The sequence below is a fragment of the Nymphaea colorata genome, chromosome 5, assembly GCF_008831285.2.
Source record: "Nymphaea colorata isolate Beijing-Zhang1983 chromosome 5, ASM883128v2, whole genome shotgun sequence".
Lineage (NCBI taxonomy): Eukaryota > Viridiplantae > Streptophyta > Magnoliopsida > Nymphaeales > Nymphaeaceae > Nymphaea > Nymphaea colorata.
This window is the reverse complement of record NC_045142.1, coordinates 8,022,175-8,094,263: the sequence shown is the minus strand read 5'-3', so window position 1 is coordinate 8,094,263 and position 72,089 is coordinate 8,022,175. Positions and strand designations below refer to the sequence as shown.

Below are 72,089 nucleotides of genomic sequence, written 5' to 3'. Positions count from 1 at the left end.
CAGATAGTTGATAAAAAGTTGGACCCGGACCTTGGTCAAACTACATGTTACCAATACAGGGCTGCCAAACATGTACAATTATTCCATACTTCGTCCTGGATAGAAATCTAAAAAGGTCGCAAGATCTTTGCACGTCGTGTGATAGAATGTCTATATGAAGAATAACCACGTGTTTGCAGTAAAGTTTGGAGTCAAGATCCGCACGCCAAGAGGATTCAAAGATAGAGAATTAAAAGAACTTGCGTAATATATTATTACTGGACTATGCATCAATGTTTTCATTTCCACATGCAGTTGAACAATACTCAGCTGATACAAGAGACTGAGTTTTCCAGATCTGCTTCAATATTGATGGCTGCATCCTGTTTTGAGATCATAAATGCATTCTCTGGATGATGAAAACCAAGTCTTTCATAGTGAACTGCATCAACTTTTGAAGTACTTCCTCCTACCCACGCCTTACATATGAAACTCCTGATTTACTGGCATCATGGTATGTAATAGTAACTCCAAATTAAAAGAGTGAACCGACCATATCGACTCCATGACTGATGCTCCATGTAACTTCATTGTATTTGGTATCAAGCAGAATTGAAGTGTTGATTCCTTTCGAATGGTGGCTTAAGTTTTGGGGACTAATCAATTTGAGTTTTTTTTTTTTCACTTAATTTCCACCTTGGAGATACTTGTTGCCCCTCCCCGCTTTTTGCTTGAGATTAAATCTGTGAATTGAAATACTTATTAATGAAATGTTGTGAGTACTCATCCTAAACAAAGGATAAATTAAAGTAAACAACCAACGGGAATTGAAATAAGCACTGTCATCAAAACTCTACGAAGCACTTACGACAGGGACAAAACCAAACCTCTTAAACTTTTGCTAAACAATATTTCAAACATGTGAACATTCGTATTAGGTCCAGTAATCTTTAAGAAAAACATTGATTTTTCACGATAAAAAATAGCCGTCCATTTTTTTAGTATTACAAAAACATGTTAAACTTTAAAAGTGACTAACTTAGTATATGATTTTCATCATAAACACATCATTAAGATCAATTTATATGGTTAGATTATATAAACGTGTTTTAGCTAGCAATCGATTTTGGATGGTCCGATTTTTGTCCCTAACCTATATATATATATATATATATATATATATATATATATATATATATATATATATATATATATATATATATATATATATATATATATATATAGGTTTATTAGTTCGGTTGTTACACGTCGCATAGCAGGTAAGCCAAAACTCTTTCCGATGCAGTCAAGGACCAAGTCAATGGCCATGAACTGCCCTGCGCGTGAATTGAGAAGAAGAAGGTTCGAGGGGAACACAGAAGTATTCAATGGGACCACGGCACCAATATATGCATGGGTAGGCAAGGAATTCCTTATCTTAATGCCTATAACCTCATCCTTAGGCTTAAGGGTATATTCTCAGCCTGCCCAATCAGTAATTCAGCGTTTACCTCTTGGCGCTGGCATGTCTATCACGGCTGCAAATTCTTACGTTTTGGCCCTTCTTTGATCAGGTGGACGGGACACCATAATTGACATGCACCTGTCATGTATGAATTTACTAACTTCAATATTGTTAATATTTTGAAAGAATAACTTGTTTCCCTTGGAGGGTCTTCATTACATATTTTAGAATATTAGCAACTTGCACCGCCAAATTATTAAAGAAAAGAAAGAATAAAAGAAGGGTGGGGAAGGATATATCAAAAAAAAAAAAAAAAAAACTCTACTCTCAAAGCAATACATAGATATTTTTTTTCCTTTTCTAGGCCTTTTTTAATTAGTCTTGAGGGTTAGACAATTAGCCTCGAGTATTAAATTTTAACCATCTCTTCTTGAGGGTTTGACACAATGGATTTGAGTGGGGATTGGTAGATCGAAACTTAAAATACAAGGGAGGGATTATCTTAAAATTTAAAAAGCAGACCATGTACCTTAAAAGAACAAGAGATTAGGTGAGAGCTTTAGCTATTTGCCTGGCGTGGATCTCCCCCGCTCACCGAAATTTTAACCAGTTCATTCAACTTAAAAGTCTAAAGTCTAATCTCCTACTCAGGTGGCTGAAATTTTCTTCAAAAAGTGACGATGCATGTTTGTATCCATGTGACATAAGTCAGAAATAATAAGTCTGCATTAGGGATTGTAAGTCTAACTTAGAATGACCAGCGTCCTTTCGCATGTCTAATTTTTTGAAGATTTTCCAAGTCCACAAAGGGCAGCTATACTCGCCATTCACAGCGGTGCGTTATCTTCACTTCAGCAAGTTGTGAACGTTTGGTGTTTGAGTGAGAAAGATCGACGACGTTATTACGCATAAATTTTTCAATGCATAGAAACAAAATTGCGGTCTATGAAGGGAGTCGATCCAAAGCAGGTGGAGTTTGCATATGGAAGGAAGTCCTCTACTAATGCAGTCTACAACCAAGGGTGCATGCCTAATGTGAGTCGTGTAATTGAAACTTCCGAGTTGTTTCTCCCCGAGAAGCAACCATGAAGCATTAATCACGATGTGTGCTATACAATATGCGTCACTTTCTTGAAGCATAATTAGGTAGCATGACTTGGAAAACCAGATGCCCAACAAAGTAAAGATGAAATTAAAGGAGCAGCTCTCCGTCAACAGTTGGCAATTTAAAAGTGGGAAACTTAGACCTTTAATTATAAGCACAAGCAGCAAAAGTCTGGTGCTTTGGTCAAAGATAGGGTTGTTCCTGGTATTTCCTTAATCATGTAAGGAAAGCATATACACAGATAAATAAAAGGAATGGATGTGTTGAAAGACCGATGAGAATATCTAATGTTGAAAGCTAAATCACAATCAGCCTGGCACCACTAGGGTTGAAAATTAGTACACATTGATGCTAGCTAGCCTTTGGCCAATAATCTCCCCATCCACACCAGTTTTTCAACTCCCCACCTCTCCCTCTTGTCTCTCTCTCTTATATATATATATATATATATATATATATATATATATATATATATATATATATATATATATATCCGATAGGACCCATAAATATCACAAGTCCAATGTCAAACCTGCAAGATTTGAAGGTACCAGCACCCATGGCCTGGTCAGCAGAGTATAAGCCAAAACCAGGTTCAACTGCCTCCAAGCTGAAAACCAAGAACTTTTCAATGGTCATGACAATAGATGACAACTCTATAGTGCCTGATCTGTTAAGACATGGAACAAAACCAATATCTGCTTCAGCCGAATGAAGCATGGTCAGCAGGGGCGGAGGTAGGTGTGAGTTACGTGTGGGCAATTTTCTACACGTACCACAAAAAGCTTTTATTTTTGTATTAATGTTAAATGAGTCATTTTTCTCATTTATATATTGGTTCCCTCTAAATATTTAAAATTTTATACCTAGTATCCATTCACCAGAATTTTCTAGCTCCGACCCTGATGGTCAGACACTTGTATCCAGATCTGTATCAGGTCAGGATCCGATGCAACAAACTGGGAGATCTACTGAGAAATTATTGAAGGCCAACAGAAAGACTAGAGTGATAATGAAGGGCATTTCTAATCAAAGAAAAGTCGATGCTGATTTTTCTCTACTTTAAGGTGAAAAGTTCTCCTATACCATAGCCATGGTTCCTCCTTTAAAGGCTTTGGCTAAATTATTATACTATCTTATAATTAAATAACTTTTCAACAATCCTCTCTGCAATAATCAAAGAGAGATTTAGTTTATACAAAAATCAAGAACAGTCAAAATCATTCCTCTAACGATAGAAACTTCAAAGAAACTTTATACAATGAAGGAGACTAGTAAAAGATTGAAAGCCTATAAATATAAGCTTAATTGGCTGGACCAACTCATTAGCTTCTATATGCTTGTAGGGTGCCTAGTCCTTCAAGATCGATTCAACTTATTTAATTGTTTCTTGTAATGTAGTTATAGATACTTTGTCAATGTTTGAATTTGGAACGCATTGTACAACCCTCATATACAAGAGACCAATCGATCTGAAATGTGTTTCAAATGACATTAATTAGGTTCTAATCTCCTCTAAAAAGCCACAGTGTCTGTACATGTATATGTGTGTGTCCGTTAAAGTACAGTCTCGATTCACTGTTAGCCTTTGCCCCCCTGATTGCAGACAGCCTTCCCATAGGTGCATCCTGTCTTTTCCTCCATATTATCCTTTTGAGGATTATACTGGGGGGTCCAAGGAGGCCCCATTATTGAAGCAATGAGATATTTATGCGTTCATTAGTTTTAGAAGACTCCAAAGGAACACCGCATCTTGGAAAGATAAAATTTGGGCAAATGATGCCCCCAAAGGCAAAGTGCTTTCTATTCTTGGCTTGTAAAGGTAACAAATCTTTCTTGTAATGAATAATGTATAAAATTGATACTCTCTAGATAAGGGCCCAAAGAAACCCATGAAACCCTAATTTATTGAGGTAATTATCCCTTAAAAATAGGCAATGAGAATTCTAGAAAAGGGCTCTTACAAGAAAAAAAATGTGAACATCAAAATTTGCCCATTCAACCACTTATCCAAGATGTTCTCTAAAGCGATCCACTCCAATTACATAGTTCTAGGTTTCTGAAGTATTTTTGTGGGTGAGTTCACCTTTTTGGCTTACCACTATATTAGACTCTAAAATGAATATGATACTGCATGATTATTCATCAGCCTCAGGTATTGAAACATATGCGTAGAATAATTTAGGGTGGCTGATGTTTTATGGTTTTGCTCAAACTCAATTAGGCTTGCATGGTAGCACTGAGCTCCACAGTGGCGCTTTGTACAGGCTAATTCAAGGATTCTGGACAGTAAAAATTGTAAACATAACATCCATGCTCCATTTTCTTCTATGTCACCCAATGGCATGACTAAAAAACTGTTCTGATGGTTTATCTTGGTTCATCAAGAACTTGATTTTTTACTGTAATAAATTGTTGCACTTAGGCCACTAAACGAAGTCCTGCAGTACTTATTCCTTCAAGAATATAGCAATAATTTGATCTAGGTCCTTAAACTAGACAGTTTGGCATGGAAAAGGAATAGAATGTTTAGAAAAATATATCTTGACAAGAGTGGATCAGGCCGGTGTCATAATTGATACTAATGGTTATGTTTTAATTACCACAATGTAATTCATTGCCTATGAAACATCACTTTCCATGTAGTGTTGTGTCCTTATTTTCTTTGAGTACTGCCTATATAATGAAATTTATGAATAGGCTGCCTTTTACCTTCCCATTGTTGTATTATATGAATTATAGTATAAGTCACTCATCAATTATTAGTGAATAATTGATGTAGTACTCCTCTATGTGTAGGTCCATTCATGGTTTAGTTTCTCAAAAATCAAAAGCAATCAATCGTACTATCTAATATAGTACAGAGTTGTTTAGCAGCCTTGGGGTAGGAAGCCCAAATCATGGTTACTGGTTGGGTTGTGGATGTGATTGGGGGGAATTGACAATCATGCAGTGAACTCGGACAGAAAGAGAGAAGACCAGGGTGCTGCAGCACAGAGATAAGCAAGGCCTTAAAGAGTTGTAGTGAATCACACTTAAATGATGTTTGCAATAACTAATTGATATGCCAATCAACTTTTATTCTCCTGCTGTAAAGGAATGAATGATGACTTGGAAATATCTCATGCCAGCATGGAATGAAGCTTCTAGAGGTTTCTGAAGAAGTCAGATTATGCAGCAGTTGAATTTGATGCCGCTCTACGTGATTAGTTTCTTGTCCATGAGTAATTATCACCTTATAAGCTCATACTTTGAGTCAACTATGTTCTACAAAATCATGGCAATTGGATTTGCAGCCTGGTACAGCATAACAATGGTATTGAATCTATGGTAGATTTAGATTCTCCGTATAACATAGAATCAAATATTATCCCTTTGCAATTGACAAATAAATGAAACGGGTTCCCATGGAAATGTCACTAAACTGAAATCTTAAACAAAAAGAGCAGCTAAGTATGTTGATGAGAGATCAGCATCCTGATGATAATTGTAAAAGGCCTGTGGCAACTGCGGCTCTTATGTTCATTACGAATATGGTTAGTTAAGAGACACTTATCCTTATTAACTGACAAGCATATGAGTTGTATAAAAGTTGTTCAAATCAAGACAGAAACAATCATCTATTCAACTAAACCTGCACCAAATATCAAATGAATCTTTGTTGCAGTTGAACAAAGCTTTGAATAGATATGGTAAGGAACCAACGATCCCCATTGGAGGACCTTAGTTGTCTAAGGTTGTTATCCCTTAACAAAACGTTGATAGCGTAGAACACTAGCAAAGGGGACATACGAGGAAAATGGGAAGATCAAAACTTCTGGATTCAGGGAAACCACTCAATCCATGAGTCTCTACATTTTTTTTGGACAATGAATAGGTAAAAGATCACTATTCAAGAATTTGTTTCATAAGCTTTAATCATAATAATGTGCTGTTCTTCAACCGTCCTCTGCCTATGGTGTCGCCTCTGTCAACCATCCACCAACGCCCCAGCGGCTCCTAAAGACTTTCCACCGACGGCACCGTCGCTATCGACGGCTCCCAGCATCTTCCCACAAGTGCTTCGCCCCATCGGCGAGGTTTCGTATTTGGCATGGTGTATAAGGTTTAGAATTCTGGGATAAGCCTGGATAGCTCAACGGCCGGAAAAAAAAATTATCTTCAAGGAAGATTTGCTGACAATGGGAGTCATTAGACTGCATGCATGCAGTGGTAAGCCCATGAAAACGAAGTCTGACATGTTGACATGAGAGTGACTCTTGCGTCTGGTGTTCATTCACGAGAAACAGCTAGGAGTCCACAAAGTTTTTGTACCGATTGTGGAGTTGTACATGAAATCAAGTCCAAACTAAAATATGTCACTTTAAGGGAAAGTTTATACTTAATTTGGTTTTACAAATAATAAGCCTCTCTCTCTCTCTCTCTCTTTATATATATATATATATATATATATATATATATATATATATATATATATATATATATATATATATATATATATATATATATATATATATATATATATATATATATATATATATATATATATATATATATTGTGTGTGTGTGTGTGTCAAGGACTGCTCTCTCTCTAAAGAGAAATTAGGAAGGAAAAATGCTGTCGTAAGACAAACATCAGGGGACTAGAATCTTATCTCGATATTATCCTCGTCTCTAATTTCAGTTTTTCAAATTCATCCTCTTGCTTTGAACAATTGGAAGCAGTTTCATCGTGCCGTTCATGTAACCCTACACTCGAACTCAACCTAAAGATGATTGGTGCGGAGAAAAATTAGTTTACCGGCGTTTGAGTGCACTCTAATAGTATGTTTTTACCATGTAGAAGCATTTTCCAATGATAACGATATGAATGTGATTTTCAAACACATGATCCTAAAAATGATATTAAAAAAATTACGCGTTTTAGATGTTTGAACGAGGAAGCCGGTTTTTGCGGGTAAACTTTTCCCAAAGAAACAAATTTACGGTCTACAAATGAAGCCGTTACGAAAACAAAGTGATGAATATATAACTGATCATATGTTTTATATATATGTATGTATATATTCAACGCTCCCCTGATCTAATTTCTCCGTCGTTCGTGCCAAATATTCTTCGTGATTGAACATTTGAGGCGTACAACGATGAGTCGTTCATGGTGTACGTCGAATGAACATCGTTTTCGCTACCGGTAGTTAGGTAAAGGTGGTAGAAAGGAAACGATAGCAGTAGAGGTACAGGGGAACCTAGTTCCGTCTTGTCAACTGTTTGAGAATATAAAAACTGGACAACCGGAACTTTTTAATATGGTTTGTGAGCGGGAGGTGGCGATCGATCGGAACAGTCAATTGGAAGCCTTTCATGCGCTGGGGACCGTTCATGTTATCATCAAAGAGTTTGGTGAGTTAAGAGTCCTTGATATTTTTTGATGACGACAGCACTGCTAGGATAAGAAGACCAAAAGGAAAGAAAAAGATGGACAACGGAGGCGACGGAATACAAAGTTATTTGTTCTCGTCCTGAAACAAGGGGTCATTTGCCTTCTTTCTTTAGTTTTGTAATTATCAGTTCACTTGATGGAATAGCATAGGTCGGGGGCTGGTAGACAGTCATTTTTTGTTTTACTTGTGGGAGGTCAACTTCCTGCACTGTAAAAAGGTGCCAGCATTATTAAGGTTGAAACATAATAAAAGGTCGGACACCCTAAGACTCCAAAAAAAACTCTAGGCCTCATCAAAACTTCTTAAATATGTGATTGCAAAGGCTTTTTTATGATTCTTTCTATGAAAACTTCTTTCTTATTCCTCATAAATATGAAGCACAGGATGGCTACAGTAATCGAGTTGGTGGGCTTGGATCGCAGGTTGGTTAGTCACTTGGGTCTGCTTTAAAGCTGATCTCATTTAGTTTGCAGATTGAGTTGCATGCACACTTCTCTAGAGGTAACAAATATGCACCAAAAGGGGTGGAGGCTATTTTTGAATTTATTTATAAAATAATTGGTAGTTCATGTTTTTTGACTCTTTTAAATCTTTTTTAACTGTTTTAAAAAGTTTTTTTTTTTTTTTTACTTTAAAGGGTGTATTTGGGTCATTGCACAGCCTGTGCACAATCTTTTCGTGCATTTGTAACTTGATGTTCAAGCAGTGTTGTTTTGACCATGATTTAATGCTATGATATGCAACGAAAAGGGGGACATTTGGTGCAACTAATTCAAGGAAACAGAAGAGCTACATTAAATTAAGATATTAATACGGTTTTGACTTAATTAATTATTTTCCACGTTTGGTTTTCACAAGTACTGCGGCAAAGTGCAGAGATCCCATTCCCTGATTTTTTTTTTTTAAAAAAAATCTGTTTAGTCCTGCATACATGATTTGCATGTTTTAATTAACCAAAAATGAAATTCCAATAATTAAAAATTTCCAACAGGAGAAATATTAGGCATGATAAGTTACAGTTTAGTGGATCTACCATGTGACTTTGGTGCCAATGAAGCCTCAGAAACACGCATGTAAATATCCAAATCTAAATTATCTTCAGTTAAGATCCAAAACTTTTGATCGTCCATATTAGAAAAGAACGGCTGCAGCATCCAGCTTTTTGCTCTTCCAAAAAGGTTCGGACCAGGTCAGTATCAGGCCTTATGAAAATGAACTCTATTCAATAATTAAAGAACATGTAATGAAGGCAGTCACTAATATACAAAAAGAGAAGGCTGATGCCGATTTCCTTAATTTTTGTTTGAGGTGGATACCAACTCCTAGCTACATTCGGCCTATAGTGGCACCTTCGGAGCACCTACGGTGAAGAAGCATATATATTATATTGTTTGATCTTTAAATAAACTATGATCGATGCACATAGCTTATAGCAATAGAACAGTCAATGAAACTTTCCATTGAAAAATGGAATCTCGGTATAAACATTCCATGAAAAAAGTAGTAAACAATTCCAAACAATGAAGCCAAGTAGAAGAGTTCAAAGCGGAGCTTTCCAAAGCCTAACATGAAATTAAGCTCATCTGCTTCATAGCCGCCATGCTAGCCTTTATCTGTCCGTAGGATGTCACCATCAGCTCAAAGTATCACCTAAACATATCATCTTTCACGGTCTGCGCGCTCCTTCTGCACGCAACCTTGCCAATGCTAGGGAATAGGGATGTCAATGGTTACGAAATAATTCGATATTCTATTCAAATGTCAGTTGAATCAGCTGGATTAAATAAACACAATGTAGATCAGACAAGTTTCCAGATCCAAGAACTAGAAATGTTACTAGATCCAAGGTCCAGTAATGTTTGTCTGGTTATGACTAGAGATGTTTGTGTGTCAACATACCGAATTTGAGCCAAGCCCGGCCCACTTAGGCTTGGCCAAACAATCCAACTAGATCTGGATAGACTAATGCATGCCAAGTTTGCTGTGTAAAGCCGATCTACTGTTCTATAGATCTGACCTTGTTCCAACAGGGGTACAATGCTTTCTAGTTTGGACATTTGCCATGTAAACTTGTCATTTGGAAGATTATAAAGATTGTGGTCCAAATAAACTTGTTGGTAGCCAGCTTTCTATCACCTTGTCATCCAGACAAGTCAATATTTCTATATCCTGCTACATGAAAATTATTCGATTCATGTGTATGGAATATTATTATAATATGGGTACATTTGAGATATTTGAAACTAAGGTAATTGAAAACACCATTCACATATTCCCGGCCTAGTGGTGGTGAGTATATGCATGCATAAACATACATGTTTTATTGATTTCTCTATCAATAATTAGTGTGTACATGTATTGTATTTTTAAATTCCTATAATCATTTTATCATAAGTATTATTCTTATGGCACTTTGTAATGGGATGCTTACATGTAATTTTTATCAAATCCTACATGCAGACCATATACATGAAACTTGATACATGCACTTGCTTCCATTTTCTTGTGTGGAATTTTGAAACATGGGATCTAACCTATCGGTATGAGGTCTGACAATTCCTAATGTCTTTACCAAGGATAATCAGACCAAGGACTAGACTAATAATTCTAATGCTATGTCTAAATGTCGTCCAAAACCTATGAAAGCAAATGTATCCTAATTTTGAAATCATGCATGTTTTAAAATCTATCTAGATATCATAAACGGACTCGTGAACAAGAACAAATTTATCCTGATATTTGTTCATGTTTGGATCATCATAGATCAATACAAATTGATGTCCTAAATCCAATGAGATGCATGCAAAAATTAGGTCATGTAGACCTAGAGTCTGGCCTCTACTAGGAATGGGGTGTAGGACGTGGAGGGGGTGGAGGGAGGATAGGATCTAAATCCAAATTTTGTAATCACAATATAAGAAATTTTATATCATTCCTGTTCTAAATTTAAAATAAGAGATGTTATAGAAGTCAAAATATCATTTCATGTGATTGAGACTCATGATCCCAAACTTGAGGTCAAAGATCCAGTAAATTTGATTTTGTATGCATGATTGGATCTCTTAATATTGAAATTCTCAAATGATAGATCCAAATATGATGATGGCAAGGTTTAAAATCTTGCATTTGGGTCAAATTATGTCAATAACAACCTAAGATTTATAATCCAAAGTTCATGGTGTAAAATCTGATCCAAAATCCAAAACCTGATATCCTAGGTCCAAAATATGAAATCTAAGATCCAAATATATGGTTTAAAATCTAAAATCTGATATCCAAAATCCATAATCTGATACCCATAACCATTATGTGAAATCTGATCCAAAATCCAAGCTATGAACTCTAAGATCCAAAACATGAGATTCAAGATCCATATTTCAAGATCCATAATTAAAAATTTGTGATCTCAATCTAAGTATGCCAAAATTGGGCTTAAGATCAAAGCTTAGATCAACATGAGGTTTATGATTTTAAATCCAATATTTTGAATTAACATCCAAGATCCAAATGAGCTAAGGGTAAGTTGGTCAAAATGACTAGGTTCAGTCTTGCCTAACATGGGATTTGAATATACTTGGTTTTGATTGTAATCGTTTTACCTTAGTCAAACCATGTGATATAAACTTCATTCATTCCATGTGAATGAGTATTTAAAGAAGTTTGATTAGACCTAGGCTATGTGTTGGGTTGATACATAGAACCAGTCTATGCTAAGTCTCAGAGAACGGAGCTAGGTTTGCACTCTATACCTACTTGGCCTAGGGTTTTTAAAATCACTAAAAAAAGTTGATTTTTGAAAATAGTTCGAAAAACTATGATTTTGAAATGGTTCTTGTATAAGAACCAAACTTGATTCAGGTTTTCACATACTTGAGCTAATGCACACATGGTATGCTACTAGACTCGCCAAGTCTGGTTTCACAAGGGGTGAATATGGGTGCAAGGTGACTCGTGCATATTAAAACATAGGTGCAATGCATGATTCAATAGAGCATGAAAGAAAAGTATATTCCATATTCATGACTTAAGTAAAATTACATAAGCAAAAACATGAAATTAAAAAAAAAAGACAAGAAAGATATGGGCATACCTAACCCTTACGCCCACCCTTATTGAGCTACTCAAGGAAAGCTTAAGGGAATGTAGTGAGGGAGGATCAAACCTCTATTTATAGGAGGGAGAGGAGGGCTCTCCCTTTGAATCAATCAATACGACTAAATTTCTTCATCCCTCCCTCAACTCAAAAACTATAGGTTAAAATTGGACGCGAATGGACATTTAGCATGGAGTTAGAAAATCACAACGTAATGTGCATTAGGCTCACACATGGATCATGGATCTAGGTTTGATGCTAAGACCCAAATCTAGTTCCAAATCCAAGAAAAATTCTAGAAGATGGATCCAAATATGGTATTGAAATTTGGATTATGATTCAATGTGCAAGGTTTGAAATGAGAATAATGGATTTAGATTTATGAAGATAGATCTGATCTAAAACTTGGATATGAGATCCTAAAATGAAAATAAGAGTTGGATTTATGATCTGGAATAGAAATTATGAAATAGAGATATGAAATTAGCATGGACCTAGACCTCGCTCGAGCTACCTAGGTGGGTTCAAGTTGCCTGACATGGACTCAACCTGGGTTAGGTTCACTTTCTAAAAAATTGTGTTCAGGCCTAGGCTGGGTGCAGCTCTACCTAGGTGTTTGCCTTTGGAAAATTCAGTTTTAATGGGAAATTGGGTAGCTGAGCCTACTTCAAGGTCCATGAAATTTATATGAAAAGCTAACTTAGGTTTATTCTGCTCTTAAGTTAAGTTTTATGAAAAATACATGCATAATAATAAATGACCAAAAATACCCGTGTGTATGATTTTGTGTTGAAATAGGTTCAAATAAAGAGATGAGATTGAAGTAAGGTTCTAAAATCAATGAAAATCATAAACTAAGGTATATGTAACCTATAACCTATGTTTATGTCGAACAATATGGCTCAAAAAAATGACAATTTACCCCTATGTGTATTTTTGGAGTTTCGATGGATTTTCTCGATTTGACTAAACTAGTCTCTGGTCAGGTTTCTAAATAAGCTCTGGTTAAAATCTTATTGAAAACTTTCTATTAGATTGCTCTAAAAGTCAAAAACAAATTTTTACCAAGCCACATGTGGCACATTTATAAAGAGAAATCGAGGAAGGCCATAAAAATCAAACTTTTTTTGGACTTTTCATAAGTAGAGGTGAGAGTACTTGGAAAAGCTACTTGTCTGTAAGGACCTACAAAAAGATTGAGAAATTTGTTCTCATTTTCTAGAATTGAACTTGACAACAGTTTGTAAAGTGTAACATGTATTAGGAATGAGCTCTACGGCCTTCGGAAATGAATTGAACTCAAACTAGAAGAAATGAACTCAAACGGAGCTAAGAGAATATTGATTTACTCATGATTAATATAATCCTAACTTGGTTTCAGCTCACTCTATTGGGTTGAGCTTAAATTCAACTCAAACCCTTGAAAACATGAGAGAGAAAAAACTCAAAACTAAATTGAACTCAACATGGTCATAGCTCGGTTTTCACTCAATCTTTTGATTTGAGTTCAAATTCAGCTCAAACCCCTGAAAACAAGAGAGAAAAAGCACTTGAAATTGAATTGAACTCAAACCAAGATGGATGAACTCAAATTGGACTAAATAAAGTTTGATTTATATGTGATAAATGTGATCATACCTTGGTTTTAACTCAATCTGCTGGGTTGATTTCAAATTCAGCTCAAACCCTTGAAAATAGGAGACAGAAACACCATTCAAAAATTTGCAAGTTAGTATATGACTGAAACTTGGGCTATGTGACTCAAAATTTGTGAAATAAAATTTTCTTTCCATTAAGATAAACTTGTTTTGACTTGGTTGAATTAAAGATCACAGTTTTAAGTTTCGAGAGCTGATTTGAGCTATAGAGGAGCTGGCTTCAAACTGGGATAACCCTGGTGCGCTGACTTTGTTGACTCTTGGGTTCATGCAAAATTGAGAAATCAGCTAATTGCTCAAATGTTTGGCAATTCTCACAAATTTGATGAAAATTTCCTACTTTCTAAGTGCAATGTCGGAATGCAAGGGCAGTAATTTTTAGCATTCACCTAGTGGTCTTAATCTAGGTATACAACTCAGGTGTGAAAGTGTTTGTTTACTTAGAAATGGCACCAGTGTCATTAAAACTTAGTCTTTTAAAATCAAATTGGGAATTTATTGGTGAAAGGTAAAATGGTCATTTGGACTTGTAAAATTTTTTAGTGTTCACAAATCACCACTTTGCTATTGAGCTAGGAATTGTGCTTAGTGGCAAAGACAGAATATTCATCCTAAAAATGATGATATTTTTTAAATCAAGCTTTCGAAAAGGAAAGCTATTTTAAAATATATAAAAAATACCCCAGTACGAATACTAGTGTGATGCTTGTGAAAATGCTTGAAAATTCTTGTAAAATCTATGCATTGGAGTACTTGTTTGCGTGTTTTAACTGAAGCAAAAAAATCTCACATAAAATGCAAGTGTTTGTGAAAATGCTTGTAAATTTTATGCAATGAAATGCATGTGCCTGTATGCTTATTTGTGTTGAAGCACAAAATTTTCACATAAACGTGAATGGCTATGAAATACTTGTAGAGTTGTAAAGATGCTTGTAAATTTTGGTAAAATTTCTTTTCTTATATCTCTTGTATCTTGTAAGGACTTGCTTGATTCTGTTCTTGTACAATAAAAAATGTTTCATCCAATATTATGACATTCATCTGAAATAATTGTTCTTTCATTTCCAAATGATAATCTAGGAAGGTTACTCTCTATGTCGTAGGATTTATTAGTGCAGGATTTGTTAATAAACCTTGGCTTTTTGGGCAGGCACGTCGTTCTTTAAGTTTAACAATGTTGGGTCTTTTGTTCTTGTTCTTCCCTTGTTGATATTTTAGGCCTATGTAAAGCAAATATCTCACCACTCTATGGGTTACTATAATGTTCCATTGCTTTGATAGTCATGTAGCTTTGTTATGTGCAATGTCATGTCTATTGAGCTTTCTACTGAACCCTTATAATGAGTTTTGGGTCGGTAACTCCTTGACCAATTGACCTTAGGGTACTAGGTGTAGAACACCACTCGCACTTCTTTACTCAAGCTTAGAAAGCTTTAGAAGATATAACTAGACAAATTTTCATAGATCATACAGTTTTTGGAAAATAGATGCAAATCAACTTAACTTGTTTCGGTCAACTTAGTCTCTTGTCCTCTATTGATTCTTGATATGCTCCTATGTTTACTAGGGAGTCAAAATTAGTAACGTTTCCTAAACTTTGATGTCCTCTATTTTCTTGAGCCTTCTTCGTGGCTTATAATGTGGTCCTGTCAAAACTTTTGTCTTTTGATGGGCATGAAATTGTTGGCTCAAATTTTTTGTTCTTTTAAAAAAACTAAAATCATTAAGTGCTTGCAAGAACAATATGATAACTTGTTTGGAATATTTATTAGACTTAAAGCGTGGAAATATGCACTGAAGTGCAGAAATGTACACTGAAGTGCAGAAATATGAGTTGAAGCAATTGTACTTGCAATGGTATATTTATTTGGGGGCATCGAAGTGCAAAATCTTATACCGAGACATGTTTACTTGGGTGTGCCGAGGCACAAAAATCTTCTACTAGAATGCATATGTTTGAAAACTTGAGCAAACTAGTACATATTTGGGTGAGCCAAAGCGTGAAATCTTATTTCAAGTGTTGAAGTAAAAAAATTTATATCAAAGTTCATTTACTATTGTGCCCCAAAGTATGGAATCTTACACCAAAACCTAAGCAAATTGTGCAGATTGTGCACTGGTAAGTTTACTTCGGAGCGCCGAAGCGCAAAATCTTATACCAAAATATGGAAGTTTCAAAACTTGTATAAATTGGTACATTTACTTGGGTGCGCTGAAGCACAAATCTTATGCAGAGGCACGTTTACTTGGGGCACTGAAGTGCAAAACCTTATACCAGTATGTGTTCTCGTTAAACTTGTGTGCATGGAAAAATGGTGTGCTGAAACACAAAAATTGTTGTGTCAAAGCACAAAATCATTATGACATTTTGGCTGCATAGAAATGCAAAACCACGTGTGAAAGCATGAAATTTATGATAATTTGAGTAAGCCAAGTATGAGATTGAAAACTTGTTTTCACTTGTGTGTGAATTGAAAACTTATATGCTTTGATGTGTCAAACCAGAAAATTTGCATGTATTTGAAAAACTTGAGCACTAATATGTAGAGTTTGAGAAACCTGTATGCACCAAAGTGTGAAATTTTGAAAAAACTTGTATGCGCCGAAGTGCAAAAATAGTGTGCCAAAGTACGAAATGACTTGAAAATTTTGTTTGCCCTAAAATGCAAAATCATGTGCAAAAGCATAAAACTTGTATGAAATTAAGAAATTTGTGTGAAATTGAAAACTTTTATGTGATTAGAAAATTTGTGGGCATTGGAATGTGAATTTGAAAAACTTATATGCACCAAAGTGTAAACTTGAAAGTCTATATGCACCAAACTATGAAATTGAAAATGTGTGCACTCATATCCGAAATTTAAAAAACTTGTGTGCAGAAAGGTGCGCACACTAAGGTGTGAGATTTGAAAACTTGTGAAATTTAAAAACATGCATGCACCAAGGTTTGAAATCAAACATACTCGTGGAATGAGAAGCAAGGAGCACTTGAGTGCAGTATGAAGTTTTATGTACATCACAATATGACATTTGAAACCTTCTAGTAAATGTTTGAAAACTTAAGGTTCTTAAAATAGTACTCCTAAAAACCTAGAAAATTGGCAGGTATTGAATGTGACGGCTTTCAAATTTGTTAAAAATATTTTGTAGTCATTTTTTGCAGCTTATGATATTTTGTTAAAAAACATGCCCCAGTATGAAGGGCGATGAAGAGAATGCATGCATCAAATGGAGATCAGAGACTAGTGTGACCATCAAAATAAATTGCATTGATAGAGAAATTTTGATACAACTGGTTTATACATAGAATTCTTCAAATGAAGAGCATTAATACGATCCAACAATTCAGCACATCAATGTCAACTAGTCGATATGAAGTGTCAGACAAAACTTCTTTGACGACATAAGGCCCTTCACAATTTGGGGCCACTTCCCACGAGGTTGATTCTTCCATGAGATGGTTGATCTCAAACTAGCTCATTGATTTTGAAACTCCATTCAATTACTAATTTTTCATAATGTCAAAATATCATTTGTCGATATGCTTCTACGTGTTTTGCTGCTCCCAATCATTTCTCTTCAAGCAGATCTAACTGTACATCTACTACTTTTGATATTGGTCCATAGCTAATTCAATAACGGATGCAAACTTGTAGGCTGACTTTTGCACATGTAAAGAGAGAACTACATTTGTGCCATATACCAATTCTATTTAGGGTGGCATTGGTAGGAGTTGCGATTGTAATCATGTAAGCACATAATACATCATGTAATTTTTCATAACAATCTCGACCAGTTTCTGCTATCTTTTCCATGATTTGGATTGTTTGTTGCTTTTGCTTGGTCGTTTCCTTGCACGTAGTAGGTGCAGAAAATGATGCTTGATCCTTGACTTGGAGCAAAAATCGTGTATCTTTTCATTCTTAAAATGTGTTCTACTATCGGACACACTGTTATGCAGTTATGCAGCATTCCATACTTGCATAAGATATTATTATGAATGAAAGAGACAACATACTTGCCTTCCATGGTTCTCAAGGTGATGGTTTCTACCCATTTTGTGAAATATTCTATTGCAGGAAGGAAATATTTGTGTCCATTTGATGCAGGAAGATTAATGAGGCCTACCACATCGAAAAAGGTCATAGTGATGCAACAGAATGTCGATACACTACTAGAGCATGTATGTCATCCACGTGAATCTGACATTTTAGACATCTCTTGATGAACTTGTGACAATCTTGTTGCATAGTTGTTCAATAATAGGCTGTTTGAATTGACGATTTGACTAAAGTTTTATATCCAGCATGTTCTTTGCAGATCCCTTCGTTCTGAGATCATTTCTTGAGCTTCTTGCTTATCAAGGTAACATGAACGTTCTAAGCTGAAACCAAACATGTATAATATCTCCCCAAAAATGAAATATCGGCATGACATATGCTATATTGCTTTTTGTTCTTTCTTGGGCACATTTGAATGGAATTCACCTGTTTCCAAGTAATCCTTGATGTTTTGGTATCAAGGAGCTTTGTTTGAATTACTTGGTGTATCTATTCTAGAGGATGGCATGGTGGTTGAGTTAGTCTTCTGTTAACGCCCTAAATTTTTCCAAAAAAAACTGTATTTTATTTTCACCCAAACAAAATTCTCAATTATTTGGATTTAAATTTTTAGACCCTAAGCCCAAGCCTAGACCCAAAATAAATTTGTGATTAATCCAAAATGAATCTCTAAACCCACGTGCGAACCCAACTCACAAAATTCAAATTCAAAACCCAATTTTAGACATGAGATTCAAATCCAAAATCCATCTCTTGGATTCAAATTAGATCCAAAACCCAAGTCTAAATCCAAATCAAGCATTCCAAACTCAAATTCTAAAGCTGAGAACAAAATGATAAAATTTGATGCTATGAGCATCGCACATGCATGCACAGACCTTTCCTTTGTTTTAGGTTTCATTCCCATACTAAGATATGTTTTTGAACTTAAACCACTCACTAGAATGCGTCAATGACCAATCAAACCCAATCTGGATTTAAAACGAGTCTGGAATCACTTAAAATAGAGTCGGCCCTTATTTGTAACACAAATACCATTTTTACCCCTTATAAATACACATTTTAAAATATGATTTTACATTTTTCTTATTTTATTTTATAAACGGACCCCTTAGAGACTAGGAAGGTGAAATCCACCCCTTATTGGTCCATACAAGACAATAAGGAAGGCATTTCGCCCCCTTCATGTGAACTTGGCTCGATAGGGCCGCAGCAATATGCTGGTGCGTGTGAGCGCTTGTTCATGTGTCGCGCACTGGTACGCAGCGCATCGAGACAGGGCCTGTGTGCCTTTCTTAGCTGAAACCACCCCTTGGGGGTGGTCTTGGCCTTGTTAGGTGGGCATTAGCCCTGCCCATACCCCAAAGGGGTATTTGCAGGGCTAATGGCCAATCCCACTTAGTCAAAGTGGGCATTAGCCCTCCCCATACCCCAAAGGGGTATTTGCAGGGCTAATGGCCCTGCTCATACCCCAAAGCAATATACTTGTTATATCGCTTTATTCATCACTTATGTTTGAGATGATTCTCATGTGTGATAGATTAATTTTCCTTAATTAATAAGTGAATGCACGCTGAGAATGAGTGTTTCGGTTGGGATTTCTCTTCATTATTGTATTGATTTTGAGGTTGAGATTTGTCCAACCCAAAAAAGTTCCTCACAAATATGTACATGTTAAGGTACATTTTCATGACGTTCTCACGTTTAGTTTATCTCTTAATCACCCATTTAGGAACCTCAATGAATGCTTGTTATGTTGCTTCAATACCCAATGGTGGGAGAAATATACTTTCTCGTAATAAACAAAATAATAATGTTTTGTGTTCACATATAAAGATATTTGGAATCATGTTTTCAAGAAGATTTTTGAAAACAACAACACTCCTTATTGAGGCCTTGGAGACTTATCATAGACTCTTGCATGAGCCCAAGTTTTTCTCCGGCCAACATAGAAAAATTGAAGTCGGATATTTCCAAATTATTTCTTGATTTCAACTCTCACAAAAGCATATGTGTGTATACATGTTATATATATATATATATGTGTACATGACTATCTCTCTTTGTCTTTCTTTTTTTATGATTTAACATATTTTATTCACAAATTCTTATACACGTACATATATAAATGAATATATGTGAGTGTGTTTCAGTCTCTCTGTCTCTCTCTCTCTCTCTTTTTCTCAAATCTTCTTCTCCCTCTCCATTTGATTTAATATTTCCTTTTTCAGAAGCTTATATATATATATATATATATATATATATATATATATATATATATATATATATATATATATATATATATATATATATATATAAGTATGTGTATGTATATGTACCTCCCTCTCTTTCGTTTTAAAAATCTTTTATTTTGTGATTTTAAAATCTCTTTCTCTCTCTCTCTCTCTCTTTTTCCGTATTCCTCTCGGATTAAAGTATTTTCCCTTATTCATTCTTTTGGGTATTTTTCTTCCAAGATATTTTCATCAGTCGACCTCATCAAAATGAAAACTCAAGTAAGGACCCAATATTTAAATCATGCTTGTTGGTCTACAACTTGATTTTATTTTTAAAGTTTTGTTTTCTTTTCACTAAAAATATTTATGACAATTATAAAATGAAAAACTTAGATGTATGTGGTGGTAGGAATGCTTTTAGATGAATATTATGGTAGAAATTAATGATTTTCTTCTAATCATGTAGGGTCAATACATTCATACATCCACATTAACTGAACATCACGAATGATCACAAACACCTATTTAAAAAAACTTAAGTAAGATAAGATGGAGTTCTAGTTAGGTAGTAACCAAATTAGAGCAAAATCTCAAACCTACGTAAAATCTTAAGAGAACACTAAATTGGCTTCAAAAGGTGAGCTTCAAAGGTTTTCAAATAATATTTCTAAAGATTTCCCAACTCAAAATTTTCTAAATCAAAATGTTTTACACTCTCAAATGATTCTTCAAAACTTTCTTAAAAATTTAAAACATCAAATCTTCAATATTTTCTCAAACATCACACCACATTTAGAATAAAAAGATGTTTAAGCAAAAAATGAAACGCATAAAGAATAAGTATTGCCCTTGGATTACACTCTCAAATGATTCTTCAAAACTTTCTCAAAAATTTAAAACATCAAATCTTCAATATTTTCTCAAACATCACACCACATTTAGAATAAAAAGATGTTTAAACAAAAAATGAAATGCATCAAGAATAAGTATTGCCATTGGATTGATTACCCCCGATAAAGGTGCCGAAAATGGTCAATCCTCATACCCATGGGAGAGTCCCTTTTTCTCTAATTTTAAAATAAAATCTCAATTTTTCTGAAGCACTCTAAAAACCAAAATAGATTTTTGGGGATGCACACATCTTTCCACCTTGAAACCGTTGTAGGGTTCATTATTTTTTAACGTGATAATGGACCAAAGGCTGGCCAGACTACCTACAAATTGATTGAACTCCCTCTTGACATGAAATAGCTGGAATTCCTTGAACTACGGCACCAAAGACAAAGTGACTTCCTGATAATGTGCCAATTTAGGATCTTTCTTGTTCCATTATTTATTAACTTGGTTCATGATGAGTAGAAAATCACCATAAGCTTGAACTATTCTGGCATTAAAACTCACAATATTCTGAGTCCATGTATCAATACTTCATATTCATCAATGTTGTGAGTGCATGTGAATTCTAACCTGAGGGAATTAATGATCATCTTCTTTTCAGGGGTGACTAGGAGAATTCCAATACCCATTCTGGCCATGTTCTTGGAGCCATCGAATAACCTTATCTAGGGCTCAGTGGTTTCAATGTGCAAGACTTAATCATCTGGAAAATCATCGTTGGTCTTCAGCTCTTCAGCCAATGGAAAGCCTGCTAATTGATCAGCCAATGCTTATTCCTTAATGAACTTTTGAGAAATATATTCCAAGTCATACTGTGTGAGGAGTACATGCCACTTAGCAATTTTTTCTGTGAAAAATGACTGCTCTAGGCTATATTTGAGAGGATTTAATATCAAAACCACCTTGACTTTGCATGAGAACATATAATCTTTCAATTTCTGACACATCCAAACAAGGCAAAGATATGTTTTTTTTATCAATGAATATTTTTTTCATATTGAACGAATGTTTTCCTGACATAATATTTCACATGTTTTATCTTAAAACCTTCTTTATATTGTGCTAAAAGTCCTCCACAAGTTGAGTAGTAAACAGAAATGTATAACAACAAGGGACATCCAAGGACTAGTAGCTTTAAAACTGGAGGATTTAGTAAATACTGCTTACAACGCTAGAAAGATTCCTCACATTATGGGCTTCACTTAAACTTAATGTTCTTTCTGAGAAATTGATCGAATGTCTCACAACTAAAGGCTAGGTTGGAAATAAATCACCGGATTGCTTGCATTCTGACTTGTAAACTACGTAATTCCTTTAGGGTGGTTGAAGCATGCATATTGTTAATGGCTTTGGCTTTGGTGGGATCGACTTCAATACCTCACTGACTACCATATTCAATACCTCACTGACTCACCATATATCCCAAGAGTTTGCCTCATTCAACACTGAACATGCATGTATGATGATTTAATCTCAATTTATATTGGGGCAACCTATCAAAAACTTGATTCAAAGCCTCAATATGATATTGGTCTGCCTTTGGCTTAACTAAAATATCATCTACATATGCGTCTGTGAACTTGTACATTTGATCATGAAATATAGTAGCCATGACCCTTTGATATATTGCTCCTGCATTTTTTAATCTGAATTGCATTACTGTATGGTAGAAGGCATCCCAAGGAGTAGCGAATTTAGGAGCCAATTTGATTTTATTGCAATTGGAATATTTGTCTATGAATGAGAACATAGCATGCCCTATTGTACTTTCAACCAGTAGATCGATATTGGCCAAAGGGTAGTCATCGGACTGGCCTTGTTGAGGTCATAAAAATCAATGCAGATCTAGACCTTCTCATTTTTTTCAATACGAACACTATGTGGCAAAGCCATTTAGGATAATTGATGGTTCTGATAAACTTGGCCATGAGTAGATCTTGTAGCCCTTCTTTGACATTATCATCGACTCGTGGTTCCAACTTCCTTAGTTTTTGCTTGACTAGGCGGCTCGCTGGTTTGAGAATTAACCTATGCTCCACCAAATTTGAATCCAATCATGACATATCTTCATATATCTATGCAAAAACTTCCTTATATCCCTTAACTAGTATTCCTTCTTTAGAATCCAAATTGACACCAATGTGTATCATTTGGAATCTTATGTGGTGCCAACATTCACATCCTTGATGGGATCATTGTGCAATGTTGGTGGTTGATCCTCTTTCTATAATTGAGAAACATTTTTAGGCTTCAATTCTAGTTCTACGTTTTGATAACTCTACTGGTTCTTCTTGTGGAACTAGCTCTTCCTATTTTTTTTTTATTTTACAAATGGGTAAATTCTTTTGCTACCTGAGTTTGGGGTTAATGACCAGCTTGTGGATGTGTTTGAATGTCATCTTGATCCTATAAGGAATGGTGAGAAGAAAATGAGCTAGACGTGCATCTAGTGTGTGTAGTGAGACAAAATAATAATAAAGGATAGAGGATAGACACATGGATATATGCAAAACTTGAACACTGATAAACTTTGAAGTATGGGGGACCCCCACCATCCTTACACAAGTTTCAGAAAAAGACAAGGAAAAGTGAAACAATGACAATGATTTCTATTGAAGCTCTTCATTTCTTCTTGGACAGCTCATTGGCTTTTTCCCTTGTTAGGCTTCCTCTTGTGTCAGAGACCTGCAGTTCCTCTTACTCTACTTTTGGTTGGCTCAATGACACCATCTTCATGAGCCCAACCTGTGTATGGCTTGTAGCCCATGTTGATCATTAGGTGAAGCCCTTTTAGGAGTTCCCTGAATTGTTCATATAAAGGGTGTCATCTGATGGCTGCCTCTTTGATCCTTTTGCCAAATTTGTAGAAGGTTGGACCTTTCCATTCCATTGTGTTGACTTGCTCTATAATCTAAGGTTGATTCATACCTAAACACTCAAGGCTGCCTTTCAAGTACACCTCATCAAGGTGTTGAACACTCAACATCTCAACGGTGCATGTAGGACGAGGGACCAGAGGTTGTGGGAGCCTTTCTTCAATTTTCAACTAGGGCCTTAGTAATGGTATCTCCACGGCTCCATTTGATGCACTGGTGCATAGTAGAAGGCACAGTATTTGCCTAGTGTATCCATGGCCGTCTAAAGAGTATACTGTAAGACGTTGGCACATCCACCACATAGGAAATGATTGTATGGATAGTAAAGTTGATATGCAAGTCCAAGTATATCTTACCTTTTACATCCTCATGTTGTCAAGCTATAAATGGACATATCATCTGGTGTGTAATGTGTAGATATTTAGACTGCTCCCTTTGTCCATTAGTATGTGTGAGACATTCATGCCATGAGTCCTCACTACGATATAAAGTACATTGTTGTGGAACTGATAAGGCATCAGGAGTTCGTCGTTTGAGAATGTGATTGCAGTATTTAGCATGGCCGAGTTAACGGTCTATGTCAGGGTTTCTAGAGTGGTGCTAGATTTGACCTTAATTTTCTTGAGCACTTCCTTCATAGTGGTCCTATGTATATTAGAGGCATTAATGAGGTTCAAAACAAAGATATTCAGTAGGATGTTAAGGACCTATTGAGTTATACTTTCTACAGCTACTTGGGAGGATTCTAGTTGAACTTCTTTTTTGATCCATTGTTGAGACACCTTGAAAAGGGACTCGGTAGATGCAGCTGCCCCTTTGACCTTGTATGTAAGCTTCATAATGGGCTTGAGTTCATCGACTTGGATTCTCATATGCTATACCAGTACCAGACACTTATAAGTGCAAAACAAAACAGGTCTAGATCCATTTCCATTTTTTTCATTTTAGTCCAATCTTAGGAACTCAAATCTCATTGATTGAATTGGTACCACGAACTCAAACAGCCATTGTCTTCTTGATGAGGGCTTGAATAAAATCCAACAACTTCTGCATTGATCATCATTGATAGCCATTATAGCCATCTCTTCTTGTGTCCACAACCCAACATGGTCTTGTGGATAGAAAGAAATGTTATCCACTATCACCTTAGTGTTCTTACCATAGTCCCTGAACAGATCAATAAGCACTTCTATGTCAGATTGTCTGACATTTTGTCAATATCTGCTAAATAGCATAGTTTCTGCAATATATATATAGTAATCACTCAAATATAAAGAAGGAGCTATAGGTCTTCTATAGCCCAATAACACTTGATATGATGAGGTATTTATATCTGTTGGTTTATTATCAAACTGTTCCCCAGTCGGTTCATTACCAGACTGATCCGCAGATGAATCATGCTTAGTTGGTTCATTACCAAACTGTTCCCCAACGACTTCATTACTAAACTGATCTTATGAATAAGTCAGATCATCCAATAGGTCGTTATGATCTTCCATTGGATCGTTGTCTTTATTGTTGAATTCTTCTTAGAACTCTACATCTCTACTTTCTATAAGTCTCATAGTTGAGTGATATAATATGTAGCCTTTAGATCTTTTTGGATATCTAATAAACACATATCTTATTAACTTATTATCTAGTTTATCCATTTTAGCATCTATAATTTTCACATGTGCTACTAATCTTCATCTCTTGAGATGTTTCAGATTTGGTTTTACATCAGTCTATCTCTCATAAGGAATGGTTGGGACTATTTTGCAAGACACTTGATTTATAGTATACATAGCTACTAACATAGTTTCACCCCAAAATATTTTGGGTAATTGTACACGTGCTAACATGGATCTCACCATGTTTAAGAGTGTTCTATTACACCTCTCAGCGACTCCATTTTGTTGTTGTGCTTTGCATTGTTTTTTGCCTATTAATTCCAAGGTCTTTATAGTATTCGAGGAATTCATTTGATGTACTCACCACCTCGATCAAACCTTACAACTTTGATATACTCTCCAAGATGTCTCTTGACTTCATATTTATATTTCTTGAATTTTTCAAGTGCTTCTGACTTATATTTAATAAGGTAAATATAACCAAATCTTGAGAAGTCATCAAATAAATGTTATGAAGTATAACTTGTTACTATGTGTTTGGACTCCGTATCTGTATGGATTATTTTCAATAGATAAGTGGTTCGAATTACTTCAGACAGAAAGGGTTTCTTTGTCATTTTTCGCATAAACACGACTCGCATTTCAAAAAATCATTTATGTTTATATCGGGTATTATACCTTGTTGTGCTAGAGTCTTCATCTCGTTGATGCTTACATGTCTTAATATTTCATACCATAAGTTCGTATTCTTACTCATTGCACAACTAATATAAGTAAAACTGGAAGTTGTATTCATCTCATTGAGTTTGAACATCCCATGTTTTTTATATATTTTTCATTGAACATGGTCCTCCCATGTTTTTCCTCTGTGACTCTTCCTGGAACAAAACGGAATTCAAAACCTCTCCCAATCAGAGCAAGGATAAACACTAGGTTCCTCCTCATGGAGGGACATACAAGACTTCAATAAGAATGACACTGGTGCCCCCAACATTCAGTCGATATGACCCAACTCTCATGACATCACAATATGAGTTATTATTACCATATAGACCTTTTGCATTCCCGAACTCAGGTCTTCCATACAAATCATGCATTCTTTCATCTTTGCAATGTGATGAGTAGGCCCTGAGTCAACCCACCAACAAGTCATATCTCCATCTGCGAACAAGCACTCTGACACAATGCAACTGACTTTTCTGTTGGAGTCCCTTTAATTTCTCCTTCTGTTGTTGTTGTCGTGACCATTGTTGTCCTTGTTTGAGAATTTTGTCATGTAGTTTTTCTTGATGTGTCTAGGTTTTTCATATCTCTAGCTTTTCACTACAGTTCCATGACTTTTCTGAGTTCCTGCAAAATTGTCATTAAACTTGTCATTGTTTCTCTCTTTAAATTCTTTAGGTTTTACAGGCACATGACTACTTACTGGTTTTTCCTGGATAGTCATTAGTTTCGCATCCTTTCTTTTGGCCAGACGTTCTTTGCTGATTGTATAGGGAGTTTATCTAAAGTTAGAGTGTCAAACTAGAGACTCAGTGTTGTAACAACCATATCTTAGGAAGGTGGTAGACTATTTAGGATGGTGCATATTGCATGTTATCAAATATGATATTTCATAATATGGCTAGATCTTTAGCCATGACCAAAATCTTGTTAACATGGTCAACCACTCTCTCTAACCCTTTCATTTTATATGAATTATACTGTTCTAGGAGCAACTAAACATGCATTATTGTAGTGGTGTTATACTTTGGAGAAATAGTATCAAACATCTCCTTGACAGTTTGATAGTTCTCAAAGACCTTGATCAGATCATCTTCCATGAATGTTAACATGATGGTTTTAGCCTTCAAATCATCAGTCTCAAAGACCTCATATGCTCTCCTTTCCTCATTTTTAGGCTTGTCTCCTAAAGTGGGAAAGGGCTTGTTAATTACATAGATTTACCTCTCCAAAGTCAGGGCCAACATGATTCTACACTTCCACACATGGAAGTTAGTTCCATTGAGTTTCTCAGTCTTAGCCAGTTTTGAGGATCCCATTCTAGAAGCATTTCTTAGTTTTGAATTTTAATGGCAATTAAAAAACAATAAAAGGAACTCAACATGAAGAATATCACATAAAGAAGTCTTCAATAATATTCTAAAACGTCACTTGGAAGCAAGGAGATCTCAATTTTAAATTTTTGAACAAAAATTTCCTTTTTTATTGTCAAATTTATTTTTGGAACCTTCTTTCAACAATTTCAATTAGTCTAAAGGGTACCTATATGCAATTGTATATAAAATATAAGTTTCCAATGAAATTGTAAAACAATTTTTTGGAACCCACTTTTAGCAATTTATAATAAGTATAAGGGTATCTCTATGCAATTTTGTATAAAATCTTAGTTTTTTTTAAATTAACTTTCGCAAGCCTCTCTTTGAAAAAGTTTTTACCAAAAACGTTGCAGCATTTATTTCTGAAAAATGCAACAATGTTTTTGAAAATTTTCCTAATAAGACAGACTAAATTAGTAATTTTCAAAGTTTGAGTATAAATTTGACCTGACCCGAGATTTTTTTTTCATTTCCTGGCTATTTTTCTCTCTCTCCTCTTGCCCTGGCCAGCAATAGTTCTTCTACGACTCTTTCTACTCCCGAGCTTCTGTTGCTGCCACCGCATAAAGAAAAGTTATCGTATCTGCGAGGGAGATGGTCTGAGATGCGGCTAGTGAGTAGCAGAAAGACTTAGAGGCCTTCTCGCACTTGGTTTGGAGTTGTGGGTTTCGCGACGAGGATGATAGTAGATGCGACAAAAGAGCGCTTATGCAAAGCTCCCACTGCTAGACAAAGCGAGAAAAAAAAAGGTCGGCTAAGCACAAGATGCTCTCAAACCCTTTGCGTAGGGTCTTGTGCCATCACCCAAAAAAAGGGGGGGGAAGCAGTGATGAACATGGCTGCAACAGGAAGGAAAATGGGGAAGGCGGTTGTTTGCATCTCAAAATTTTCATTGGTTTTGGAGTGCTCTAGAAAAATGAGGTTTTGTTTTGAAATAACAAAAAAAGGGACTTGTCCATCAGTACGAGGATTGACCGATCAACCCAATGGCTATGTTTATCATTGATGCATTTCATTTTAACTTAAACATCTTTTTTATTCTATATGTGGTGTAGAAAAATATTGAAAGTTTGATGTTTAAAACTTTTGAAAAGATTCTTGAAGAGTTGCTTGAGAATGTGATATATTTGGAGAAAACTAGAAGGAAATCCTTATGAATATCATTTGAAAAGCTTGAAAAAATCATTTTAGTGTTCTCTTAAGACTTTAAGTAGATTTGAGTTTTCCTCTAATTCGATTACCACCTAGTTAGAGTTTCATCTCATCTTGCTTAAGTTCTTTTAGAGAAGTGATTGTGCTCATTTGTGATATTAAGTGAATGTGAATGCATGAATGCATTAATCTTATATGATTAAAAGATAATAAGGCATTCATATCATGACATTCATTTGCATGCATTCCTACCATAACATACATCTAAGATTTTTGTTTTCATAATTATTATATATATAAGAAAGAAAAGTTTTTGAAAATGGCTTGGGGTTGTAGACCATCAAGTATGATTTCAATATTGGGTCATTACTTGAATTGTGGTCTTGATGAAGTCGGCAAATAAAAAATTAAAATCTTGAATGATAAGAGTAAGATATTGAAAGAATGGAAAAGATAAAAGACTACATCCCAAGAGAGATATAGAGAAAGAAAGAGAGAAAGAGATCTTGAAAATCATAAAATCAAATATTTTAAAAGAGAGAGATACATATTCGTATACATATATCAAAGCTTACAGAAGGGCTCACTCATTGCTCAAGAGGGGAAAAATGGGAGTATTTATAGAGAGTTTTAGGAGCTAAAACTCAAAATTCAAATTTTTTTGAATTTGATACTATTTTCATACGAATTTTGAATTATTTTGAAAAAGAAATGGTTTGAAAATGAGTATGATTAGCCATTAGGCCTAAAAAATAGTTTTTGAGCAGTAGGGAGGGCAAATGGCCACTCAAAAGGTCCCAAAAATGCCCTTAATGGCTCTTTTTTTTAAAAAAAAAAAGTAGAGCCTGCACGTGCGAGAGGTCTCTACCACGACATGGCGGTCGGGCGACGCCCTGTCACGCACGACAACGTGGTCGGACGACGCACTGTCGCACGCGATCGCGTTGTCGCGCGTGGTGTGCTCGCTCGTGCGAGCGCGTATGGCACACTCATGATGAATTATTTCAAACTTTTTGAGCAGTGGAAAAACCACATGGGCACGCTCACATGTGCGATCTCCCCCCTTTTTAAAAGCAAAATTAAATCAAATCAAATCTAATATTATAAAAATGTTATTTATATAGAAATCATAAATATTTTTTATTTAAAATGTAAAAAAAGGTTTTTTTGTTGAAAATGGGCGGCTGACTCTGTTTTGAGTCACTCTGGACTCGTCTCAAATCCAATTTTGGTTCAGTCACTCGTCGAGGCGTTCTTGCGCTTGATAGAGGTTTGAAAACATGTTTTGGCGTGAGAATGAGACCTTAAAACAAAAGGAAGGTCCGCGCACGTGCAACGTTCAAATTTTGTCATTTTGAATTCGATTTTGAATTCTGAGTTTGAAATACTTGATTTGGATCTAAACTTAGGTTTAAATTTTATTTTAGAAATAATGGACCCAAAATTTTAATAGCCCCCCCCCCCCCCCCCCCTTTTCCTTTTTGAAAAATTTGGGGTCATAACAGATGCCCCTCTTTATTACTAAGTCAGCACTAGTTGTGCTTAGTGACAAAGATTAGCACCCCAAATTTTGAGTGATTTAAAAATTTTAGTTAAAAAGATTAAAACGACGGAACTGCATTTCAGGTTTTAACCCCTTACCTGAATGGGTTGTTTGAGCTAACGTTAGAGGTCTTAGCCTCTCTTTGAAAAAGTTTTTAGCCAAAATGTTGCAGCATTTATTTCTGAAAAATGCAACAATCCCGCCCCCATCCCTTTTTGAAAAATTTGGGGTCATAATAGATGCCCCTCTTTGTCACTAAGCCAGCACTAGTTGTGCTTAGTGACAAAGATTAGCACCCCAAATTTTGAGTGATTTGAAAATTTTAATTAAAAAGATTAAAACGACGAAACTGCATTTCAAGTTTTAAGCCCTTACCTGAATGGGTTGTTTGAGCTAACGTTGTAGGTTTTAGCCTTTCTTTGAAAAAACTTTTAGCAAAAATGTTGCAGCATTTATTTCTGAAAAATGCAACTATATTTTTGAAAATTTTTCTAATAAGATGGACTAAATTAGTAATTTTCAAAGTTTGAGTATAAATTTGTCCCGACCCGAGATTTTTTTCATTTTCTGTCTGTTTTTCTCTCTCTTCTCAAGAGCTTCTCTCTTCTCTTGCCTGCTAGGGTTTCGGCCGGAATGGTTCTTCTGCCGACTCTTTCTACTCTTTAGCTTCTGTTGCTGCCACCGCATAAAGAAAAGTTATCGTATCTGCGAGGGAGATGGTCGGAGATGCGGCTAGTGAGTAGCAGAAAGACTTAGAGGCCTTCTCGCACTTGGTTTGGACTTGGGGGTTTGGTGAGGAGGATGATAGTAGATGCGACAAAAGAGCGCTTAAGCAAAGCTCCCACTGCTAGACAAAGCGAGAAAAAAAAGGTCGGCTGGGCACAAGATGCTCTCAAACCCTTTGCGTAGGGTCTTGTGCCATCACCTAAAAAAAAAGGGAGGGGGAAGCAATGATGAACATGGCTGCAATAGGAAGGAAAATGGTGAAGGCGGTTGTTTGCATCCCAAAATTTTCATTTGTTTTGGAGTGCTCTAGAAAAATGAGGTTTTGTATTGAAATAGGAAAGAAAGGGATTTGCCGTCAATACGAAGATTGACCAATCAACCCAAGGGTTATGTTTATCATTGATACATTTCGTTTTAACTTAAACATCTTTTTTATTCTATATGTAGTGTAGAAAAATATTGAAAGTTTAATGTTTTAAACTTTTGAAAATATTCTTGAAGAGTTGCTTGAGAATGTGAAATATTTTGGTGTAAACTAGAAGGAAATCTATATGAATATTATTCAAAAATTTTAAAAAATTATTTTGAAATCATTTTAGTATTCTCTTAAGACTTTAAGTAGGTTTGAAATTTTCCTCTAATTTGATTACTACCTAGTTAGAGTTTCATCTTATCTTGCTTAAGTTCTTTTAGAGATGTGATTGTGCTCATTTGTGATATTAAATGAATCTGAATGCATGAATGCATTAATCATATATGATTAAAAGATAATAAGGCATTCATACTATGACATTCATCTAGATGCATTCCTACCATAACATATATCTAAGACATGCAAATGCATATTAACATATACAAACGCATATTATGACATGCAGATGCATATTAACATATACATTTTCGTAAGCGTCTTTCCCGAGTTGGACAAGTTCCAACCTCAAAAATCACAAAAAGAAATCTCAACCCCAAATGGTCATTCTCACCGTCCATTTGCTCATTGATTAAGGGAAGATTAGAATATCATGCATGAGCATCATTTTAAGCATGAAAGATGAATGAAGACAATATAGCAAGTATATTTTTGGAAATCAATGAAGAAATGAAATTTATTTCGTCTTGCTCATACTCCCGATGCAATCAAGAGTAGCTCTTGATTTCGGATAAGAAATCATTTCAGCTTTCTTGCACGGCCATGGGGAGGTGGCAAGAAAAAAAAAAGAAAATAGATGAAAATGAGAGGAAGAATACATACCTCAAATGTGAATGATATTGGAAATAAGTCATCTCTTTTGAATGATCTTGGACTTACATTGAATGAAGCTCCAAGATGTTGAAGATGAAACCTCCAAGAGATCTTCGTGCTCCCTTGAAGAGTTGTTTGATGAAGTTTGCTCCAAGTTGAAGAAAGGGAGGAAGTAAGAATGAAACGCTCAAATTTTGTCATTTTGAATTCGATTTCGAATTCTCGGTTTGAAATACTTGTTATGGATCTAAACTTGGGTTTGAAATTCATTTTAGAAACAATGGACCCAAAATTTTAATAGCCCCCCCCCCCCCCCCCTTTTTTTTTTGAAAAATTTGGGGTGGTAACAGCGGTCTCCAGCTACACAGGCTATGTAACTCTCAAATACTCTCTAGTATGGTTTGAGTCGCTGCAATGAAGGATGACAAAAACAGAGGGATTCGGATAGAGAGTTGTTCGCATCTCGAAACATTTTTGGTTTTGGAGTGCTCCAGAAAAATGAGTTTTTTTTTTTTAATGAAAAAAAAATGAACTCGTCTGTCGATACGAGGATCGACCATTCTCGGCACCTGTACCGGGGGTAAGCAATCGAAGGACTATGTTCATATTTGATGCATTTCATTTTGGCTTAAACATATTTTTCATTCTATATGTGGCGTAGAAAAATATTGAAAATTTGATGTTTCAAACTTTTGAAAATGTTCTTGAAGAATTGCTTGAGAATGTGAAACATTTTGGGGAAAATTAAAATTAGGAAATCTTTATAAACATCATTTGAAAAACTTGGAAAATCATTTTAAAGTCACTTTACTGTTCTCTTAAAACTTTAAGTAGGTTTGAAATTTTGCTTTAATTCTGTTATTACTTAGTTAGAGCTATATCTCATCATGTTTAAATTCTTTGGAGTAGTGCTTATGTTTATAAGTGACATTAAGTGAGTGTGAATGCATAAATGCATTGATCATATATGATTTGAAAAGAATAAAGTCTTCCTATCATAACATTCATCTAAAAGCATTCCTACCATAATATACATCTAAGATTTTTACTTTCATAAGTATCATATATACAAGAAGAAAAAGTTTTTTAAAATATATTGGGGTTATAGACCATCAAGCATGAATCCAATATTGGGACATTACTTGATTTTTAGTCTTAGTGAAGTCAGTAAATAAAAAGATCATAAGAAAAAAATGTTAAAAAGAATGGAAAAGATGGAATACACTCATACAAAGAAAGAAATAGAAAAAGATATACATATATGTGTACATACTATCATATATGTACATATACATATGAAAGTTTAAAAGAAAAAAAAAGGCATTGATTTGAATAGAAATAGAAATTTTAGAGGAAAAGAGATATATATATATATATATATATATATATATATATATATATATATATATATATATATATATATATATATATATATACTAAAATTAGTAAAATAGAATGTGGAAACATAGAGAGAGAATGATGAAGAGAATATCATGAGCGCATATATGTATATAATGTGTATATACATATGTGTCTTCATGAAATTAGAAATCAAGAAATGACTTAAAATAACCGACTTCAACTTTGATGTAGGCTGGAGGGGAGCTTAGACTCATGCAACAGTGTAAGCTAAGTCTCCAAAGCCACATTAGAAATTGTTCTTTAAAAAATATTGTGGAAAACATGATTTCAAATATTTTTTATATATGAACATAAAATGTAATTATTTTGTTTGTTACACAAAAATATGTTTGTTCCACCATTGGGTATGTAAGAAAAACGAACCACATGATAAGGTGTTCATTAGGGTTCCTAATCGGATGATTAGAAATGAAACTAGCGCAAAATAACATGAAAGTATATATTAACATGTACATATTCATAAGGGTTTTCCCCGGGTTGGACAAGCCTCAACCTCAAAAATTAACATACGAATAAAGAGTCTCAAACCACACTTTCATTCTCGTTGTGCATTTACATATAAGTAGAAAATCAAACAACTATGCATAGATAATTTCTTAAAACAAAGCAATATTCAAGAAAAGAGAGAGAGAGAGAAAAAGTATGATTCAATCATAAAATGAAATATGATCTCATCTTCTCATGTTCTTGGTGCACTCATGCATAGTTTCTCGACTCTAAAATAGAGATTGGAGAGTTATCTCATATGGTCATGGAGAAATGAGGATGAGAGCAAATAAGGAAACCGAAATAACACAACATTCAAGAAAAGAGCATGTTTCAATCATAAAATGAAATATCACTTTACTTTCTCATGCTCCCAGTGCACTCAAGAATAGCTTCTTGACTCTGAAAATGAGATTTTAGAGTTATTTTGTATGGCCATGGGGAGATGAAGAAGATGGAAAATGAGGAAACTAAAAGAATGCTACATTCAAGAAAGAGAGAGCATACTTCAATCGTAAAATAAAATATCATATCGCCTTCTCGTGCTCCCGGTGTATTCAAGCATAGCTTCTTGACTCTAAAATAGAGATTTGAGAGCTATCTCTTATAACATTGGGGAGATGAAGATGAGAGAAACAAATGAAAGAATGGAGTGGGATGTTGATTATATATCTCTAATGACAATTATTTAGAGAAAAATGATCACCTTTGTTTCGAGTGATCCTAAATTTACCTTGAAAAAACTCTAAGATGATGAAGATGAGGCCTCTAAGGGATTTTTTGTACTCCCTTGAAAAGTTGTAGTTTGATGAAGCTTGCTCCAAGTTGGAGAAGAAGAAAAAGAATGAGAAGGAAAGAAGAGGAAGAGAGCTAAAAACTCTAAGTCCTCAAGCGAGAATGCACTTGAGTATCTCCAAAGACTAGCTCTTGCCCAAGAGGAAGGAAAATATGTGTTTTTATAGAGTTTTAGAGCAAAAACTCAAAAGTCAATTTTTTTTTGAATTTCATAACATTTTCATACAAATTTTAAATTATTTCAATTTTTCTCAAAAGAAATAGCTTTTGCCTAAGTATGATTGGCCATTAGGCCAGAAAATTCATTTTTGAGGTGTAGGTAGGCTAATGCCCACTTAAAATGCTCAAAATCACCCTTTAAAGGTCAATTTTTGAAAAAAAAAATTGGGGTTTCGACAGTGTGTGCGCGTGGCAACACGCATGAGGCGTTGTCGCGACCGCACATGCGATCGCACATCGCGCGGCAATGCGTCGTGCTGTCACACGGTCACGTGACGTGAGGTCGTGCGACTGCGCGTCGTGGGAACCCAAAAACACACTTTTTTAAAAACTTAATTTTATAAAGAGTTGTTTGTAAAATAATAGAACTATTATTATTATTATCATTTCCTTTTAAAAAAAAAAAAGATTTTTTGTTACAAGTGAGTGGTTGACTTCATTTTGACCGACTCCGAACTCACTCCAAATCTGATTTTGGTTCAGTCGGTTGTCGATTCGTTCTGGCATGTGACTTAGGCTTAAAATCGTGTTTTGGCATGAGAATGAGACCTTAAAACAACGGGAGGGTCTGTGAATGCGCGACACTCAAATTTCGTCGTTTTGAACTCGATTTGAATTTTCGGTTTAAAATGTTTGATTTGGATCTAAACTTGAGTTTTGGATCTAATTTGGGTCCCAAAATTTGGGTTTTATGTCTTGGTAAATGCACGTAGCATTTTGGAAAAATTTGGGGTGATTACAAAAGTTCTTTGTAGTCCGAGCTCTTGCACATCTAGAATCGGAGCAAAGTGCTCTCCGGCTGCGCCAGTGTGTCCGGCAAAATATTGTCCAAAAGTATCTTCTTTCCTCTCTCGTGCATGTGTGCATTTCTGGCCGGTCCACTCGATGAGAGTTATTGTATCTTGTTCATATTACTGCGTCTCCATTTTCTTGAAATTTTCCTGATAAAAACTTGACAGATATGCATGCTTAAGTCTAGAGCTCGACTGAGTTCTATGTCACATTTAGACTCTCTTATACAGAAGTACAACTTAGAGGACTAAGCACAAAATTGTATTTTGAATCCTAAAAAAAAATCATATTATATTTGTTCCGACTAGCATGCTTCATATAATCTGTCTAACATGTCTTCATGTATTCTATTTAGTATCATCTAGCATGCTTCATGTATTCTATTTAGTATCATCTAGCATGCTTTCATGTTCAAGACATACAATCTAAATTAGCATATTAATAACTCACGATATACTTAGGCAGCACAGGCACCAGGTCAGATTTCACTTACTATAATTCGACAAGCAAGGCTCTGGTCAGTGGCGGAGCTAGAAATTTTTGGCTATGGGGCACTATGTATTAGTACCTTGGGCTGGCGTGGGCGCCCACGCCGGCTCCGCTACTGCTATAAGCAGTTGAGTTTCTTTCTCGTGCGTGTGGAAAGCCCATAATTTTAATTTTATGGAAAGGAAAATGGAAGCCGAAGCCGGTACATGCACGACCAAACTTAAAATAAAGCAGGCAAAAACATGGAGCTATCTTGGGCTGGCGTGGGCAGGCGCCCACACTGGCTCTGGTACTAGTGGTGGAATTAAAGCAATGGAACGGTGTCTGTGATAGACTCTGAGTCTGCGCAGCATGTTCACCAGCGGCGACTCCAACATGAAGAAGGCAACAACAACACTGACTGTAACAGATGTAGAAGAAGGGAAAAGAAAACCAGAAGCAAAGGTGTTATCGTTCACGGGTTTGCCTCTAAGAGGCGCTTACTTGGGAGAAAACAACTACTCTAAGTTAGAGTATTGTTGGGCATTTATAGGTCAGCCTCATAGGTTTTCCCGGTACCCAGCATATGGTTATGCCTTGTGAGATAATGATTTGAAGGTAACGTATAATCTTTTAATAATTTAATCTTATATCTTTGCAGTTACGAGTTGTAGGGATAGGGGTTAGGGCCATTATCCAACAATCTCCACCTATTTTGGTTTCACACTAAATTTTTTTCTATCTCTTCAGTGCATTAGCAACGATTTAGTATAACAATGATTTATGGTGCTTTAAAAGATTTGGTCCTTCGACAATGTCGAGAAAACCAGCTTTATTTTAATTTTCCTAAATATAATATGTCATATCATATTACTTATTCAAAATTCAATTTAAAGGCATTCACAAATTCAGGTTGTTGCCGAAGTTCTTTAAAAGAGGACAAAGCTTTTACTACATTTCTTATTAATATATATATATATATATATATATATATATATCAATTTCAAAACTTTGTAAGCTTTTTATTATCTTTGTAAGTAAAACAAGGCAACTATTGGACTTATCTGATGTTGTAATTTAATAGTCACTCACCTCTTTAAAAAAAAATTAAAAAACAATGTTTAGCATACATGGCGTGTTGGACATCATTAATTGCATGATTCATTTCATAATCAATGTTTATATGTTTCCCCAAGTCTTATCTCAAATGACTGGGGCGTCCAAGCAGGTCTTAAATTTGGTAAAGTATTCCAGTGCTTGAAAAGACAAGCTTGAAAAGACAATAAAACTCCTTCCTAAAATTTCATGATTAAGCTTGACCTAAAACTTCATGATTAAGTTCAAGCGCATTAGGTCGGCCCGACAACTAAAAACTCTGTGAGTTATAAAATATATATTTTTAATATAAAATAATATATAAATATTAAAAGTTATAATAAAATATTATAATTATATATAAAAATAATAATATATATATATATATTAAAAAATTATTATCAGGCCCACCCAAATCGGCTCGATAATATTTCATGCGGGCCCAATACCCTTTTTTCCGAGTTCGAGCCTGGGCTCAAGTCGGGCCAAGCACTTGCTGGCAGCCCGGCCAAGGGCCCAGGCTTAGTTCACAAGTGTCCGGCCTTTAACTTGTGTATATGTTGGCCTGCTCATTTTCCTTTGGCTTTTCCTTGTTGATGTTGTCGATCTTGTATATATCATTTTTTATGGTTAATTTCAAGGAGCTCACTCTAATGCCTTTGATGAAAAAATAAAAAAAATTCACAAATGTTCAGCTTTAAAGGATATGGCATAGGTGGTCGGAATGACAGTAGAAAGGGTATTGTATGTTTGATCACAGTGAGTGTTATTGCCTAGACAATAAAAAGTGTGTGAGCACAACGCCTTAGTTCATAAGTGTACCACACTCCATCTAGGTTCTGATGTCTACCATAACTTTAGAGGTAAAGGAAATGACTTTTGATCTTATTCGACCGACCGACGGGTTATTAACTCTATACACCCAAAGTTAACAATTGCCATACCAACATAAAATACTAGAAGTCCTTCACTCCCCCATAGAAAATATTCTGAATTACATGATACATAATTCTTGTGCATAAATTAATATTTTTCATTTTTCTTCCACAAATTTTGTAATTTTTATGGACGTGGCATATATGTAATAAACATGTCCGGTTAATAGGAAATGGGTTGCAGACAATGTGATCCATAGAGATAAGTTTAGATCTGCAACTATGGCACGGAGAAAACCATGTGCAAAAGTGCATGACAAAGTTTGACTAGTCAAATGCATGCCTCAAAAAGAATTAAATGAACGAGAGTTTACGTCCTCTTTGGTTGGAGGAAAAGGGAAGGAATGGAAAGGAAAGGAAAGGGAAGGGAAGAGAAAGGGAAGGGAATGAAATGAAATGGAAAGAGGTGATTATAAAAACTTGTTTCGATAAAATTGAATGAAATGAAAAGGAAACAATGCAATTTATAATAATACCTTCAATAGTCAAAAGGTTGGGAGGCAGGGAAAAAAAAAACATGGAGGGGTATTATGGGCAATCAACATTTTTGCACTTACTCCATTTCCTTTCCCTTCCAATCCGTCCATTTGAGAGGGATTGGATTTACACTATACAATTTTTTTTTTTTTTTTCCTTTCCTTTTCATTCAAACAGATTTTCTCTCTTTCCCTCCTTTCTAATTAGCCAACCAAACACAGGAGGGATTGCTCAATCCCTCCCTTTCCTTTCAACCAAACAGGCCCAAAGTGTTGGTACAATTCTAAAAACAAAAAAAAAAAAGTATTTATAACTTTACTTTCCAAATGCACAAAAACAATTATTTATAACTTTATTTTCCAACCCAACAAGCAAAGCTAAAGCCAAGTGAAGTTTCTTTTATATATATATATATATATCCTCACTTTATTTTGCAAGCGAACAAACGCTAAGGTGAAGTTTTCTTTTTTTCATTATATATATATATATCCTCACATTTGAAAAAGTTGGCAAATGATTATTTTTGCTTTTACGAGAAGCAAATAAAACTAAGAATGAAGATCTGGATCCCTCTCAGTGCAATCCAAATACTTGTTGGATTTGGAACCGCCATTGAGATTGCCCACCAGGTTTGGTGCGACCAAGTCCTGACCGATTCACCGAATCGCAGGCCGACTCGATCGAGTGGGGACAGATTCATCTTGTTGGGGTCTGATTCTACCGGATCCAAACCGATTTATAATGTCCGGTACGGACAGTATCGGATCGTACCGGATTATTAACCGCGACGAGTCAGTTACAGTATTACGCACGTAACCCCGTTCACACTAATCGGGTCGGATCGGATCCTAACGCGTATCTGATTTGCCCCTTGAAGAAGCCGCCCAGGGCGCGGAAGGGACGTGGTTCGCGCGCAGAAACTGAGCGAGAGCACGAAGGAGTAGGAAAAGGAGAAGGAAGAGGGGGATGAGTGGAGAACCTAGGCTCCTTGGTTTCGCACCAGATGGAGGAGCTCAGGATGGCGGAAACGCTAGAATCAGGTCGTGACCTCGCCTTCCGCCTCCAGATGGAGGAAGCATTGGCCATCTCCGCCAGCTCCGTCACCTCCACGTCCCTCGCCCCCACCCCTCTTTCCGTCACGGCGGCTAGGAAGAGCTACGAGGTCTCGGAGCTCTGGCTGCACGACAAGGAATTCGCCCGCCAAATGAAGGATATGCCCGATGAGGAGTGGGATAACGACGGTGATTTTTTCGAGCGGCCGTTCGGTGCTGCTGAGGGCAGCGACGTGCCGTTCAGGTTGTTCTTCAAGGGCATGGTTAGCTTGGAGCCCGTGGATGGCGCGTGGGTCCCGTTGTCGGCAGTCGGCGTGGCAATCTGCGATGCCGATGATAATCTGTTGCACGAGATGAAGAAACCGACGGGTGTCTGTTCCAGCAGGGCGGTCGTGGAGGCGAAGGCCCTGATCGAAGGATTGACTGCGGCACTTAAGTTGGGTTTGAAGAGAATTATGATTCTTTGTGATTTTGTTCCGATTTACAACTTTGTGAGTTAAAAACACCTTCCTTTTTTTTTTTTTGTAATTTACTTGATCGACTACGTGATATAGCTGCTGGAAGGATTATTGCATTTTCGACATTGAAAAAGGAAAAAGGAATAGAAATTTATTTTTCCTTTCATAGCATATGTTATTCAGAAAAATAAGCTTTCGTTCAGAAACGACAAAGAAAGGAGAATGTGGGGACATCATATTTCATAGCAGAATATACAATGAAGTACTTTGAACTATGTTTTATTAACTCTAACTAGACGATATGACGATGCGGAGTATTCATAGCTGTCGGAATATGGTTCTGCCTGTGAAACAAGAATATATCAATAAGTAATCAAAGTATATTCCATCTTCTGAACCGTTGAGTCTTGAACGGAGGTTCGCATTCAACTTTCTTTTGAATATAAGAGATGGGATGCCATTTGTCAGTTATCTGAGATCCACCCAGGAAATGAAGTAAAGCAGCTTGAAGATATGAAACCCGGATATCTTATTAGGACATTCTTCATCTTCTCACCCCATAGCAGTCTTGATTGCTTCAACTTGGAAGTTGCGTTTTCCTCAGTTTGCACCATTTTGTGGTTATTTCCATCGCGATTCGTCAGTGAGTCTTCTTTCAACTGTATGTGTATCTTTTTTATATTCGATTTTCTGAATCGCCTTGCATATAGCTTTATTGTTCAATTGACGTTAGCACCAAAAATTTAGTCATCAAAATTTTGTCACTAAAATGATGATAAACGATTAAGTAGATGAAAGAAAGAGGATGAAATTTATTAATATCCAAAAGACATTGTAAAAAACACATAAAAATTGTTCATTGAGCAACTTGATGTTAGGGTGAAATACATTCTTGTAGGATTTTAGTCTTGAAGATCTAAGTAGGTGATCTGATAGATTTTTTATTTTTTATGCATGGTTATGTGTTTTAGTCTCCCAGCTCATCATGGCTGCCTAGTTAGGCTTCTTGCTGTTTTCCTCTAACAAGGCCTTATTTACTCCTTCAGAAAACATGTTTTATATGCATGTTGATACTCACATTTTATGCTTCTCCGCAGTTGTCCTGACATTGTCAATGCTGAACTTGTATGGTCTATTCCGAAATCATCCTAGTGGAGCTTCTGCCTCCTCCTTGTATTGCAAGAAAGAATGAAAAAGTACAACTATGATAGGAGCACGCAAAAAGCAAAATAAGCAGACAGTCCCGTACCTGCCAGGAGAAGCATTGCAACCTCAACAGTAGGATTCCCCTCAAAACAAATATACACCAAAAATCGGCTAATCCTAAATACCCACTACAGACTGTAAACTGTTTTTCCTGTGATTTGTACAACCTCAGTGGATGGTTCTCCATTCAGGAACTAAGTCTTGCTTGAGAGATTAAGAGTACCGCCTAACTCGTCTCCCAATTTGCCTCTACCCTCTAGACAAGCTTGTGTCCAATGTAACCATTCCCTCTGATTAGATATATTATGGGAAGGTCGTAGAAAGGATTAATTCTCTCAAACGTGTCAGATTCTAGGAAAGGGCCTTATTTCTTTAGCATACATTTAGGATTAGATATGATTGTCATTTCTGTCCATTTGAGACCAAATACCACTGAGTTCTGCCCTTTTCTCTGGCATGATACAATTTGAATACAGGCACATTCCTGCTCCAACAACTGACCAATTGTCCAGGATGAAGCCTAGCTCCATCCAGATCCTGCAATCACCCAACTCCTTTTGCTTATCTTTCAGTAAGCAATGGTAAATTTCCTTGCCGCACTGCCAAATGCTCAAATGAGACAAGGAAAAAACAGCTGTATCTGCTTTAGCTGCATGCTTAATTATGTTAATTGTCAAAATTGGAAGTCAGACTTAGCTCACTTAAGGCCTTAGAAAGACTAATCGGATGATTGACTAGCACAGAATCAATAAGGACTAAGGAAGCACCTAGACCTAAAATATATAGAGGCTTAGAGCTTCAAGTTTTAGAGCACAAAACAAAACAAATATATTTTATATAGAGTTTCATGTTTTAGGAAAAGACAGGGAGGATATACTGGATATAAAATATGAACACAAAAGATATAGACTACATGCACACACACACACAAAAAGAAATATAAAATATAGAAATGCATAATACATAGAAATACAAACTAGACACAAGAATACATATACAGAATACACGACTAGGGTGGGGGTGTGGCAACAAACAGTTTATTTATTTTTATCTTTTTTATATTTCAACACTTAAAAGCAACTTCTTACAAAAGAACCTCAAAATGCTTAGGTTGTGACTTGTGAGCTGTCTAGGCATGCACAGACACCAGCCTAGGCATCGTATTGCTTAGACACCCTGGCTCAACATGCTCAGCTCCATTTTGCATGGACAGTGTTCCCTGTAATAATCTGCAGTCTGCGTTATCTTGATGATACCAGCTTCCATTATTTGGAAGTTCAAATATAAAATTCTGGGCTAATTATTCTTCCTTAGAAAATTCCCAATCTAAAGGAAACATATACAAGTAATGCCTTCTTCTTCTACTACTCTCTTATCCTTAATCGTATTATTTGTGTCTTCTTTTCTTTATCATCATCTTTTTTTTTGTACTTTTTTAATTCAGTTTTTAAGCTATTATTAAGGCATATACTATTGTTAAATATGTGATTCTTCTTGTTTGTTGGAGCACTTCTGCAGCAAGTGATGCTAATAGGAAATATGTTCAGCTTAGAAACAAAAAACATGACCTTCCACCCCTGCATGGCTGTGGGCATGGTACGAAATGAATTATTTGAATGCAATCACATGCAAGCTAGTACGAAATGAATTATTTGAAAATTTGAATGCAATCACATGCAAGCTATGTTAAGAATTTTGATCGAGGAATTTTTAGAATTAAACATCTGTTTGGTCATTGGTGTGGGAAGCAATGTATGGGCTCTATAGAAGAGAATTGAAAGATGTTTTTTGAATAAATGGAGTGATCAAACGAGAAGAATGAAGAATAACAAGGATCTTCTCAAGAAATAATTGAGGCATATGTTGTTTAAATGTACAAGATGGTTATAAGCTGATGGAGAGCAAACTAATGCTTTTTGTTCAAGACATTGTGTCAGGAAGGGCCTATGTGCTATGGATGTGTATTTACAAGTACCATAAAAAAGGCCACTTCAAAGAATCACTTCAAGAGAGAAAGAAGGTGAAGATTGTGTCAAGCTTTTAGCAGGTGGTTTGTCAACCTAGGATTGCTTTCAAAGTTACAAATTTTCCCACCTCCCAAGGATTTATTTTTGGCCTTCGCATGAAATCACCATCATCGCATGAGATGAGATAAATGTTGACAGTTCATAATGTTTCATGTATAAAGATACTTTCGAAAGTTAAAACAATAATTGTCATCCACATTTTTAGAAAAGTAACTTTGCATATGACATCTTGTGAATCCTCCACCAAATTGGTTAAAGTTAAACGGCTTGTAGTCTTTATATTTTTTTAGTTGATGAACACACACGCACATACATATATATAACATGTGCATGGGCGCATGTGAGAAAGTCAGGAAGTTCTTGTCATTGACTACCATACAAGCTGGGATTGACTTTCCACCAGATAGTAGCCCTATTATTTGGAACTGGTTAATCAATCAGTCCGCTCCTTTTGTGGTCTTCTGCCTTCTTGCCAGGTGGCTGTTCTGAGATGGCTTACAGCCTACACTGGGGTCCTGTAAAAATTTCAAAGCAGATTTCTTGGCTGGTTTATCTTTAGACTGTCTTTTTCTTTTAGAAATTTTAAAGATTGTACACCCAATTTTTCATCATTAAGCATGTAAACCTGGTTTTTTGGCAAACTAGGTTATGCATTCTCGGCCCTTATCAGTTAAAATGTACTACGTGCAGATAATACTGTGTATATCATTTTGGACTCTTGAAGAAAAAAACTGAGTTTTTGGCAACTTATGCATTTGTTGTCTTTTGTCTGCTTGTACATTCAATATAGCTATGCTTTATGTGTTTGTTGTAGATTATGAGGAGATGGACAGCAAAGCAGCGCAAAATCGCAAACCTGGTTGATCAAATTAAACAACTGACAAGGAAATTTCAGAGATGTGAAATAACATTGCTGCCTCGCATACATGTGAAGTATGTGTTTATGTTTGCTCGACAAGCTATAGATGTCCAGCTTGAAAAGATTGGGGTGACTTTAGAGCATGCTAGGAACAGTTCTACCAAGGATGTGAAAGAAAAATGTAGCATTTGCTTGGAGGATAAAGATATTCTTCAAATATTCTCGGTTGATGGTTGTTCTCATCGCTTTTGCTTTTCTTGTATGCAACAACATGTGGATATGAAGTTGGATCAAGGATTGTTGCCCACCTGCCCTCATCCAGAGTGCAAGTCAAAGCTAACAGTGGAGAATTGCAGGAAGTTCTTATCACGAAAATTGCTTGAGACTTTGTCCTGTCGTGTTGAAGAGGCTTCAATTCCTGAAACAGATAAGCTTTATTGCCCCTATGAAATGTGCTCTGCTTTGATGTCAAGAAAAGAGATGATGAAGTCTGAACAAGCTTCTTCATCATATTGCACTTGCAATGGATCTGGACTTAGGAAATGCATCAAGTGTCAATTACCTTTTTGTATATATTGCAAAGTCCCATGGCATGAGGGATTATCATGCGAGCAGTACAAGTTAGACCATCCTGTAGAAGATGTGGAGTTGCAATCTCTTGCAAATAAAAATCTGTGGCGCCAATGTGTCAAATGCAATCACATGATTGAGCATGCCAAAGGATGCTACCACATGACATGCAGGTAAATTTTTATTTGTGAAAGACATGAAGAAATGACTATAATGCGTAAATTCAACTTTGTGTATCATGTGATCTTAAGGCCTCTGAAAATGATTTTTGTACAAATTTCCTGTTTCTCCATCACTAGAGGATATTGAGATAGTACCATAATCTAGCTTGTCTTGCTGGTTGCTTATCAAACTCTTCTACAATTGAATTGTCATATAAGTATCATTTTTGCAAGCACTTGAAGTGAAATGAAAAGGAAAACTTAATCTAGATGCCTCGAAAGGTCTTATATAGGTTAGCTAGCATTTTGAGCATATATTCTCTTTTTTTTAAAAAAAAGAATTCAATGTGTCTGCTAGTTCTCCAAATGAATCTGTAACAGCCTGACTGGATGACACCAGAACCCTGTAAAAACCTAGTTTCAGCATCACAATTAATTTTATATATATTTTTTTAATCATTGGCACAGGCTATGTCATGAACTTTTTTAGTTGGCTTGATTTATGAAATTGATGAGAATCTACTTAATGACCATATTTTGGCCTTGATTTAGTCAGGAAAAAAGAAGAAAGTCTGATGAAATTATTCAATTTGCTGATGTGTTGTAGTTTTAACTTAGTTATTTGGTTTTTAATTCAAATGATCTCATTTTAAAGCCAACTTTTTGCTTTTCCTGGGACTGAGGTTCTGCTCTTGTTACAAGTCTGTTTTAATTTCCACAAGCTGGCTTCCTTTGCCATATATGCTTTATTTGACAGCTTAGTTTCTTAAGTTGTGCTATGTATATGCATAGAACTTTGTAATGATGGGACTAAAACAGCATCTTCAAAGAAGCACCTGGTGTTGCGATGAACATAGAAATTCACAGAATAATTTTTATAAGTTGATGGCTAGATAGTGTCATCCATCTTGCACAAAACTTAAGTTCCACCATGGAATGAAAACTTTTTATTTCATACTGATTAAATATCATTGTTAAAGTATGTGACAATCTCATTAAAACAAAATGTTGAACTGTTGTTCTGGCTCGCCTTTGTCCACTTCACTTCACTGCATCATCCCATGCACTCCAGTTAAATTGAAGATTCAAACTTTCTATTTTTGCAAGCCTTTATTGTGCATTTTGTGTATAATGACTGTATCTGTTGGATTCAAATGAACAGATGCGTTGTAATGTAATGTTCGGTGTCATAAAAGTTATAGTGTTTGAATAAATTTTAAATCCAATAAAATGAGAAAACATTAAAAATACTGAAAAAATATTACATGAAATAACTATATTGACTACAAGATAAAACTAGCAATTTCATATAGAAATGCCATGAATTGCATAACACAATAATAACAAAATGCGACAAATAACATGCACATGATCACTATAAATAATTAAAATTTAATGACTCAAATTACTCCATTAGTTAAATGGATATTAAGTAAGTATGTGAAGCAACTCGTTGAATAATTCGATGGTCAGAAAGAAAAGGCTTTTGGGTGAACAAACTATAAGGACTCTAATTTTGTGTGTGTGTGTGTGTTTATATATATATATATATATATATATATATATATATATATAGAGAGAGAGAGAGAGAGAGAGCAATACAAACTTTGGAAATTTTACATAGCAAAAAATTAATTTTTTTATGGCACTGAACTAATGAGTTATGAATTTATGACCTGCTTAACATCACCAAGCTCGAGTACGGTTGCAAACAGACTGGATCTGGACAACAAAATACGCGAAAGGCAGGATCAGGATCGGATTTCATATAGAGAAAAATGAAAAATATCTTCAGACCAGATCCAGGCCATTTGCAAACCTGAGCTCGAGGCATAGTCAAGTCTAATGTGCATGAATATAGTTGACCGCACTTGTTAAGATTGGTAAGTAAATTTGGTGAATTGGAATATTACCAGCACCTTGCGCTCGTTTGATGCTGGTGCCGCAACCTCCTTAAAGAGTTTGTGTTGCATAGGTTACACTTTCTAGAATATAGTTAAACCCATTTCACAGATATCATTGATGGGTATTTACGGGCGTGGTTTTTCTTGGGAAAATAGCAAGAAGAGCTTGTTAATTTTAAAAACATAAAAATATATAAGCAATGGTAGAAAAAATTATGCATTATGACCCAAAATAGGTCTTAAAATGTAAAAAATAGCAAAACGCTCTTAAATTACATATCAAAATGACTTTTCTTATGGGAGAAAATAGTGCAATATTTATTTCTATGGCAATATTTGAACTTGTCACAATTTTTCTTAATGGAAACTGTATCATCTAGCATTTTTTTGAAAAAAAAAATGCATTAAGAAAGTAAGTACATGCAAAATTGCAAAAAAAAAAAACTTGCAATATTTTGGAGAAAAATGTGAACATATGGAGCTTTTTTCCCTTTTTCCATATTTTTTTCAAAAAAATATTTTTAGTTGTATTTTAAATTATTTGAGATTTCGACATTTTAGTAACCATTTTGAATTTTTGTTGGTGTCTTATTGGAAAATTAGTAGAGAAATCAAAATTTCACTTTGTTTAATTACTAATATGTTTTTTATTTTTTTGAATTCCCAAGCTTTTCTGGAGCAAAGAAAACTTCTCAAAATCAGTACCCGAGAAAAAATTCGCAAATAAAAACCAGAGAATAATACATGTCAGAATACGCACACACAACTCAATCCTACGTACTAGAACCCTGCAAACGCCATACACCTTTATGACACACCCTGCCATGTCATATTATTCACACATTTTTTTCTCCCGCCATAATGAGGTATGCAGGCTCTGTAGGGTTGCAATATGCCGAATTAAGTTTCGTATATATAGAAAGGCTAGATTTCTCTATTTTCTCTTCGTGGCATTCTATCTGCCTAGAGGACGACAGAGATAAAAAGAGTCGTCGTGGTATGTGATAAATGGATGATATAATTCTGTAGGTAAACCTGTACACATGTATATATATGACTTTTATATTCAAAATGTATATATGTCCATGTGATTTTATATTCAAGTACGAGTGAATAGATTGGAGTTTGAGGGATGATGATGTCTGCTTTCCTGCCCACAATTTACTGTTCGACTAAAAGAACAGAGGGGTAGCACCACACCCTTGCTTCCCTCCCTTTTCTAATTTCATAGGAAAGGAGAGCCTCCCTTTTGTCGAATAAGAAAAGTGTGTTTCTTCCGTACTTCCCAATTCAGGGGTCCACCAGCAAACCTTATTTTTGGTACTGATCTCCCGTGCTCTGTTGCTCTGTACAAAAGAGAACAAGGGAGAGGGGCATTGCGCAGCACCCATTCTCATGACTGGCACCCCATTCTACCTTTCAAACGCACCTTAGGATAATGAATTCTAGGTACAGAAAGTTCCCACCTCGTTGGGACATGTTTTTGTCTGCTTTCTGCATGCACATGAATGTGGATTGTTAGGCTAAAATTAGTCTGAATAAGATCACTTTATCTGTTATATGCTTAACAGCTTACTTGAGTTGCTTGGATGAGTATTTTTGCTTGTTTAATGTGATTATTCTTGTGCAGGTGTGGCTACGAGTTCTGTTATACTTGTGGAACTGAATATGTTCAAAAGAAACGAACTTGTGCTTGCCCACTTTGGGATGAGCATAATCTTACACATGACAACGTTGATAATGACTATGATGACGAAAGTGATGAATACCATGATGATTTTGATGAATATTCTTCTGATTCTGACTATGAGGACACTGAATTTTGATACCTGGCACAATTTTTGCTAATCTGCATCACTAACATGGCATCCGTTGCATGTTGTGCTTGGTAAATGAAATGTGTTTTTTGTCGTTCTGTAATTAGGTTACAGTTTCATAAACATCTGGACCAAGGATATGGTGAAATATATAGGAAAAATAGGTTTTCTTTTCCTTTCTGTAATTAGTCTAAAGTATCATGAACATCTGGACAAAGGGATAAGATGAACTATATGAGGAAAAAATGACTAGCTTACTGCAGCAAGATTGTTGATGCTAATTATGCATTTACCAATTTGTTTCTTTTGGCTTGTACAGCGTCATTTGGTCAAATGGGACGAGGTCCGCTTGCTCATGGCGGCCTCGGTGTCAATTCCATTCATAAAAATGTTGCACTACTTTGTTGAATGGTGGCACGCTATTTTCTACTCCCATTCGGACAGAGCATGTGTAATGAGAAACAAATATGATTTAGAGACAATTGGATCATGGGTCTGGATTGGCATCACAGGGTGTAAATCGATTTCATGGATTAAAGCCTTCAAGTGGGTCAAGGATCGGAGTGAAAACTACGGTGACAGCCACACAGTGTCCAGTCCACTTAGGCATCTACAACTTCTAAGGGTGAATTCTCAGTTGGTAGAGTATACCATTCGTAGGGGTGAATACTCGGTAGAGGATATCATTCGTGCTGCTCTCGGGTATGGATTGGCATCCTAAGAGGTCATTTAGCATTAGGAATAGCTTGTGAGTGTTATATGAATCTACTTCAAAATTGTGGTACATTCATGAAATATTGTTTGTCTTATAAATCTATTGTAACATTAGAGCAGATTCGTGGAGTGCTTGTATCTTGTTTCTAATGCCAAATAGTCTCTAACGGGCTCTGGCCATAACAGATTGTTACTGTCCAGAGATTCTACCTCAAAATTTAGAGAAGATTCAAGGAATACTATTTACAAAGTTTTATGATTCTGTGTCAAATTTTTGTTCAGTTAAAACTGGACAGCAACAATTTGTTATTGGTGTCAAACAACCTCTAAAAGATTACATATGGGGTAAAAGGCCGTTCTCATAGAGCAAGTTTATTAGCATGGTTACGAGAGCAAGTTTCACTCTAAAGATGTGGGGATTTCAACTACCTAACCGATGTGAGCTTTGTTGTAGTGAAGTGGAAAGCATTGATCATCTGCTTTGGTGTCGCCCTTCCGTCCAACAATTATAGCATACAATCTGGCATTCTCCAGAGGTGATGAATATTAGAAGAAAATCGGTTAAGGGACATCACTAGAGGGCCTTTTCTTGCCGGTTTTCCAAAGGTGGCTGCTTCCTTTGGAAGGTTTGGTTATTCACAACCTGGCGATGCGTCTGGTCTGCTAGGAATGATATCGTTTATAGAAAGGTCAGTGGTTGCCTCAAGCATGGTTACTCGGATTCTTTGTGGTGTTGCTTCATTAGTAAAATGGTGCCTGCCTTTGCTTAGGGGCAATGTTCTCCGTATTCTTTCCCTATTGTGACTTCATTGTTTTTGTCTCTTTTAGCCTGCCTATCTCTAATGCTATTAGTAGTCTCTCTCTCTCTATACCTATATAGGGAAGAATTATTCCCAGCAATTGTCTGCCCATAAATCTAAACTACCAGCTTCACATAAGCTGTGTTTTCTGTTAAAATTTAACACCTTTGATAGCGTTACTTTTCGTTCAAATCTGCGTCTGATACCTTGCAGAGAGACTGGTCAAACCAAACTAAAAAAGTTTGATTTTTTCAATATAATTTTTTTTTTCTGTGCTCAACCGAGCCATGGCTCAGGCCGCTCCCTCCACCCCTGATTAGGCCAATAGTTATTCTACACCAACACACAAAGTGACACTATAACTACAAACAACCTTTAGCTAGTGATAATCTTCTTTCTTACCATGCTCATAATATAAAACTAAACCAGTATTTTTTTTTTTTTACATTTTATAAGGTCAATACTAATTTTCTCCTTGAAGTGGTAGACTAAATTTTAAAAGGTTACATAAATATAATATATTATCAGAATACACATTCCCTACATTTGAAACGTTTCACCAAAGAGCTGGAACGTGTTAAAGAAGTTAACTAATAGCACTGTTTAAGTTACCGTAAATAATAATTAAAAAAAAACGAAGATGCGAAAAAAGGTTAACAGTTGGGGATGGAGATTGAAGATCTCGCTACCATCTTGTTATGCCGGTTGTTATCTCAGATTTTCTTTCCTTGCTTTCTGTTTTGCTTCACTATCTTTTACAGTTTATCTTTTCTTATCTCCATAAATCATGGAGATATTTTCGCAGCCAATATATATATATATATATATATGTTTAAATTTCTAAAACAAGGTTCTTGTGATCAATCCTTAAAGAAATTTGGCATTTTCGAATTCATTTTAGAGATTACCCTCAAACATTTATTTTCTATTTGGTTGGAGAAGTTTATCTTCACCGTATCACAACAAACATTCGGTAATTCTATTTTCTGCATTAACGAAGAAAATCTTCGCTTTCTTCTCCTTTTCTTATCCCCAACATAAATCTCCGCCTATTTTGGTTCCACGATAAATTTTCTTCTAAGAAGAAAACCAAATAAAACTGAGAATGAAGATCTGGGTCCCTATGAGTGCAATCGAAATACTTGTTGGATTTGGAACCGATTCCCGAATCGCAGGCCGACTCGATCGAGTGGAGACACATTCGTCCCGTTGGGGTCTGATTCGACCGGGTGGGAAACGATTTATAATTTCCGATACGGATCAGTATCGGGTCGTACCGGATCATTAACGAATTTGGTAACGCAGACCGGCGACGAGTCAGTTCCAGTATTGCGCACGTAACCACGTTCACACAAATCGGGTCGGATCGGATCGGATCGGATCGGATCCTAACGCGTATCTGATTTGCCCCTTGAAGAAGCCGCCCGAGGGGGGGGTGGGGGGGGAAGGAACGCGGTACGCTTGCAGAAACCGAGCGGGAGGACGAAGGAGTAGGAAAAGGAGAAGGAAGAGGGGGCATGAATGGAGAACCTAGGCTCCTTGGTTTCGCACCAGATGGAGGAGCTCAGGATGGCGGAAACGCTAGAATCAGATCATGACCTCGCCTTCCGCCTCCAGATGGAGGAGGCGTTGGCCGTCTCCGCCAGCTCCGTCGCCTCCACGTCCCGCGCCCCCACTCCTCTTTCCGTCGTCTCCGTCGGCGATGAAAAGGCCCCACTCTGGAGGCTCCAAATCGATGAGTTGGAGCGATTCCAGCAGGAGCGGGCCGACCGCGAACAGACCGTCGCGGCGGCTAGGAAGAGCTACGATGACTCGCAGCTCTGGCTGCACGACAAGGAGTTCGCCCGCCAAATCAAGGATATGCCCGATGAGGAGTGGGATAACGACGGTGATTTTTTCGAGCGGCCGTTCGGTGCTGCTGAGGGCAGCGACGTGCCGTTCAGGCTGTTCTTCAAGGGCATGGTTAGCTTGGAGCGCGTGGATGGCGCGTGGGTCTCCTTGTCGGCAGTTGGCGTGGCAATCTGCGATGGCGATGATAATCTGTTGCTCGAGATGAAGAAACCGACGGGTGTCTGTTCCAGCAGGGCGGTCGTGGAGGCGAAGGCCCTGATCGAAGGATTGACCGCGGCACTTGAGTTGGGTTTGAAGAGAATTATGATTCTTTGTGACTTTGTTCCGATTTACAACTTTGTGAGTTCAAAACGCCTTCTTCCTTTTATTTTTTTATTTACTTGATCGACTACGTAGTATAGCTGCTGGAAGGTTGTCTGACGTTATTGCATTTTCGACATTGAAAAAAGGAAAAAAGAATAGAAATTTATTTTTCCTTTCATAGCATATGTTATTCAGAAATAGAAGCTTTACGTTCAGAAATGACAAAGAAAGGAGAATGTGGGAACATCATAACAATGAAGTACTTTCAACTATGTTTTATTAACTATAACTAGACGATATGAGGATGCGGAGTATTCATAGCTGTCGGAATTTGGTTCTGCCTGTGAAACAAGAATATATCAATAATTAATCAAAGTATATTCTATCTTCTGAACCGTTGAGTCTTGAACGGAGGTTCGTATTCAACTTTCTTTTCAATATAAGAGATGGGATGCCATTTGTCAGTTATCTGAGATCCACCGAGGAAATGAAGTAAAGCAGCTTGAAGATATGAAACCCGGATATCTTATTAGGACATTCTTCATCTTCTCTCCCCATAGCAGTCTTGATTGCTTCAACTTGAAAGTTGCGGTTTGCTCAGTTTGCACCATTTTGTGGTTATTTCCATCGCGACTCGTCAGTGAGTCTTCTTTCAAATGTATGTAACCTTTTTATATTTGATTTTCTGAATCGTCTTGCTATAGCTTTATTGTTCAATTGACGTTAGCACCAAAGATTTAATCATCAAACTTTTGTCACTAAAATGATGATAAACGATTAAGTAGATGAAAGGAAGAGGATGAAATTTATTAATATCCAAAAGACATTGTAAAAACATGTAAAAATTGTTCATTGAGCAACTTGATGTTAGTGTGAAATACATTGTTGTAGGATTTTAGTCTTGAAGGTCTAAAGTAGGTGATCTGATAGATTTTTCCCAGCTCATTATGCCTGCATGGTTAGGCTTCTTGCTGTTTTCCTCTAACAAGGCCATATTTACTCCTTGAGAAAAATATGTTTTATATGCATGTTGATATTCACATTTTATGCTTTCCTACGCAGTTGTCCTGACATTATCAATGCTGAACTTGTATGGTCTATTCTGAAATCATCCTACTTGAGCTTCTGCCAATCTGCGTCCTCCTTGTATTGCAAGAAAGAATGAAAAAGTGCAAGTATGATAGGATCACACAAAAAGCGATACAAGCAGACAGTCCCGAACCTGCGAGGAGAAGCATTGCAACCTCAACATTGGGATTCCCCTCAAAAAAAATATACACCAAAAATCGACTAATCCTAAATACCCACTACAGGAAGTAAACTGCTTTTCCTGTGATTTGTACAACCTAAGTAAATTGTTCTCTAGTCAGGATCCAAGTCTTGCTTGAGAGATTAAGAGCACTGCCTAACTTGTCTCCCAATTTGTCTCTACCCTCTAGACAAGCTTGTGTCCAATGTAACTATTCCTCTGATTAGATATATTATGGGAAGCTCCTAGAAAGGATTAATTCTCTCAAAATCTGTTCTAACGTGTCAGATTCTAGAAAAGGGCCTTATTTCTTTAGCATATGTTTAGGATTAGATATGATTGTCATGTCTCTCCATTTGACACCAAATGCCACTGAGTTCTGCACTTTTCTCTGGCATGATACAATTTGAATACAGGCACATTCCTGCTCCAACAACTGGCCAATTGGCCAGGTTGAAGCCTAACTCCATCCAGATCCTGCAATCACCCAAATCATTTGGCTTATTTTTCAGTAAGCATCGGTAAAATTCCTTGCAGCACTGCCAAGTGCTCATTATCACCTATGTTATCAAAGTTGCTAGGCACAGCTTGGGAGACAGGCTGCGCATAGCACCTAGGAGCAATTAGGCGACCATTAGACTCAGTGTTATCCATATCATGCGATACACGATATGCTCATGTATCGTAAGCATATCGCCTGTATCATACGATATGGGCACCGTATCATACGATATAGGCGATACACCCCCGTATCGTACGATATGGGGAAAAACATAAAAAGGGGCCCGACGGCTCCTTTTTGCGTTATGTTTTAAAGACTCTATGCTCCTTCCTCTCTCTCTTTTGTTTCTAAATACTGCAAGAAACGTGGGAGTGAGAGATTTTGTCCATTTTCATCAAGAATCACTAAGGATTCATCGATTTGGGAGAGTCTACTAGCCGGTGAAGAAGCTTTCTTATAGTGGGAACGGTGGGAAGACTCCAAGTCTCAGCCTCTAAGTTCTAAGATTCTATGAAATTTTCAAGTTTAAAATTGTAATGGATGGTTATTATGTTATTTTGAATCTCTGATTTCTTATTTTTGAATGTGGTGTGGATAGATATACATGAATGTTCCTTTAAATACATTTTTCTTGATTTCTTCTGATTTTTTGCTTATTTTTTCGGTTTTTATGATTTTCTATATTTTTCTGATTTTTTAATATTTTTTAAAAATTAAAAATTAACTTTACAATACTCTACGTTCCGATACAGTGTATATGGTATAGGTCGACCCGACCGATACGCGTTACGCTATGCCTTTTACAATATATGTAGTCAATATTGATTTTGCATATGCAACGAAATAAACAATTAAATTTTGATTGTTTAAGTTTATTATGCCTATTATATTACTACTCTTCATATTTTAAATATTAGCAATAATTAATTAAAATAAGTTGACATATTAACATAACTAAAAACATTAAACGAAAAAAATTGGTCGACTTTTTTGCCTAGGCCTGCCTAGGCTCTAGGCGCTGCTTGCTACCTACGCAGTGCCTGTGCGCCTTGACGACATAGCACTCTCTCTATGTGTGTGTGTGTGTGTGTGTGTGTGTCTGTATATATATATATTTATATATGTATGTATATATAAGAGTTGGTAAAAACCAAATCACTTGGGTAAGAGACAAAAACCAGACCCATTAAAATTAATTATTAAAGTATTTTTTCTACAGTCTAACCTTATAGATATGATCTTAAGAGTGATTAATGAGAAACATATATTGCATTAGTCATTTTCTTACATTAAAAAAATGTTTTTTTAATAAGTGCAAAACGAACAGCTCTTATAATATCAAAATCTTGAAAACAGAAAATATCAATTTTTTTACCAAAAAAAACACATGAATTTTTTTAAAATTAATGTTTATCAACACAATAAGAGGTTCACATTTTGTTTAAAACACTTTTGAATAGAAATTTAAGAGGTCTGGTTTTTATCCCTTACCCAAGTGGTCTACTATATATATATATATATATATATATATAATGTGCTTTCTATGTACTCTTCAATTTTATATAATTTGTACTTTCATACAGTGTTGTTACATCATTATTAGTCATATTATATAGCTTACTAACTAATTACTTAGTATACATAATAGTCATTTTCCACCGTTTTTAACATGTGTAATCTGATATATTGTTAGAAGTTTAACATTACTCATTAAATGTGTTCTAATACCAAAAAAAAAAAAAAAAAAATCTAATCTCTAGAAGAGGAAATGTGAATCAACAGGAAGGCTTAATCCATTTGTACTTAAATAAAGACATGACCATACTAATGTATACATATAACAGGTATGTGGTATCCCAATACTATATAATAGACTAAGTGACTGACTGTATATACATATAACAGTATACCTTTAACAACATAATCAACATAACAATACATAAAAATACGTAATCTATATGACATAAAGTACATAATAATATATACTCAATTAAGAAACTATCGAAAGGAAATGCGACTTTTCACTTTTCCATGGAGGCGTGTTGGAGCCTAGGCCAGTCTAGGCGAACTTGGGCGCCAACATGTATTCCATTGCCTAAGTGGTGGACTTAGTCTTCGGGTGTGGACTCACGCTTAGTCCACACCTAGGCGAGGCCTTAACAATATATATATATATATATATATATATATATATATATATATATATATATATATATATAACGAGAGAGAGAGAGAAACATATAAAAAATGTGAATCCATGTCGCTGAATGCATGCCTAGTCAAGCCAGTCAGAGCTGTTCACTTTGGCCCTGGGAGTTAAGGCAATCAGGTCATTTAGGATGCATAAGCTGGTGCTTGGTCATGCATAGGTGACCGCTTATTGAAAAAAAAAATCTCTTAAAATGTTGTCATGAAAAAAGGACAAAAGAGAACAGGTTTGGTTGTTACCTAATAAGTTTGGGAGCAAAAACATGTAACTGCTTTACCAAAATGTGCATAAAAAGTGGAGGTAAAAAAAAAAAAAGGAGACAAGGAAAACACAGCTGTATCTGCTTAGGTGCATGCTTAATTTTGTTACTTGTCAAAACTGGAAGTCAGACTTAGCTCGCTCAAGGCCTTTGAAAGACTAATCGGATGATTGACTAGCATAGAATCAGTAAGGACTAAGGAAGCACCTAGACCTAAAAGTTTTAGAGCACAAAACAAAACAAATATATTTTATATAGAGTTTCATTTTAGGAAAAGATTGGGAGATATAAAATATGAACACAAAATATATAGACTACATGCACAGTTGCACACACACACACAAAGAAATATAGAATATACAAAATGCATAATACATAGAAATACAAAATAGATACAAGAATACATATACAGAATACACGACTAGGGTGGGGATGTGGCAACAAACAGTTTGCTTTTTTTTTTTTAATCATTTTTATATGTCAACACTTAAAAGCAACTTTTTACAAAAGAACCAAAAAATGCTTAGGTTGTGAACTGTCTAGGCATGCACGGACACCAACCTAGGTATGCCTAGACAGTTCACAACCTAAGCATTTTGAGGTTCTTTTGTAAAAAGTTGCTTTGATTAAAAGATCAAAATGCTTAGATTAGTACAGTGCTCTTTGTACTAATCAGCAGTCTGCGTTATCTTGATGGTACCAGCTTCCATTATTTGGAAGTTCATATATAAAATTCTGGGCTAATTATTCTTCCTTAGAAAATTCCCAATCTAAAGAAAACATGTACAAGTAATGCCTTCTTCTTCTGCTACTCTCTTATTCTTAATCATATTATTTATGTCTTCTTTTCTTTATCATTTTTTTTTCTATTTTTTTATTCAGTTTTTAAGCTATTAATAAGGCATATAGTATTGTTAAATATGCAATTTTTTGTGTTTGTTGGAGTATTTCTACAGCAAGTGATGCTAATAGGAAATATGTTCTACTTGAAAACAAAAAACATGACCTTCCACCCATGCATGGCTGTGGGCATGGTATGAAATGAATTATTTGAATGCAATCACATGCAAGCTACGTTAAGAATTTTGATCGATGAATTTTTAGAATTAAACATCTGTTTGGTGTGGGAAGCAATGTATATACTATAGAAGAGAACTGAAAAGTTGCTTTTTGATAGAGTGATCAAAGAAGAAGAATTTACAATAACAAGGAAGAAATAATTGAGCCATCTGTTGTTTAAATGTACAAGAAGGTTAACTGATGGAGTGCAACTAGTGCTTTTTGTTCTAGACATTGTGTCATGAAGGGCCTATGGATGTGTATTTACAAGTTTCATCAAAGGGCCTATGGATGTGTATTTACAAGTTTCATCAAAAAGGCCACTTCAGGGAATCACTTCAAGAGGGAAAGAAGGTGAAGATTGTGTTAAGCTGTTAGCAGGTGGTTTTATCAATTTAGGATTGCTTTCAAAGTTACAAATTTTTCCCACCTCCCAATCATTTGTTTTTGGCCTTGACATGAAATCACCATCATCGCATAAGATGAGATAAATGTTGCTTGTACTAGAGGTGGCCAGAACCTGTGAGTCTTTTGCACTATATAATGAGCATTGGAGTAAACATGGGATTATGGGTACTCTTAAATCACCATAAAATTAAATTGAAATGTGATTCTGAAATTTTAAGAAAGTAAAATAACAAAATAGCAATCAATATGTTCATGAATCGTACATTCATTACCATAAACTGATAAACAAAGTATTAAGCAAGCCAAAATTTATGTAAATTGGCTTATTTAAACCTGCAAAAGGATTGAAATTGGAAACTGAATTGACCATATCTATCTTTGGATGACATGGGTGTCTGGGCTGCACCTAACATGGCATTGATGTGCCCATGGCGAGTCCACACGAGCACCCATGTATAGCTGTGTAGGCACAGATGCAGCGGCTTCCTTACCGAGTCTGTGTCACACACACACAAACATATATATATATATATATATATATATACAAAAAATGTGTTATTTAAAAAAAATACGAAAAAAACGTGAGAAAATGAAATGCCGTTTTAAACATAAAAAAACGTGTTTTTTTGAAAAAAAAAACATTAAAAACGAAAAAAATGTATTTTTTTCATTGTTTTCATTTTTTACATTTTTTTAATGGCAAGCAATTTTTTTTTTATTTTCTATTTTTTATGTGTTGAAAATCTACTTATCTTTTGATGTTTGTGTTATTATTTTCTCACTTATTTTATTTTCCCCCAATTTTTAGTTTTTTTATTTTAAAAAAAATACCATTTTTTCTTGTATTTTTCAAGCCCGCTGCATTATACCGGAGAGAAACCTTGCCGTTTAAAACTTCGAGACGTTATTCATGACGTCTTTTGAATCCTCCACCAAATTGGTTAAACTGCTTGTAGTCTTTGTATTTTCTTAATCGATGAACACACACACGCACACATATATTTAACATGTGCATGGGTGCATGTGAGAAAGTCAGGAAGTTCTTGTCATTGACCACTATACAACCTGGGATTGTCTTTCCGCCAGATAGGAGCCCTATTGTTTGGAACTGGTTAATCAATCAGTCCACTCCTTTTGTGGTCTTCTGCCTTCTTGCCAAGTGGCTGTTCTGAGATGGCTTACAGCCTACACTGGGGTTCTGTAAAAATTTCTAAGCAGATTTCTTGGCTGGTTTATCTTTAGACTGTCTTTTTCTTTTAGAAATTTTAAAGATTGTAAAACCAATTTTTCATCATTAAGCATGTAAAACCTGGTGTTTTTTTAAACTAGGTTATGTGTTCTGTGCCCTTATCAGTTAAAATGTACTACGTGCAGTTAATACTGTGTATATCATTTTGGACTCTTGAAGAAGAAAATTGCGTTTTTGGCAACTTATGCATTTGTTGTTTTGTGTCTTATACGTTCAATATAACCATGCCTTATGTGTTTGTTGTAGATTATAAGGAGATGGAGAGCAAAGCAGCGCAAAATTGCAAACATGGTTGATCAAATTAATCAACTGACAAGGAAATTTCAGAGATGTGAAATAACATTGCTGCCTCGTGTACATGTGAAGTATGTGTTTATGTTTGCTCGACAAGCTATAGATGTTCAGCTTGAAAAGATTGGGGCGACTTCAGAGCACGTTGGGAACAGTTCTACCAAGGATGTGAAAGAAAACTGTAGCATTTGCTTGGAGGATAAAGATATTCTTCAAATATTCTCGGTTGATGGTTGTTCTCATCGCTTTTGCTTTTCTTGTATGCAACAACATGTGGATGTGAAGTTGCATCAAGGATTATTGCCTACCTGCCCTCATCTAGGGTGCAAGTCAAAGCTAACAGTGGAGAATTGCAGGAAGTTCTTATCACCAAAATTGCTTGAGACTTTGTCCCGTCGTGTTGAAGAGGCTTCAATTCCTGAAACAGATAAGCTTTATTGCCCCTATGAAAAGTGCTCTGCTTTGATGTCAAGAAAGGAGATGTTGAAGCCTGAACAAGCTTCTTCATCACATGGCACTCGCAATGGATCTGGATTTAGGAGATGCATCAAGTGTCAATTACCTTTTTGTATATACTGCAAAGTCCCATGGCATGCGAAATTATCTTGCCAGCAGTACAAGTTAAGTCATCCTGTAGAAGATGTGAAGTTGCAATCTCTTGCAAATAAAAATCTGTGGCGCCAATGTGTCAAATGCAATCACATGATTGAGCTTGCCGAAGGATGCTACCACATGACATGCAGGTAAATTTTTATTTGTGAAAAACATGAAGAAATGACTATAATGCATAAATTCAACTTTGCGTATCATGTGATCTTAAGACCTCTGAAAATGATTTTGTGTACAAATTTCCTGTTTCTCCATCATTAGAGGATATTGAGATAATACCATCATCCAGCTTGTCTTGCTGGTTGCTTATCATACTCTTTACAATTGAATTGTCATATAAGTATCATTTTTGCAAGTACTCCAAGTGAAATGAAGGAAAACTTAATCTAGATTCCTCGAAATGTCTCATATAGGTTAGCTAGCATTTTGAGCATTTATTCTTTTCTTTTCTTTTTTTATTGAATTCAATGTGTCTGCTAATTCTCCAAATGAATCTGTAACGGCCTGTCTGGATGACACCAGGACCCTGTAAAAGCCTAGTTTGAGCATCACAATTAGTTTTGTAGATTTTTTAAACCATTTTCACAGGCTTGTAAAAGCGTAGTTTCAGCATCACAATTAATTTTGTAGTTTTTTTTAACCCTTGACACAGGCTTTGTCATGAACCTTTTTAGTTGCTTGATTTAAGAAATTGATGAGAATCTACTTAATGACCATATTTTGTCCTTGATTTAGTCAGGAATGAAGAAGAAAGTCTGATTAAATTATTGTTGTAGTTTTAACTTATTTATTTGGTTTTTAATTCATGAAAGATCTCATTTTAAAGCCAACTTTTTGCTTTTCCTGGGACTGAGGTTCTGCTCTTATTACAACTCTGTTTTAATTTCCTCAAGCTGGCTTTCTTTGCCATATATCCTTTATTTCACAGCTTACTTACTTAAGTTGTGCTATCTCTATGCATAGAACTTTGTTATGATGGGACTAAAACTGCATCTTCAAAGAAGCGGGTGTGGCAATGAACATAGAAATTCACAGAATAATTTTTATGAGTTGATGGCTAGATAGTGTCATCTTGCACAAAACTTACGTTCCACCATGGAATGAAAACTTTTTGTTTCATGCTGTTTGAATAGCATTGTTAAAGTTTGTGACAATCTCATTAAAACAAAATGTTGGGCTGTTGTCCTGGCTCGCGTGTGTCCACTTCACTTCACTGCATCATCCCATGCACTTCAATTGAAGATTCAAAGCTTCCTATTTTTGCAAGCCTTTATTGTGCATTTTGTGTATAATGACGGTATCTGTTGGGTCCAAATGAACAGATGCGTTGTAATGTAATGTTTGGTGTCATAAAAGTTCTATTGTTTAAATAAATATTTTAAATCGAATAAACTGAGAAAATATTAAAAATTCTGAAAAAAAAATTACATGAAAAAACTATATTGACTACAAGATAAAACTAGCAATTTCATGTAGAAATGCTATGAATTGCATAACACAATATTAACAAAATGCGACAAATAACATGTACATGATCACTATAAATAATTAAAATTTACTGACTTAAATTACTCCATTAGTTAAATGGATGTTAAGTATGTAAAGCAACTCGTTGAATAACTGGATGGTCAGAAAGAAAAGGCTCTTGGGTGAACAAACCATAAGACTCCAATTTTATGCATGTAAAGTGTAAGGAGCTTATCATTTATCTCTAAACGTTAACACTTCCCCCATAATGTGCTGAATATTCAGTTTTAAGAGAATCTATTTAACTTTATAATGTATGCATGCCTTATAAGTTACCATAATCTAGAGTACAAGGATGCTTCATAAGTTACATGCAATGTCAAATAGGTGCAGTTGCAGGTGTAGATATGAGGGTGGGCGTGGGTGCTTAACAAAAAGTTACTGCAATGTCACATGGGTGCGGTTGCAGGTGTAAATATGAGGGTGGGCATGGGTGCTTAGTAATTTCAAATTCTTGGTTGATATGTGTGTATGTGTGTGTGTGCGTATATACACAAGCACACACACACATCACCCAAGAATTTGAGATTACTAAGCACCCATGCCTACCCTCATATTTACACCTGCAACCGCACCCATGTGACATTGCAATAACTTATGAAGCATGGAGCCCACATGCATCATTTAATGAAAGAAAGCACTCGAGTCCAGTCGCCTCCTCTAAGTGGCTTCCACCAGACCTCCTCATAAATATATATATATACATGATGCTTCATATGTTACTGCAATGTCACATGGGTGTGGTTGCAGGTGTAAATATGAAGGTGGGCATGGGTGCTTAGTAATCTCAAATTCTTGGGTGATGTGTGTGTGTGTGTGTGTATATATATATAGAGAGAGAGAGAGAGGAGTACAAACTTTGAAAATTTTACATACCAAAAAATTAAATTTTGAGAATTTTTTAGAATATTATATTTGTCGTATCCGTACCCGTATCCGCACCCGCACCCATGTGACATAGCACTGAACTAATGAGTTATGAATTTATGACCTGCTTAAGATCACCAAGCTGGAGTAGGGTTGCCAACAGGTTGGATCTGGACAACAAAATATGTAAAGGCAGGATCAGGATCGGATTTCGTATAGAGAAAAATGAAAAATATCTTCAGACCAGATCCAGGCCATCTGCAAGCCTGAGCTCGAGGCATAGTCAAGTCTAATATGCATGAATATAGTTGACCGCACTTGTTAAGATTGGTTAAATTTGGTGAATTGGAATATTACCAGCACCTTGTGCTAGTTTGACACTGGTGCAGCAACCTCCTTAAAGAGTTTGTGTTACATAGGTTACACTTCTAGAATATAGTTAAACCCATTGTCACAGATATCATTGATGGTTATTTACGGGCTTCGTTTTTCTTTGGAAAATCTCAAGAAGAGCTTGTTAATTGTAAAAATATAAAAGATATAAAAATATATAAGCAATGTCTATTTCTTTGGCAATATTTGAAACTGTTACAATTTTTTTCATAATGGGAACAGTATCAGCAAGCATTTTTTCTAAGTGACATGGACTCTTTGTTTGTTTTTGTTAACGCACCCGCATCGATGGACGCGGGTGCGGGTGCCACTCGGATTCGCAGCAATACACAGTCAACGTGATTCCGGTGCGGTCAACCTCACATAACTCGCGTCAAACGTGAGTCAGTTGCGGTCAAACCGCGTCATAGACATTTTGGTCCATGTTTTGGTTTTTCTTTTATTTTTTTACTGTAAAACACGATTTAGGGCACGTTCGATCTAGCTCTTCCTGCTCCTCTCTCTCCATCTTCTCCCTCCACCGGCAGCAGCTCCTTCCTCCGTCTTCTCCCTCTCGAAGCACTGAAGCACCGGCGGCTGCTCCTTCCTCCGTCTTCTCCCGCTCGAAGCACTGAAGCACCAGCATTAGATCTTTTTCGACGACTGGCGACAGAGTTTTTCCTCCAGCAATAGAGCTCGTTCCTCCAGTGACAAAGCATTTTTCTTCCGACGATAGAGCTCGTTAATTTGTTAAAACATAAAGGAAAAGGGGGTTAGGGCTTTGACTCTTTTGAGTCAAATCCCTCACCCCTGCTACCTTTGCCCATGCCCTGCTGTGCAGCATGGTGCCACCCAGATTTGCACCCATACACAGTCAAAGTGAGTCAGGTGCGGTCAGCCGCACCTGACCATTTTCATCATATTTGGACGCGCACCCAACTCGCATCAAACAGGAGCCAGGTGCAGTCAAACCGTGTCATGGACATTTTGGTCCATTTTTTGGTTTTTTTTTTGTAAAACACGATTTAGGGCATGATTGTTTGTGCACTTCCTACTCCTTCCTCCGTCTTTTCCCTCCAGCGGCAGCAACTCCTTCCTCCATCTTCTCCCTCTGGAAGCACCGGTGGCTGCTCCTTCCTCCGTCTTCTCCCTCTTGAAGCATTGAAGCACCGGTGGCAGAGCTTTTTTGACGGCCAGCGACAGAGCTTTTCCTCCAGTGACATAGCATTTTTCCTCTGGCGATAGAGCTTGTTAATTTGTTAAAACATAAACGAAAAGGGGGTTAGGGCTTTGACTCTTTTCAGTCGAAGTCCTCACCCCTGCTACCTTTGCCCGCCCTGCTGTGCAGCGTAGTCATCCTTCCACACCCGAGTTGTGTCGACGCGGGTGCGTTACCAAAAACAAAGAGTCCGTGTGACTTTGGTATGCAGGCTCTGTAGAGTTGCAATATGCAGAATTAAGTTTCGGATATATGGAAAGGCTAGATTTCTATTTGCTTAGAGGATGACATCAAAAAGTCGTCGTGGTATGTGATAAATGGATATAATTCCCTAGGTAAACCTGTACATATGTATATAGACTTTTATATTCAAAATGTATATATGTGCATGTGATTTTATATTCAAGAATGAGTGAATAGATTAGAATTTGAGAGATGGCGATGTCTACTTTTCTGCCCACAATTTATTGTTCGACTAAAAGAACAGAGGGGTAGCACCACACCCTTGCTTCCATCCCTTATCTAATTTCATAGGAAAGGAAAGCCTCCCTTTTGTCGAATAAGAAAAAGTGTGTTTCTTCCGTACTCCCCCCATTCAGGGGTCCACTAGCAAGCCTTATTTTTGGTACTGATATTCGGTGTTCTGTTGCTCCGTCCAAAAGAGAACAAGGGAGAGGCATTGCGCAGCATCCAGTCTCGTGAGCACCCCGTTCTACCTTTCAAACACACCTTAGGATAATGAATTCTAGGTACAGAAAGTTCCCACCTTGTTGGGACATGTTTTTGTGTGCTTTCTGCATGCACATGAATGTGGATTGTTAGTCTAAAATTAGTCTGAATAAGATCACTTTATCTGTTATATGCTTCACAAGCTTCCTTGAGTTGCTCGGATGAGTATTTTTAGTTGTTTAATGTGATTATTCTTGTGCAGGTGTGGCTACGAGTTCTGTTATACCTGTGGAGCTGAATATGTTCGTAAGAAACCAACTTGTGCTTGCCCACTTTGGGATGAGCATAATATTATACGTGAAAACGATGATGATGACTATGATGACGAAAGTGATGAATACCATGATGATTTTGATGAATATTCTTCTGATTCTGACTACGAGGACACTGTGAATTTTGGTGCCTGGCACAATTTTGCTAATCTGCGTCACTAACATGGCATGCGTTGCATGTTGTGCTCAGTAAATGAAGTGTGTTTTTTGTCTTTCTGTAATTAGGTTGCAGTTTCATGAACATCTTGACCAAGGATATGGTTAATATATGGGAAAAATAAGTTTTCTTTTCCTTTCTGTAATTAGTCTAAAGTATCATAAACATCTGGCCAAAAGATAAGATGAACTACATGAGGAAAAAGCGACTAGCTTACTGCAGCAAGATTGTTGATGCTAATTATGCATTTATCAATTTGTTTCTTTTGGCTTGTACAGCAATCATCTATTTTGCGGCATTGTTCTAACTCAAATTGGCTTCATGTAATTATAAATCCATTTTGATCTGATGACCTATGTTTTCATGTTGGAGTTTCCTCTTGTAAGGTGAGGTGTATACTTGTAGAAGTAAAGTCGTCCGATCTTAATCTTATGAAACAGTGCGTACCTTTTTATTCTGTTTGTTGTTTAAATCTGTAATTTTGGTTGTAACAAATTGCTGTCATGAAAAACTTCCGGTGGTCATGATTGTGAGAACAACCGCAAGCGGCATTTGGTCAAATATATTATGGATTTCATGGATTAAAGCCTTCAAATTTGGTCAAATAGATTATGGATTTCATGGATTAAAGCCTTCAAATGGGTCAAGGATCGGAGTGGAAACTACCGTGACAGCTACACATTGTTCACTTGGGCATCACTACTTCTAGGGGTGAATACTTAGTTGGTAGGGTAAGCCTCGACATTGTGCCGGGTTGGGTTGGACATCGGGCTGGCCCGAAACCCAGGTTTGGCCTGAGCCTAACCTTGGCCCGACTCGATTAAATTAAAAAAAAATATATTTTTAATATAAAAGCCCGAACATCGAGCCAGGCAGGGTTGGACATCGGGCCGGCCCAACACCCCAAACCCAGGTTTGGCCCGAGCTTAGCTTGGGCCCGACTCGATTAAATTAAAACATATATTTTTAATATAAAATAATATATAAATATAATTAATCATAATATAATATTATAATTATATATAAAAATTAATAAAATAACTATTACAAAATTTTTATCGGGCTTATCAGGTCCACTCGGGCAGGCCCGATAAATTATCAGGCCGGCCGGGTGCCCTTTTTGCCACGCCTAGGTTCGAGTCGGGCTGGGTACCCGCCGGCCACCCAGCCTAATGCCCTTTTTGCCACGCCCAAGCCTTCTTGCCATGCCCAGGTTTGAGTCGGGTTGGGTACCCGCCGGCCACCCAACCCGGTGCCAAGGCTTATGGTAGAGTATACCATTCTTGTTGCCGTCGGGCATGGATTGACATCTAAGGTTTATTTTGTATTAGGAATGGCTTGACATGGTTGCATGAATCTACCTCCAAATTATGGAACACATGCATGGGACATTGATCATTGTTTAAATGTCTTATAAATCTACTTTAATGTTGGAACAGATTCATGGAGCGCTTATACCTTGTTTCTAATAGAAATGGTCTCTACAATAGATTCATAAAACACTAGTCATAAACTTTCATGAATGTTTGCCAATTTTTTGGGACAGTTTCACTGGCTGGTGCCAAACAGCCTCTAAAGAATTATGGCTGGTGACAAACAGCTTCTCAAGGATTACATATGGAGTAAAAAGGCCGTCTTCGTGGAGCAAGTTTATTAGCATGGTTATGGTAAGATTCAAACGCATGACCCTCTAACGAGGTGGGGATTTCAACTACCTAACCGATGTGAGCTTTGTTGTAGTGAAGTGGAAAGCATTGATCATCTGCTTTGGTGTCGCCCTTCCGTCCAACAATTATAGCATACAATCTGGCATTCTCCAGAGGTGATGAATTTTAGAAGCAAATCGGTTAAGGGACATCACTAGAGGGCCTTTTCTTGCCGGTTTTCCAAAGGTGGCTGCTTCCTTTGGAAGGTTTGGTTATTCACAACCTGGCGATGCGTCTGGTCTGCTAGGAATGATATCGTTTATAGAAAGGTCAGTGGTTGCCTCAAGCATGGTTACTCGGATTCTTTGTGGTGTCGCTTCATTAGTAAAACGGTGCGTGCCTTTGCTTGGGGGCAACGTGCTCCATATTATTTCCCTACTGTGACTTCATTGTTTTTAATGTTATTAGTAGTCTCTCTCTCTCTCTCTCTCTCTCTCTCTCTCACTCCCTCTATATATATATATATATATATAGGGAAGAATTCGTGCCCAGCAATTGTCTGCCCATATGTCTAAACTATCGGCTTCACATATGCTTGGTCGTCGGGCTCACTTGCGAGCGCTTTCTGAAAAAAGGGAACTCGCAAAGCGAAGCTCTGATAACCCTACCTTTCGTTCAAATCTGCGTCTGATACCTTACAGAGATTTCAGGTATATTGAATGAGTGAAATTTCATCGATTTCTACATGTCCAACAAGTTTAAATTTCCCGATGTTGTAAAGGCAAAAAACCAAAAAAAAAAAAAAAAAAAGCAGCTCTGGTTGCGGTATGCAGAAAACATTTGTGGTTGGTTGAAGTATTTTCTTGCCATCAAACATCCCATAAGTAACAGGCCTTAAAGAATCCCCCCCACCACCCCCCCCAAAAAAAAAAAAGAATAATCTTATTGTAACCACCTTTTTGCACCCACCACAATCCTGTGATTAAACCAGGTGCAAAGATACAACATAAAGTGTGTTTCTATACATCATCAGCAGAGCTGATCCATTAACAGCACGAATATAATGATGGGGAGCAACATTAATGGAAGTATGCTGACAGGGGACCGATATCCAGCTCCAATTGGAAATTCTGTCGGAAGTGAACACTCTTCTCCATTGAAGTATAGTTTCCAAGGGAATCCATCTCCAGCCACAACATTAATGCCTGGTGTTAGTTTCTTGTTGAAGGAAATTACAGATTGCTGCTTACCAGGTACAGGAGGATCAGTAGCAGGGTTGGTGCCATTTGTTTCTCCAATCAGATAGTTAAGTCCTGGCAAACCTTGAATAAATATGGTGTCATTACGCCCCTCCATCCTTGTCCCGTTGAAGGAATACACTTTTTCAAAGCCTGGATACGCTTTCTTCATTTCAACAGCAATAAACCAATCTGCAAAGTGAATAGTTTCCCAGTTGAATAAGGTTATTCTTGCTGTCCATCCATTTCTGTAGTCCGAGTAGATATGCCAATTGACGCTCACACCACAGTTATCACCACAAGGAATGGGGTTTGGTATGTGGTAGTGCTTTATTTTAGCCCATGCTTTTGCCTTCACCGTTCTGTTATCAAATGGAACAAGCAGTGCTTCATATGGGAGAAGCATTGGAGAAGCATTTGGATTGCATACAGGATTGGGGTCTGCGGGGCAACCACAGGCACATGTATTGCATGGAATCACAGAGTCATTGTAGTAAGCGGAGAAAGAAACACAGCATCTCGAATTTTTCTCCTTGGGCCTTGTAATATTGCAGACGATCTGCCAACTTGCAACTGCAGGTGTCGTAGACAACAACCCACTTGGATCAGGAAACTCTGTTGGGCTCACCCTGATTGGTGGTGCACATTGATAATCAGGATTCAGGACTCCATTGATCTTCCAGTTTTGAGGAGGATACAAAGCTGTTCGATTCAAATCGGGGGGGATTTTGTAAACTTGTAACTGAAATGCAGCTTGTGACTTGCTTGGATCCATGGTGGATGGAAGCAAGACTCCATTTCGGCAGCAGTTAGGAATCCTTCCTATGGACGTGTCATTGTATCTCTCTAGTGGAAGATCTGTTATTATGGGATTCTTTTGACAATTCATTACAGGCGTGAAATCCATGGCCTGATAATAGTTTGCTGCAGACCCATAGATGCAATCTGAGATGTCCTTTGAGAAAGTGTATGCTCCCTTCATGCTATAAATGAATTCACCTCTCATCCATTCCCATGTCAGATTCCAATTATCAAGTCGACCCAGTGGATGATTGTTCGACATTGATACTTGGGCTAGATAGTTTGCTCCATAGGCCTGGACGACATCATAATTTATAGTCAGGTCACCGTCCTGTCGAGGTAAAAACTTGGTAGTTGTGCGCTTGACCTTGAACTTGGGATCTCTAATGCAACACACATGCATCTCAGTCTCTGTATATAGTGAAAGAAATGTTTAAATACACGTCCGGACTGTTCAGTTTTCTGAATCATCAAATGTTGCTGTTTTTTTGGCGTTTCAGCTTAAAAAGCTTACGATTGTCTCCACAATTCAATAGCAAATACAACCCATATTGTTTTTAATGCATGCAAGACCGAGAAAAGAAGCTTGTGATGAAAAAATGTAAAGACTATTTCCTTTTGCCTACACGTTTTTTCATCAAGTCAAGAATATATATTTGCAGAACTATGATTTATGACAGTTGTGAGGACAATATCACCTAGTTTACTCGTCTAAATGTAAACACTACTTACTGTGACGGGTCGGAGCAGGGCACTTGTAACCATCATTAGCCAGGCGAATTGTGCTCGGCATTGGAGTTGAAGGAGGACGAACACCAAATTGCGTGCCTTTGATGTCGATCTGCACCTGAATTTGTGTCATATCGCCGGCTGTATCAATTGCTGTCTTTAGATCTGACTGTGGGAAACCAGACAAATACGTTCCGTTCCCGACATGAGCCGGAAGTTCCGACCCATCTGCGAGGACGGCCTGTCCCGTCGACACGAGTATCTCCTCATGTTGGAAGCCAATGAATATCTTCCATGACTTGAGCTCCTCTGTCCCCGCATTAAGTATGGTTGCCGTGGCCTGAAATGCATAAGCCTGAGCCGTGGCGTTCTTCACATGGGGGAACTCCTTCTGTCTATACCCAAAAGCATACGAGAGATATATGCCATTGCAGTTGCTCTCTGCTGGAGATAGCGCTTCTATATCTATGTCCTGTGAATTCACAAAAGCGGCAGCAGAAACCAACAGAAAACTGATCAAAAGCCCGTGAAATCCCATTTCCCTGGATAAATCGCCCAGTTTCAACGGGCCTTCGATGCTGGGGCTTTGTGGGCAGTAGCTTTTATGAAGGGAAAACCTTCCTCATGTCCATGTGACGCATTTTCTGCATTGAATTCTTTGGTTCTGTCATGTGGGGAGCATTGGTTTGTTCTTTTTCTGATTCAGAAGGCTTCCAGACAGGAAGAAAGCAATTCCTGGCCGTGGGGGAGCACAGGAGGTGATCAACGGGAGAATGGCTCAAGAGAGGGGAGGGAAAGGGTTTCTTGGCATAGACCGAGTCCCTCGAAGCTCCTCCTCTAGGAGCCCGAGAAGGGAGGGAGACTTAAAAGGAGGGGGTGTCGGTGGGTTTGAATTTAAACAGGGTTTGGACGGTTGGACACTAAACGGTTATAATGACAGCTTTATTTGGTTAAAGAATTTCCAATTCACCCCCAATGTCTTGTTGTATTTTCGGAACCACCGAAGTTCCCTTCCTTGAATTGCTAAATGCATCCTGTGCAATTGGCATTCAACATTGCTGTTCTGTTTACTTGCTCCTGCCAGCTAACTTTTTGTGGCTTTTTGTGAAAACGTTTTTCGGGAGTTGAAAAATAGGAGGATGGGTGGAAGAGGTGGGGATTTCGACTTTCTTGTTGAGCAGTAGGATGAAATACTCATTTTGTTCACCTGTCAAGAGTTGAAAATGAACGGCTTGCAATGCAGCAAAAAAGGATCAAGTATCAAGACAGGTCTCCCTACACCTATCTTGGTGGGTAGGCTTTCAAGACCTTCAAGTCCATGGAGGTCAAGAGTTTGGTATTTGAGGGGTTTCTTAGTATTTATTTGGCCAAATCCAATTTATCAAGCCGAAAATAAATGTTATAATGACACCAACAACAAAAAGCCTCTCATTAAAATGTGCATTTTGTTTTGGACATCACTATGATGCTTCACATATAACTAGAAGAATTCCATTTGCCAGGAACAATTATCTTTGAGCACCTACTAGAAATAAACGAGTTACAATGATTTATATATTTAGATTAAAGAGCAGCCTGGTCAATGGAATAAGTTTGATTCCCAAAATTTGTTCTAAAGAATAGGAACGCCAGAAGATACACAAATGATTAACTAAATAAAACTCGTGGAGAGAAACCTAGAATCTGAATTCGAAGAGCACAATTATCTGAACAAGGCCAGTTTTAAGGAAATTTCGTTCATTTGATCCAAAAAGGTGACCGATTATGCTGTTTGCAGTTCGGTCATAGAAAGTGAAAAAAACCATTTTAGAAATGGAACTGACTGAGCTCAACCAACTTGTTTATGGAGTTAGACCACTCTATCTGGTTCAGGTTGAATCTGCCTATTGGCCATTTTAAGGGTTTCAAATGTCACGTTTCCACTAGTTTTTAATATATTTTGAATTATTTTATTTTTAATTACTTTTTGTATGCCTTTTATATCATTTTTTATAGATGATATTAACATTTTTGGCCTATTCATAACTGATTTGCATGAATCGGTGAACTGACTGATTTACTGATTGAATGAGCAGCCTGCCAATTTGATTTACAAACT

General features: G+C 36.6%; 4 protein-coding genes across 4 annotated transcripts; 3 read left to right on the top strand and 1 right to left on the bottom strand.

Annotated features, from left to right (window-relative positions):
• The first annotated feature begins 39,788 nt into the window (after window positions 1-39,788).
• LOC116253923 (E3 ubiquitin-protein ligase RSL1-like) lies at window positions 39,789-49,197 on the top strand. Its single transcript, XM_031628919.2, has 3 exons — window positions 39,789-40,420; window positions 44,435-45,222; window positions 48,745-49,197. Exons 1-3 carry the CDS (start codon window positions 39,881-39,883, stop codon window positions 48,938-48,940), a joined length of 1,524 nt encoding a protein of 507 aa, XP_031484779.1. The 5' UTR covers window positions 39,789-39,880; the 3' UTR covers window positions 48,941-49,197.
• An 8-nt stretch (window positions 49,198-49,205) lies between these two features.
• Window positions 49,206-50,218, top strand: LOC116253924 (uncharacterized). The gene is made up of 2 exons (XM_031628920.2): window positions 49,206-49,633; window positions 50,100-50,218. Exons 1-2 carry the CDS (start codon window positions 49,206-49,208, stop codon window positions 50,155-50,157), a joined length of 486 nt encoding a protein of 161 aa, XP_031484780.2. The 3' UTR covers window positions 50,158-50,218.
• Window positions 50,219-51,891: 1,673 nt separating this feature from the next.
• LOC116253922 (E3 ubiquitin-protein ligase RSL1-like) lies at window positions 51,892-65,712 on the top strand. The gene is made up of 3 exons (XM_031628918.2): window positions 51,892-52,635; window positions 59,781-60,568; window positions 65,351-65,712. The coding sequence occupies exons 1-3, from the start codon at window positions 51,967-51,969 to the stop codon at window positions 65,580-65,582; spliced, it is 1,689 nt and encodes a 562-aa protein (XP_031484778.1). The 5' UTR covers window positions 51,892-51,966; the 3' UTR covers window positions 65,583-65,712.
• A 2,445-nt stretch (window positions 65,713-68,157) lies between these two features.
• LOC116254102 (COBRA-like protein 10) lies at window positions 68,158-70,842 on the bottom strand. Its single transcript, XM_031629193.2, has 2 exons — window positions 69,995-70,842; window positions 68,158-69,673 (listed from the first exon to the last, which is right to left on the bottom strand). The coding sequence occupies exons 1-2, from the start codon at window positions 70,527-70,529 to the stop codon at window positions 68,253-68,255; spliced, it is 1,956 nt and encodes a 651-aa protein (XP_031485053.1). The 5' UTR covers window positions 70,530-70,842; the 3' UTR covers window positions 68,158-68,252.
• Window positions 70,843-72,089: the final 1,247 nt, after the last annotated feature.

Coding starts and splice junctions, on each gene's coding strand:
- LOC116253924 (XM_031628920.2), top strand. CDS start 49,206: ATGCTAATTATGCATTTACCAATTTGTTTCTTTTGGCTTGTACAGCGT. Junction 49,634..50,099: donor ATCATTCGTGCTGCTCTCGG/GTATGGATTGGC, acceptor GCTTTGTTGTAG/TGAAGTGGAAAGCATTGATC.
- LOC116254102 (XM_031629193.2), bottom strand. CDS start 70,529: ATGGGATTTCACGGGCTTTTGATCAGTTTTCTGTTGGTTTCTGCTGCC. Junction 69,674..69,994: donor CCCTGCTCCGACCCGTCACA/GTAAGTAGTGTT, acceptor CACTATATACAG/AGACTGAGATGCATGTGTGT.
- LOC116253922 (XM_031628918.2), top strand. CDS start 51,967: ATGGAGAACCTAGGCTCCTTGGTTTCGCACCAGATGGAGGAGCTCAGG. Junction 52,636..59,780: donor TTGTTCCGATTTACAACTTT/GTGAGTTCAAAA, acceptor TGTTTGTTGTAG/ATTATAAGGAGATGGAGAGC. Junction 60,569..65,350: donor TGCTACCACATGACATGCAG/GTAAATTTTTAT, acceptor ATTCTTGTGCAG/GTGTGGCTACGAGTTCTGTT.
- LOC116253923 (XM_031628919.2), top strand. CDS start 39,881: ATGGAGGAGCTCAGGATGGCGGAAACGCTAGAATCAGGTCGTGACCTC. Junction 40,421..44,434: donor TTGTTCCGATTTACAACTTT/GTGAGTTAAAAA, acceptor TGTTTGTTGTAG/ATTATGAGGAGATGGACAGC. Junction 45,223..48,744: donor TGCTACCACATGACATGCAG/GTAAATTTTTAT, acceptor ATTCTTGTGCAG/GTGTGGCTACGAGTTCTGTT.